Genomic DNA, 72,089 nt, shown 5'->3' on the forward strand with positions numbered 1-72,089 from the left:
ACTCGAAATGCTTGCACAGATCCACAAGCCAATCGTCAGCATCGGTTGCCTCAACACAATTGCTAAAAGTCTTTGGCCCGTTAGCAAGGAACTGGTTGAGTGTAGCAAAGTGATTCTGATTGTTACCTTGATTCCCTTGGTTGCCTTGATTGCGCTCTTGGAGAATTTGCATGATCAACTATGTGTTTGCATTGGTTGCGGCCATCACAGCTTGCCATGCCTCTGGAGGAGGTGGAGGTGGTGGCGGATTAGGATTCGGAGTCGTGCGCGTTGGAGGAGCCATCCTGAAGAGGTTGACATCCATTAGCACATTGATAGACACATATCGAAGCTGAATCCAACGGAATGAAAATTGCAACATATAGTCTTCACATCCGAACAAAATGAACGAATGCATTCCTCTTGAAATGGTCACATATCCATAAATTGAGAAGCCACTTAGAATTAAGGTAGAGAAATAAATCAACAAGGTACGGATCAAGAACGAATAATCGGTAAGAAATCCCAATCTAAACCAATATCCGTGGAAGAAGAACTAGAGCTACTAGAATTCCCACCTATGAAACTCCCGAACCTTTCCGGTTATGCAATCAGGTGTTGGGGATACAGGGGAAGCATAATATCTCACCCAAACTAGCAAATCCTACATCCAGCTGTATCCATCCTTCAACACATAACCAAGAAACCTTCGGAAACCATCTACCTCAACCTTCGAAAAGCATCCGTTATACAAGTTATGGTGATACTCCCGAACTCCCGCCCCAGTACTGGGTGGCGTCGAGGTTATCTCACCAATGAACTGCATAAAAGAGATTTTTGATGTCGGCGTACTAAACTCAGGTATTCCAGAACTGCAATGATGAAATTATGACGACAACACCTCAGAGCTCAACTCCCCGGGACACTTCCACAAAACCCCTGACAGGAGGCACCAAGACAATGTTCTCATCATAAAACCATCAGAACAATTCCAAGATACCCGCGTGATCCTAAAAAAAATTTAGTGAAATTTGAGAAGAGAAGAGTCAAAACTCTACGTCAGGATGCCTTACCAGAGCGATGAGGAGACTGGGAAGTAAAAAGAATTCCTAAACTCTCCGATATATAATTCCTAAATGACTCAAAACATTTTCTAGACACAACTCGGCCGCTAAAAACGATCAAGCAATGGGGCTCCTAAGGTCGGGGAAGGCTCTGTTACCAACTTGTAACACCCTCGATGCGACTATATCTCCCACGTGTCGAGGCACAACTTAGAGGCATAATCACATTGAAGGCATATGTCGCAAGTTAGGCAATCTTCACAACATCCCATGTAATATATATGTAATAAAAGGGGAGATAACATAGTTGGCTTACACTCGCCACATCAATCAAGTACATAAATAACATTACATCAAACAATCACGCATGGCCCGACTACGGCGCCAAAATAAAAGAGAACCCAACATGCGACACGGTCCCGATCACCCCCAACTGGGCACCCCTACTGATCATCAGGAAAGGAAACATAGTAACATTGAGAATCCTCGTCGAACTCCCACTTGAGCTCAAACGTGTCTCCTGGAGCGGAATCATCAGGCCCTGCATCTGGTGTAATAGTAATCTGTGAGCCACAAGGACTCAGCAATCTCGCACCCTCGTGATCAAGACTATTTAAGCTTATAGGTAAGGCCAGGTAAAAAAATAGGTGGAGCTGCAGCAAGCGACTAGCAAATATGGTGGCTATCCTGTTCGCAAAAGAGAGCGAGAAGAGGGGGCAAAGCGCAAGCGAGAAACTAGAGAACAACCTGCACAAACATTACTCCAAAACTGTGTCCACTTCCCGGACTCCGCCGAGAAGAGGCCATCATGGTAACACACTTAGTTGATTCATTTTAGTTAAGTTAAGGTTCAAGTTATCTACAACCGGACATTAACAAATTCCCATCTACCCATAACCGCGGGCACGGCTTTCGAAAGTTCAAAACCCTGCAGGGGAGTCCCAACTTAGCCCATGACAAGCTCTCACGGTCAACGAAGGAATAGACCTCCTCCCAAGACGTTTCGATCAGACTCGGTATCTCGGTTCTTCAAGACACTTCGACAGGTTAAAACAAGACCAGCAACACCGCCCGAATGTGCCGACAAATCCCGATAGGAGCTGCACATATCTCTTTCTCAGGGCACACTCAGATTATCTAAACTTCCGGTAGGCCAGCCCAGAGTTGCCCCTGGTAGCCACCTGCGGCTGACAGTTTGGACCAACACTCAGAGGAGCACTGGCCCGGGGGGGTTAAAATAAGATGACCCTCGGGCTCCGGAAACCCAAGGGAAAAAGAGGCTAGGTGGCAAATGGTAAAACCAAGGTTGGGCATTGCTGGAAAAGCTTTAATCAAGGCAAACTATCAAGGGGTTCCCCTTATAACCCAACCGCGTAAGGAACGCAAAATCCGGGAACATAAAACTGATATGACGGAAACTAGGGTGGCAAGAGTGGAACAAAACACTAGGCGAGAGGCCGAGCCTTCCACCCTTTACCAAGTGTATAGATGCATTAAGATAACAAGATAATATAATGATATCCCAACAAGTAAATAAAAGTTCCAACAAGGAACGGGCTCCAATCTTCACCTGCAACTAGCAACGCTATAAGAGGGGCTGAGCAAAGCGGTAACATCGCTAATCAACGGTTTGCTAGGACATGGCGGGTTAGAGGCTTGACATGGCAATTTGAGGTGGCTTGAAAGCAAGTGGTAGGCATCATAGCATTGGCATATCAAAAGAGCGAGCAATCTAGCATAGCAAAGATAGTACTGATTTCGAGGGTATGATCATCTTGCCTGCAAAGTTGTCAGAGTTGACTGGATCCTTGAAAGCAAACTCAACAGGCTCCTCGTTAGCGAACTCGTCTCCCGGCTCTAACCAAACAAGACAAACAAGCAACAAGGACACAATCAACCACGTGCAAGGACCAAACAAGATGATGCAAAGATGATATGCTATGCGGGATGCGATGCGGGATGCATATGCAAGATCTAACAAAGGATGCATGAACCTGGCCTCAACTTGGGTATCCAAGTGTGCCACTGGAAAGATGAGATGAAATCTCTTGAAAACGATATAAAGAACGCCGGAATCGGAGTTACGGTTTGGAAATGACAAGCGATTCAAATATGACCACGTTCTGTGATTTACAGCAAGTAGCCATCTAAATGCAACGAGATGAACATGCTACAGCACCCAAACATGACAACATAATACATGGAAGGGATGCATTCATGATGCTTAACAAAAGTCTACCACTAAGCTACGTCCAATTTATCCATTAACAGGTTCAAACAAGCATGGCAAAAATGCATATGACAAACAGATTTCAGACTTAGTGAAATTAACACTTGTCTGGAATTTTAGATCAGGTAGCACTCTTCGGAGCAACAAACTACATGCTACAGGAACTGAACATGGCAAAGTAAAGCATGGCATGGAGCTACTCAAAGAGCTTAACAAAAGTCCTTTAGTGACCTTGAGCCAAAAGGGATCAGAAAATACAATTGCAAGCATGTGAACATAGCAAAAAACATAATCAGTTTTCATACTTAGTGAAAACTGGCACATGCTGAAACATAACTCAAGTAGGCATGTTTACGAGCTCGATGCATTCACTATGGTGCAAGTCATGACAAGCTAAGCATACACCCATCAAGAATACACAAAATGCAAGCTAGACATGGCAAGAACAACAGCATAGCATGCACGGGTCAACTACAACATCATCGGCAAAATTGCAAACAAGTTGACAATCTGCCTAGATTCACAAAGTAGCAAAAGTAGAGCTCGATTGACTCAAGCTAGGGTGCTCCATAATTGCAAACAAAGACATGGATGGATAGAGCACTACAAGATTAACAAAACATCCGTACTTATCATCCTCAAAAGAGGCACTGATCACTAGGAAACAACATGAACATATGGCAATATGAGATAAACAGCTCAAAGACTTAGTGGAAATGCTAAGTCCCTGAAATCAGAATTACCAAGTGCACCACTTTGCAAGCTCGTGCTAGTCACCACACACATCACAAAAATACATGGGTTGCACCTATGGAAAGATAACAAAACCCTTAACAAAACATATGTAGAACTCATGGGCATATCATGCACACAATAATCATGGCAAAAATGACAAATGTCTAAATGGAGTAGCAGATCTGACAAATATCTCAAGTATCCCTCTTCTAATAGCATTTCGGGCATCAAGATGAACTTAAATGAAAATGATGCAATGGTATGAAATGATGTACTCTCTGAGATGAACATTTTGATATGCTATATGCCAAAAACGGAGTTACGGATGTGGAGATACAACACCATGAACAGGAGCATATGGACTAGGAAATTCCGGGGACTTAGGAAAAAAAGAACCACCAGATCTAGGGTTTCTTCGGCAGTTACTGTAGCCGACGGGCTCGAGGCCGCCGGTAACGGATCCGACCGGAGAGAGCTCGGCGGCGGCTCGGGGACGCGGGGCCGACGAGGGCGCTGCCGGCGACGGGGCTGGACGACGGCGGAGGGTGGCCGGAGAGGGCACCACGGGGCGACGGTGGCCGGGGCGGCGAGCGCCGGCACGGGGCGACGAAGAACGGCGGCGGGGCGGCGAGCTCGGCCTTGGCGCGCGGCGGCCGGAGTGGCGGATCCACGGCGGAGCGCGGCGCCGACTCGGGAGGAGAAGGGCGGATGGCGGCTACGGGTCGCGGGGGCCAGCGCTGGGCCTGGCGGGCTCGCGCGGGTGGCGGCGCGGTGATGTGGGCACGCTGCCACATGGCGGTGCGGGATTGGCCCGGGTGGGGCGGACGTGTCCGGCCGGGGACGAACGTGTCCGGCCGGTGCGAGGTGGATTTTTCTAGGGTTTCAGGGAGGGGATCTGAGATTTGGAATGGGGGTTCTTTAAATAGGCATAGAGGAAGCTAGGAGAGTCCAAATGAGGTGTGGTTTTCGGCCACGCGATCGTGATCGAACGCTCTAGATGATGGAGAAGGTTTTGGTGGGTTTTGGGCCAAAATGGAGGGGTGTTGGGCTGCAACACACACGAGGCCTTTTCAGTCCCTCGGTTAACCATTGGAGTATCAAACGAAGTCCAAATGATACGAAACTTGACAGGCGGTCTACCGGTAGTAACCAAGGCCGCTTGGCAAGTCTCGGTCCAATCCGGAAATGTTTAATCCCCACACACGAAAGAAAGCTAGAAATGACCAACGGAGGAGAACGAAGCGCCGGAATGCAAATCGGACAACGGGGAAAATGCTCGAATGCATGAGATGAACACATATGCAAATGCAATGCACATGATGACATGATATGAGATGGATCACAACGACAACAACACACGGAGACAAAGACCCGAACCCGAGAAAATAAATTAACTTAACGCCAGAAACGGCAAGAGTTGGAGTACAAATTGGGAAAGTTACATCTGGGGTGTTACACCCTACTCCGGTGTGGTGGTGGTGGATTGCCTCTTAGGCTGATGATGAACAATACAAGGGGAAGAACATCCTCCTGAGGGTGAGCTGTTCTCGTGATTGGCTAACTTGTGTGTGGGGATGATCTTTTGGATCCCTCGCCTATGGTGGTGGCTAGTCCTATTTATAGAGGCCCTAGTCCTCTTCCCAAATATTGAGTGGGAAGGGAGCCAACAACGGCAGGCAAATTTGAAGGGGGACAGCTAGTACAAGCTTTCCTGACAAAGGTGGTCTCTGCCTGCAAAAGGCTCTGGTGGTGTCGCCGTCTTGGGATCCACAATGACCTCTGTCTTGTCGTCGTTCTGGTCTTGGTCTTGTTGCACTGATATGGCAACCTTTGCCTGATGCCTCGGTACTCCTCGCCTGCGCTGGCCTCCTTAGCACCAAAGAGGAAACAAGGACGATGCGCGCGCTGGCGCCCGCTTGGCGCCCGTCTGATGTTGATCGTCATGGCTCATGTCACGAGAGCCTCATGAGGTTTTCCTCGCCTTGTTATCTCCGCCCCTCGTGAGCCTGCCCGACTAGGCCACTCTAGAGGAGGTCTTGTGTCGTCCGCCTCGCGAGGCTTGGCCCCTCGCGAGGGTCTTGGATGCCTTGTTGATGAAGATGGGCCGTACGGCCTGCTGGCTTCGCCACGCCGCAGGCCGCAGGCAGGCAAGTCTGGGGACCCCGTTCCTAGAACGCCAACACAATCTATCAAAGAACAATTATCATAATTGAAGTCCTTGAAATCCAAAAGAGTGGGTTCATCGCTACTTAAAGTTTTAACCTCTCCAATCCCACTTTTATCAAATTTTTCATTAAGATCTTTGAACTCCAAATTATTGGGATGCCTTCTAGCTAAAGTTGACTCATCTCCAGTCCCATGTTTATCAAGATTTATATTAGCAAACAAAGATCCAATAGGAGTCACACCAACCACTTTAAGATCTACACCATTATTATCACAAGAAATAGAAGAACACACTTTTACAAACCAATCTCTTTTAGCATGCATCCTAGTGGTTCTTTCTTTACATTCATCCATAGAAATTTTAATAGCTTTTAGAGATTCATTAATATCAATCTTGGGTGGCATAGACTGAATCTTTAAATAATTAATCTCAAGAGAAATTCTATCAATGTTCCTAGCCAAATCATCAATCTTAAGCCATTTTTCTTCTACCATAGCATTGAAATTCTTTGAGAATTAATGAAATATTTAATATTGTTCTGAAGATAAGTAGGTATTTTATTATAATTTATATAAGAATTGTTGTAGGAATTACTAGAATTATTAGAGGAATTACTAGGAAACAGCCTAGGGTTGAAATTACCTCTATATGCGTTATTACCAAAATTGTTCCTACCAACAAAATTCACATTCATTATTATTCTCAATCAAAGTGGACAAAGGCATATCATTAGTATCAATAGGATCAATCTTGCTAGCAATCAAGTTCATAAGTTCATCCTCTTTCCACTCAAAGTATTAATTTCTTCAATCGCATGCACTTTTTTACTAGTGGAAGATCGGTACGCCATTGAGAGTAATTTGCCATAATTATCTAGGAGTTTAGTAGCTTATCCTAATTTGATTTCCATAAAAGTTCCTCCCGCGGCGAATCTAAAAGATTTCTAGATGCAAAATTCAATCCGGCATAAAAATTGTATGATCATCCATAAACTTAAACCATGAGTAGGGCAATTTCTTATCATCAATTTCATCCTCTCCCAAGATTGTGCAACATGTTCATGATCAAGTTGCTTAAAATTAATTATATCGTTCATAAGGGAGATGATCTCAGGAGGAGGAAAATACTTGGAAATAAAATCATCTTTACACTTATTCCATGAATCAATACTATTTTTAAGCAAAGATGAAAACCTAGTTTTAGCACGATCTCGTAGTGAGAACGGAAATAGCTTTAATTTAACAATATCATTATCCACATCTTTATTCTTTTGCATATCACAAAACTCAATGATAGTATTTACATGGGATGCGGCATCTTCATTAGGACTACCGGAAAATTGTTCTTTCATAACTAGATTCAACAAAGCGGCATTAATTTCATAAGATTCTGCACTAGTGTCAGGAGCAATCGGAGTACTAATAAAATTATTATTATTAGTGTTGGAAAAGTCACACAATTTGGTATTTTCTTGAGACATCGTGACAAACCAAGCAATCTAGCACACAAGCAAATGCAAAGCAAACGAAAAGACGAACGAAAGAAGGGCGAATAAAAAGGCAATTTTTTTTTGTGTTTTTCTAAAAACATTTTATAAGTGGGGGAGACGAAAACGAGAGGCAAATGGAAAATAATGTAAGTGAAAGAGATGAGAATTTATGATGGGTACTTGGTAGGTTTGATGTAGAACCTCCCTGGCAACGGCGCCAGAAATTCTTCCAGCTACTTCTTGAGCTTGCGTTGATTTTTTTCCTTGAAGAGGAGAGGGTGATGCAGCAAAGTAGAGATAAGTATTTTCCTCAGTTAAGAACCAAGGTATCAATCCAGTAGGAGGCACAAGCAAGTCCCAATATATGCACCTGCACATACTAACAAACATTTGCACACAACATGAAAAAGGGGTTGTCAATCCCTTCACGGTCACGAACAAGAGTGAGATCTAATACAGATAGGTATAAAACATAAACAAAAGATCAAACTAAAGTAAACATAAATAAATTGCAGCAAGGTATTTTTGGGTTTTTGGGTTTATAGATCTGAAAATATATGATGGAAAATAGACCCGGGGGCCATAGGTTTCACTAGAGGCTTCTCTCTTGAAAGAAAACATACGGTGGGTAAACAAATTACTGTTGAGCAATTGATAGAAAAGTGCATAATTATGAAGATATCTAAGTCAATGATCATGAATATAGGCATCACATCCGTGAAAAGTAGACTGAAGCAATTCTGCATCTACTACTATTACTCCACACATCGACCGACTCCTGCCTGCATCTAGAGTATTAAGTTCATAAGAACAGAGTACCGCCTTAAGTAAGATGACATGATGTAGAAGGATAAACTCAAGCAATTTGAAATAAACCCCATATTTTTATCCTCGATGGCAACAATGCAATATGTGCCTCCCTACCCCTTCTGTCACTGAGTGAGGACACCGCAAGATTGAACCCAAAACTAAGCACCTCTCCCATTGCAAAAAAACCACGCTAGTTGGCCAAACCAAACTGATAGTTCGAAGAGAAATACAAAGATATCTTAATCATGCATAAAATACTTCAGAGAAGACTCAAATTCATAGATAATCTGATCATAAATACACCATTCATCGAATCTCAACAAACACACCGCAAAAGAATATTACATCGGATAGAACTCGAAGAACATCAAGGAGAACATTGTATTGAAGAGCAAAGAGAGAGAAGAAGCCATCTAGCTATGGACCCTTAGGTCCATGGTAAACTACTCACGCATCATCGAAAGGGTGGCAAGGTTGATGTAGAGGCCCTCCGTGATCGAATCCCCCTCCGGTAGGGTGACGGAAAAGGCCCCAAGATGGGATCTCACGGGAACAAAGGCTTGCTGCTACTTCTTGAGCTTGCGTTGGTTTTTCCCTTGAAGAGGAAAGGGTGATGTAGCAAAGTAGAGATAAGTATTTCCTCAGTTAAGAACCAAGGTATCAATCCATAAGGAGATACAAGCATGTCTCCAATCTATGCACCTGCACAAACAGTCAAACACTTACACCCAACGCGATAAATGGGTTGTCAATTCCTTCACGGTCACTTGCAAAGGTGATATATGATAGAGATAGATATAAAAGATTACTAAAACATAAAACAAAATAAAAGTAAATAATTGCAGCGAGATATTTTTGGGTTTTTTGTTTTATAGATCTGAAAATATATGATGGAAAATAGACCCGCGGGCCATAGGTTTCACTAGAGGCTTCTCTCTTGAAAGAAAATAATACGGTGGGAGAACAAATTACTGTCGATCAATTGATAGAAAAGCGCAAAGTTATGACGATATCCAAGGCAATGATTATGAATATAGGCATCACGTCTGTGTCAAGTAGACTGAAATGAATCTGCATCTACTACTACTATTACTCCACACATCGATCGCTATCCAGCATGCACCTAGAGTATTAAGTTCATAAGAATAGAGTAATGCCTTAAGTAAGATGACATGATGTATAGGGATAATGCAAGCAATATGATGAAAACCCCATCTTTTTACCCTTGATGGAAACAATACAAATACGTGTCTCGCTACCCCTACTTTGTCACTAGGTGACTACACCGCAAGATTGAACCCAAAACTAAGCACCTCTCCAATTGCAAGAAAAACCAATCTAGTTGGCCAAACCAAATCGATAATCTAAAGAGAAATACGAAGACATCAAATCATGCATATAAGAATTCGGAGAAGATTCAAATAATATTCCTAGATAAATTGATCATAAATCCACAATTCATCGGATCTCGATGACCACACCGCAAAAGAAGATTACATCAGATAGATCTCCAAGAACATCGAGGAGAACATGGTATTGAGGATCAAAGAGAGAGAATAAGCCATCTGGCTACTACCTATGGACCCATAGGTCTGTGGTAAACTACTCACGCTTCTTTGGAAGGGCAATAGAGTTGATGAAGAAGCCCTACATGATCGAATCCCCCTTTGGCAGGGTGCCGGAAAAGGTCCCTAGATGGGATTGAAGGAAATATGCCCTAGAGGCAATATTAAAGTTGTTATTTATATTTCCTTATATCATGATAAATGTTAATTATTCATGCTAGAATTGTATTAACCAGAAACTTAGTACATGTGTGAATACATAGACAAACTGAGTGTCACTAGTATGCCTCTACTTGACTAGCTCATTAATCAAAGATGGTTAAGTTTCCTAGCCATGGACATGAGTTGTCATTTGACTAATGGAATCACATCATTAGAGAATGATGTGATTGACTTCACCCATCCTTTAGCTTAGCACAATGATCGTTTAGTTTGTTGCTATTGCTTTGTTCATAACTTATACATGTTCCTATGACTATGAGATTATGCAACTCCTGAATACTGGAGGAACACTTAGTGTGCTATCAAATGTCACAACATAACTGGGTGACTATAAAGATGCTCTACATGTGTCTCCGATGGTATTTGTTGAGTTGGCATAGATCGATATTAGGATTCGTCACTCCGTGTACCGAGGAGGTATCTCTGGGCCCTCTCGGTAATGCACATCACTATAAGCCTTGCAAGAAATGTGATTAATGAGTTAGTTACGGGATGCTGCATTACGGAACGAGTAAAGAGACTTTCCGGTAACGAGATTGAACTACGTATTGAGATACCGGCGATCGAATCTCGGGCAAGTAACATACCAATGACAAAGGGAACAACGTATGATGTTATGCGGTTTGACCGATAAAGATCTTCGTAGAATATGTAGGAGCCAATATGAGCATCCAGGTCCCGCTATTTGTTATTGACCGGCGATGAGTCTCGGTCATGTCTACATAGTTCTCGAACCCTTAGGGTCCGCATGCTTAACGTTCGATGACGATCAGTATTATGAGTTTATGTGTTTTGATGTACCGAAGGTTGTTCGGAGTCCCGGCTGAGATCGCAGTCATGACGAGGAGTCTCGAAATGGTCGAGACATAAAGATTGATATATTGGAAGGTTATATTCGGACATCAAAAAGGTTATGGGGGTCATCAGATAAATACCGGAGTACCGAGGAGTTACCGGAACCCCCCAGGGGGTCAATGGGCCTTCATGGGCCTTAGTGGAAATAGAGGGCAGCAAGGGAGCTATGGGGCGCCCCCCCCCCTAGGCCCAAACCGAATTGGTTTAGGGCTTGGGGGGCCGGCCCCCTCTTTCCTTCTCCCCTCCTCCTCTTTTCTTCCCCTCCTAGTTGGACTAGGAAAGGGGGAACCTACTCCTAGTAGGAGTAGGATTCCCCCCTTGGGGCGCACCCTATGAGGCCACCGGCCCCCTCCCCTTGCTCCTTTATATACGGGGGCAGGGGCACCCTAGAACACACAAGTTGATCTCTTAGCCATGTGCGGTGCCCCCCTCCACAGATTTCCACCTCGATCATATCGTTGCAGTGCTTAGGCGAAGCCCTGCGTTGGTAACTTCATCATCACCGCCATCAAGCCGTCGTGTTGATGAAACTCTCCCTCGACACTCAGCTGGATCTAGAGTTCATGGGACGTCACCGAGCTGAATGTGTGCAGATCACGGAGGTGTTGTACCTTTGGTGCTAGGATCGGTCGGATCGTGAAGACGTACGACTACATCAACCACGTTGTCATAACGCTTCCGCTTACGATCTACGAGGGTACGTAGACAACACTCTATCCCCTCTTGTTGCTATGCATCACCTGGATGGATCTTGCGTGTGCGTAGGAAATTTTTTGAAATTACTGTGTTCCCCAACAGTGGCATCCGAGCCAGGTCTATGCGTAGATGTTATATGCATGAGTAGAACACAAAGGAGTTGTGGGCATGGCTATATACATATTGCTTGCCATCACTAGTTGATTCTTGATTCAGCGACATTGTTGGATGAAGTGGCTCAGACTGACATTACGCGTACGCTTACGCGAGACTGGTTCTACCGACATGCTTCGCACACAGGTGGCTAGTGGGTGTCAGTTTCTCCAACTTTAGTTGAATCGGATTCGATGAGCAGGGTTCTTTCTAAAGATCAAAAAGAAATCACTATACCGTGTTGTGGTTTTTGATGCGTAGGTAAGAACGGTTCTTACTAAGCCCGTAGCAGCCACGTAAAACTTGCAACAACAAAGTAGAGGACGTCTAACTTGTTTTTGCAGGGCATGTTGTGATGTGATATGGTCAAGACGTCATGAGATATAAATTGTTGTATGAGATGATCATGTTTTGTTAAAGTTATCGGCAACTGGGAGAAGCCTTATGGTTGTCTCTTTATTGCATAAGATGCAAGCGCCATATAATTGCTTTACTTTATCGCTGTGCGATAGCAATAGTTGCAAAAGCAATAGTTGGCGAGACGACCATGTGACGACATGTTGATAGAGATCAAGATGATGGAGATCATGGTGTCATGCCGGTGACAATGGAGATCATGACGGTACTTTGGAGATGGAGATCAAAGGCACAAGATGATGATGGCCATATCTTGTCACATATTTTGATTGCATGTGATGTTTATCTTTTATGCATCCTATTTTGCTTAGTATGACAGTAGCATTATAAGATGAACCCTCACTAAATTTCAAGGTACAAGTGTTCTCCCTGAGTATGAATCGTTGCGACAGTTCGTCGTGTCGAGACACCACGTGATGATCGGGTGTGATAAGTCGTTCACATACAATGGGTGCAAGCCAGTTTTGCACACGCAGAATACTCGGGTTAAACTTGACGAGCCTAGCATATGCAGATATGGCCTCGGAACACTAAGACCGAAAGGTCGAGCATGAATCATATAGTAGATATGATCAACATAGTGATGTTCACCATTGAAAACTACTCCATCTCACGTGATGATCGGACATGGTTTAGTTGATATGGATCATGTGATCACTTAGATGATTAGAGGAATGTCTATCTAAGTGGGAGTTCTTAAGTAATATGATTAACTGAACTTTCATTTATCATGAACTTAGTCCTGGTAGTATTTTGCATGTCTATGTTGTTGTAGATAGATGGCATGTGTTGTCGTTCCGTTGAATTTTAATGCGTTCCTAGAGAAAGCTAAGTTGAAAGATGATGGTAGCAACTACATGGACTGGGTCCGTAACTTGAGGATTATCCTCATTGTTGCACAGAAGAATTATGTCTTGAAAGCACCACTAGGTGACAAACCCGCTGCAGGAGCAACGCCAGATGTTATGAACACCAGGTAGAGCAAAGCTGATGACTACTCGATAGTTCATTGTGCCATGATTTACGGCTTAGAACCGGGACTTCAACGACGTTTTGAACGTCATGGAGCATATGATATGTTCCAGGAATTGAAGTTAATATTTCAAGCAAATGCCCGAATTGAGAGATATGAAGTCTCCAATAAGTTCTACAGCTGCAAAATGGAGGAGAATAGTTTTGTCAGTGAACATATACTCAGAATGTCTGGGTACCACAACCACTTGACTCGGCTGGGAGTTAATCTTCCTGATGATAGTGTCATTGACAGAGTTCTTCAATCACTACCACCAAGCTACAAGAGCTTCATGATGAAAACTGCTAAAGGTTGCAAAGGTAGAAATCAAGAAGGAGCATCAAGTGTTGATAGTCAACAAGACCACCAGTTTCAAGAAAAAGGGTAAAAGAAAGAAAGGGAAGTTCAAGAAGGATGGCAAGCAAGTTGCCACTCCCATGAAGAAGCCCAAAGATAGACCCAAGCCTGAAACTGAGTGCTTCTACTCCAAAGGAAATGGTCACTAGAAGTGGAACTTACCTAGATATTTGGCGGAGACGAAGGATGGCAAAGTGAAAGGTATACTTGATATACATGTTATTGATGTGTACCTTACTAATACTCGCAGTAGCGCCTGGATATTTGATACTGGTTCTGTTGCTAATATTTGCAACTCCAAACAGGGGCTACGGATTAAGTGAAGATTGGCTAAGGACGAGGTGACGATGCGTGTGGGAAATGGTTCCAAAGTCGATGTGATCGCCGTCGGCACGCTACCTCTACATCTACCTTCAGGATTAGTTTTAGACCTAAATAATTGTTATTTGGTGCCAGCATTGAGCATGAACATTATATCTGGATCATGTTTGATGCGAGACGGTTATTCATTTAAATCAGAGAATAATGGTTGTTCTATTTATATGAATAATATCTTTTATGGTCGTGCACCCTTGATGGGTGGTCTGTTTTTACTAAATCTTGATAGTAGTGATACACATATTCATAGTATTGAAGCCAAAAGATATAAGTTTAATAATGATAGTGCAACTTATTTGTGGCACTGCCGTTTAGCTCATATTGGTGTAAAGCGCATGAAGAAACTCCATGCTGATGGGCTTTTGGAATCACTTGATTATGAATCACTTGATGCTTGCGAACCATGCCCCATGCACAAGATGACTAAGACTTTGTTCTCCGGAACAATGGAGCGAGCAACAGACTTATTGGAAATAATACATACTGATGTATGCGGTCTGATGAGTGTTGATTCTCGCGGCTGGTATCGTTATTTTCTTACCTTCAAAGATGATTTGAGCAGATATGGGTATATCTACTTAATGAAACATAAGTCTGAAACATTTGAGAAGTTCAAAGAATTTCAGAGTGAAGTGGAGAACCATTGTAACAAGAAAATAAAGTTTCTACGATCTGATTGTGGAGACGAAATATTTGAGTTACGAGTTTGGCCTTCGGTTGAAACAATGTCGAATAGTTTCGCAACTCACACCACCTGGAACACCACAGCGTAATGGTGTGTCTGAACGTCATAACCGTACTTTATTAGATATGGTGCGATCTATGATGTATCTTACCGATTTACCACTATTGTTTTGAGGTTATGCATTAGAGGCAACTGCATTCACGTTAACTAGGGCACCGTCTAAAAATATGTTGAGATGACACCGTATCAACTGTGGCTTAACAATAAACCTAAGTTGTCGTTTCTTAAAATTTGGGGCTGCGATGCTTATGTGAAAAAGCTTCAACCTGATAAGCTCGAACCCAAATCGGAGAAATGTGTCTTCATAGGATACCCAAAGGAGACTGTTGGTTACACCTTCTATCACAGATACGAAGGCAAGATATCCGTTGCTAAGAATGGATCCTTTCTAGAGAATGAGTTTCTCTCGAAAGAAGTGAGTGGGAGGAAAGTAGAACTTGATGAGGTAATTGTACCTACTCCCTTATTTGAAAGTAGTTCATCACTGAAATCCGTTCCAGTGATTCCTACACCAGTAAGTGAGAAAGCTAATGATGATGATCATGAAACTTTTGATCAAGTTACTACCGAACCTCGTAGGTCAACCAGAGTTAGATCCGCACCAGAGTGGTACGGTAATCCTGTTCTGGAGGTCATGTTACTTGACCATGATGAACCTACGAACTATGAGGAAGCTATGATGAGCCCACATTCCGCAAAATGGCTTGAGGCTATGAAATCTGGGATGGGATGCATGTATGAGAACAAAGTGTGGACTTTGAATGACACGCCCGATGATCGGCAGGCCATAGAGAATAAATGGATCTTCAAGAAGAAGACTGACGCTGATGGTGATGTTACTGTCTACAAAGCTCGACTTGTTGCAAAAGGTTTTCGACAAGTTCAAGGAGTTGACTACGATGAGACTTTCTGTCACGACCGGTTTTCCAATAAAAATGTTTATTGAGAAACCAATCTTTTGAGTCCAGTATGAGAAAAATCCCCCTTACCGGTAGACAAATTCTTGATACAATATGCCAGTAGCATAAAATATATTACAGGGTCGAGCTACGGTTGCTCAACCAAATTATTACAAGCACGCCAATAATTATACATAATGGCGGACATGACACAGTGGTGTGGAGGCATACTACTGACTCGAGGATAGGGTGGTGGTGGAAAATCACAGTGGGGAGTGTGATACATGACTCTAAAACTGGTACCTCATCGAGCGTCGAGGCGAGGCTCGATGAATTTATTTGGTAGCGGAAGCGGATATAAAACAGTGACCAAATCCAGGGTCGCACGAGACTGGCTGGGATTCCTCTAGGCGTCGGACTCACTATCAAATTCTTCATCCATGAGATCGCCTTCGTCAGCATCTGGCGAAATCAACAAGCCAGGTGAGTACTTTGAAAGTACTCGCAAGACAGTTCGGATGTAAGATATAACAAATGCATGCATGGATGCATCATGATTAATTTTTTAACAGTGGCATATTAGTTCGTAAAAACAAGACAGGTAAAAAAGGGGCTCGGCGGTAGTCCGCTCGGAAACCCAACAAAATAACTGTAAACCCAATCGGGTGTCTGAAGCGACACCTTGATAGGAAGATAAATAAATAAATCACGCCGCAGTCGGGCGTCTGAGCGATGCCACATAAAGGGCTTTAAAAGGAATGCCACAGTCGGGCGTCTGAGCGACACCACATGAAGGGCTTTAAAAGAAATGCCACAGTCGGGCGTCTGAGCGACGCCACATAAAGGGCTTTAAAAGAAATGCCACAGTCGGACGTCTGAGCGACATCGCAGAAAGGGCTTTCATTGAAAGTAAAATATAATAATGCCACAGTCGGACATCTGAGCGACATCACAGAAAGGGCTTTTGATTGAAAGTAAATAATAACAATGCCACAGTCGAACGTCTGAGCGACATCACAGAAAGGGCTTTTATTCACAAGTAAATAATACTCATAATAAATATTCAATTCATGAGAATAAACGGGTTAGTCCATCCACAGGAATAAACATTTAACCGGACTTAGCACTCATGTGATTCACCGGAGTCTCTGTCATCAAAACTGACATTTGTCAGGATAAGATAATACCGAACTTGGACATGGAATAGATGATTCAAAGGAATGTATGACTCTGCAGAGTTTGTACAAAAATTTTCCCACAGCCAACGGATTTCCGTAGTCATGAAGGACTAGTTCCGTTTACGGTATTTCGGAAGAAAACACAGCTAACCAGTACACACCCATCCTACCTCTCGATGCCGGGAATCACCCTAGACATCGTCCAAGAAAAACTTTTGAGACGGGGAGATCACAATCTCGAATAGCATGGGATCAAATTTATATACGCGCGCTCTAAGGGGTGCCCCCCTCTCGGTCCCAATCGGAAACACCCATGCCCCCTGACCGGATGACTGGCTTTAATCCAGGGCCATGGAACCATCATCACAGCCTCTCCTTTTGGTGTGTACCAGGAAAGCGGTTTGCAACTTACTAAGCCATATTCCTTGCGGAAAACATGTGGTATTACAGGGAAGAGAATGGGAGGAACTGGACCGATACGGTTTGAAGTCACATAGTCTGGCATAAGACTGGCATGCTACAACACTGCCATCTTACCCGCCTCATGCCAACACATGGCCATACATACTCACATCCATCCACTTATGGATTTTCGAAACTCCCTTGCCTCAACATTGCATGTAACATGACATTCGTCGGTATGCTCATCAACATGCCATGAAACTACTTAATGCAAACATGCCAAAACAATAATCATATCAAAAGTTCAAACATGCTTGCCTGGTTCAGAGTAGTCGGAGCCTAGATCGGTGAAGTTCGCGGTTCTGTCACCTCCTTCGGTATCTATGGTATAAAGAAAATATACGCGCTATCGTGAATACCGTGAGGTGCACAAAAATTATTCCAAATATTTTTCAAATAAATCTGATAAAAAAACTAGACAAAATTTTAAGGAGAACAAAAAAAGAATCGATCGAAAATACTTTTCTGTTAAAAAGTTATAAGGGTTTTAACCCAAGGACCCATCTCTAATGAAACAGAAAACTTCCAGGGGCTAACTTATAAAAACAGAAAACGATTCGATAAAGAATACGCCGGCCCAGAGGGGTGACGTACTTTGGCAGAAGACACCTTCAAAAAACGGTTTGTTTAAAAAGAGCTGAGAGGCTGACGGGCGGGTCCCACCCGTCAGGTTTGAATATTCAAACGGGGCGGTAGAGCTTGACGGTGCCCGAGAGCCGCGGTGGTCGCCGGCGGCGATCCACAGCGAGGCAGAGAGATCGGAAGGTACCTCCGTGCTCAGGGCGTCATTCCGCGTCGTTTGGTGGTGGTGGTGGTCGCCGGCGAGTACCACGTCGACGGCGAGCCTTGCTCCGGCGGACGGCGGTTCGGGTGGTCGAGGGCCTCGTCGGAGAGAGCTGCGGAGATCAAATTGAGGAGGGGGTTAGACCTCTGGTAGCTAGAGGGGGTATCTGACGGAATTTGGGCGCCAGAGACGGCCTCACCGGAGCGAATTGAGACGGAGGCCGAGGCGAAACGGGGCGGCCGAAGTCGGGGGAGGAGACCTCCTCGAGGTCCCCCTGTTGGCCTGGCGTGGTGATGGTGAGATGTAGAGGGGGTGTGTGCTCGAGAGCGAGTTCGGGAGCCCTTTTTATAGGCGGTCCGAGGTGGTGGCCGAGAACGGGGTTCTCCGGCGAAGTTTACGGTGGCGCAGGGCATTGGTCGGGGAGGTTTAGGGGTTGAGCGCCGTCGTGGGGGTTCACTGGGTCCGTTTTGGTGCTAAACGAGCCAGGATTGGGTGCTTTGGGCGAGCTCGATGGAACGGGGTGGCGCGGTTCCGTCGGAGGCAGGGAGCACGTTCTGTGCTTGCCGGGCCACGGCGACGGTGCCACGGGCGTGCGCTGGCATGGCAGGGACACGCGGAGAGCCAGGGGGCGTTGGGCGGCGCCGGGTGGCATGGTGAGCGGGCTCGGGCCCTCGCTGGCCGCCACGGGTGGCGCAGCCACCGCAGAAACCTCCAACACCGGCGAGGCTCGTCGCCACCGACTCCAGGAATCGGCCAAGCGTGTGTGTGGGGTGCTGGCCAAGGGGAAGAGGCCGTGAGCATCGTGCCAGGGCGCACTATGGCCGCGTGACCGAAGTCTGACGAAGAAAAAAAAAACGACACTGAACTCTGAACTTAACTGAAGATGAACAGAAACAGTGCATGCAAGGTGTTCGACAGAATGATCTAGGCATCTAGGTATTTTTCCTTGAGCTGAAACTTGGTGGGGTGGCCTCTCATTGCACCAGGAGGCTGCCTGAATTTTGGTAGAATTTTTGGAGAAGTGTAGATATGAATTTCACCAAATTTGTCAAATCAGGTCCAAACTTGCAGTGAGTGAAATTTGAAAAATTTGAAAAGAAGAAGGGTGGAACAAGTTGGTTCTAGGTTGTGGATGCTAAGGACAATCCAGAGGAGTTGGTTTGAGATAAAAACTCAAAGGCAATGAGGTACTTGCTTTGAAAATCACTCAGGCTCAAAATAATTGGCAGAAATGATTTGAGAGATAAAATAATTGGAATAAAATCCAAAACTTGTTTGGACTTGTTGAGACAGAGAATTTAGATTGTTCAAAGGTGGAGGGAGGGATTTTGAGAAGATTTACTATAGGAGCCATGGTAAAACCATGGGTGGTTTCAAGATAAGAAAAACCTCAAAATTCATAGAGTTCTTTTTATAAGAAAAAGAATAATTTCCAAAAATATACTTTGAGAAGGGAACCATCAGAGAAAGAGTTTTAAATGATCAAACACCATAGTTTGAAGAGGATACAAAAATAAAAATCCTTGCCAAAGAAGTTTTTAGGAGGAAGGATTTCTGGAAAAAAATTTAAATGGCCTCTTTTTTTCAAAAACCAACAAAGTTTTTGCTGAAAACCAAATAAAAATTTTGGAGTGTCACAACACCTACCCCCTTAGGAAAAATCTCTTCCCCGAGATTTCAGCTGATCCTTAAATAAGTATGGATGCTCTGTCCGAAGGAAATCCTCTCTTTCCCAAGTTGCTTCACTCTCGGTGTGATTGCTCCACTGAACTTTGAAAAACTTGATGGTTTTCTGTCGGGTCTTCCTTTCAGACTCCTCTAATATTTTTACTGGGCGTTCTCGATAGGTGAGGTCTGGTTGCATGTCAATGTTCTCATGGGATACTTGCTTCTCTGGTTTGCTTACGCACTTCCTTAATTGCGAAACGTGGAACACGTCGTGGACATCGGATAATTCTTCGGGTAAGTCTAGCTGGTAGGCTACGGTGCCTCTTCGTGCCACTATGCAGAATGGTCCAATGAATCTTGGTGCTAACTTCCCTTTAATCTTAAACCGTTGCAGTCCCCTCATAGGTGATACTCGTAGGTACACAAATTCACCGGGTTCAAAATTGACCCTACGATGTTTCTCATCGTAATAACTTTTCTGTCGGCTCTGAGCTGTCTTAAGTCGGTCCCTGATTAGCTTGACCTTTTCCTCGGCTTCTTTGAGCATGTCTGGGCCGAAGATACGGCTGTCTCTGGTCTCTGACCAATTTAGCGGGGTACGACATCTCCGCCCGTACAGAGCTTCAAATGGTGCCATTTGCAGGCTGGCCTGGTGACTTTTGTTGTATGCGAACTCGGCATATGGCACGCTTTCTTCCCAACTGGCTCCATAGGTGAGGACACATGCTCTCAGCATGTCCTCTAAAACTTGGATTACGCGTTCCGTTTGTCCATCAGTCTGGGGGTGGTATGCTGTACTGAAGGCTAGTTGAGTTCCCAGAGCCTGTTGTAAATGATCCCAGAATCTCGAGACGAACTGAGTGCCTCTGTCGGATATTATAGTCTTCGGGACTCCATGCAGACAAACTATACGGGAGAGATAAATCCTGGCAAGCCTCTGAGTGTTGTAGGTTGTCTTTACTGGAATGAAATGTGCCACCTTGGTTAATCTATCGGTGATGACCCATATGGCATCATTCCCGTGTCGTGACCGAGGTAGTCCGACAATGAAATCCATCCCTATTTCATCCCATTTCCACTCTGGTATTTTGTTTGGTTGTAGTAGTCCGGCTGGTTTTTGATGCTCAACTTTTATGCGTTGACAAGAATCGCAACATGCAATGTATGTGGCTATGTCCCTCTTCATACCGTGCCACCAAAATCTTTCCTGAATATCCTTATACATTTTGGTTCCTCCAGGGTGGATCGAATATGGGGCGGTGTGGGCTTCAGCTAGAATTTGCTGTTTGAGGTCCTCTATATTTGGCACGCAGAGTCTGTCTCCGTACCATAATATTCCTCCATCGTCTATGACGAACTCCGAGGCCTTGCCCATACTCACCTTTCTTTTAATTCCTTCGATGCTGGGGTGACCAGGCTGAGCTTCTTTAATTCTCTCCACAAGGTCGGGCTATATTTCCAAGTTTGATATGGTGCCTTCCGCGATCATTAACAAGTTGAGTTTGGCAAATTCTTGTTGGAATTCCGGTCTCAAGCTTTGAAGATTGTTTTTGTCGAAGCTGGGGTTCCGACTAAGAGCATCGGCCACTACATTTGCTTTTCCTGGATGATAGTGGATACTAACATCATAATCCTTCACCAATTCCAACCAGCGTCGTTGCCGTAAGTTTAGTTCTGGCTGTGTGAAAATATATTTGAGACTTTTATGGTCCGTGTATATTTCACATCGATTTCCAAGTAAGAAATGCCGCCATTCCTTGAGTGCATGTATGACTGCTGCCAATTCTAAGTCATGAGTGGGATAATTTTCCTCATGCTTGCGAAGTTGCCTTGAAGCGTACGCGACAACCTTACTTTCTTGCATCAACACGCACCCAAGGCCTTTTCGGGATGCGTCACAATACACCTCAAAATTCTTGTGTATGTCTGGCACAATTAATACCGGTGCTGTCGTTAATTTCCGTTTTAGCTCTTGGAAACTTTTCTCGCAGGCTTCTGTCCATTCAAACTTCTTGTCCTTCTTGAGTAACTGCGTCATTGGCTTGGCTAGGGTGGAGAATCCTTCAATAAATCTGTGGTAATATCCTTCCATTCCCAAGAAACTTCGTATGTCCGTTATGCTGGCTGGTGACTTCCAGCCAAGTATGGCCCTGACTTTCTCCGGGTCCACTGCGATACCGTCTTGGGTCAGCACGTGACCTAGAAAGCCTACTTGTCTTAGCCAAAATTCACACTTGCTGAACTTGGCATACAATTGGTGTTTCCTGAGTTCTCCTAGCACAATCCTGAGATGTTCCGCGTGCTCGTCTGGTGTCTTGGAGTATATCATAATATCGTCAATAAATACCACAACGAACTTGTCCATAAACTTCATAAATACTTTGTTCATGAGGTGAACAAAATATGTCGGGGCGTTCGTTAATCCAAAAGGCATTACTGTGAACTCATATAGACCATATCTGGAGGTGAAGGCTGTTTTGGGGATATCTTCTGTTTGCACTTTTAATTGATGGTATCCTGACCTTAAGTCAATCTTTGAGAATACCTTGGCCTGAGCGAGCTGATCAAATAAATCATTTATCCGTGGCATCGGGTATTTATTCTTGACTGTGACCTTGTTAAGTGCTCGGTAGTCTATGCACAATCTCAGTGTTCCATCCTTCTTTTTGGCAAATAAAATTGGTGATCCCCAAGGTGAGGAGCTGGCTCGAATGTATCCCTTGTCCAGTAATTCCTTTATTTGTTTCTTCAACTCAATCAACTCGGATGGTGCCATTCTGTATGGTTTCTTGTATATGGGGGTGGTTCCTGGGGCTAGCTCAATGCTGAATTCTATCTCTCGGTCCGGTGGCATGCCTGGTAGTTCTTCGGGAAATACGTCTGGAAATTCACATACTACTGGAACCTTGTTTAGCTCAGAAACGTCCACCATATTCAATCTCGGTTGCCGGGGTATTTTTCTTTCTTTGGCTGACACTCTTATTGTCTTCCCGTGGTGGTGTGTGAGAATTACCGTCCGGTTGAAGCAGTCAATAAAACCTTTGTTGGTGGTTAACCAATCCATCCCTAGGATGACATCCAGTCCTTTATTTTCCAATACAATAAGATTGGCGTGAAACTCCAACCCTTCGAACTCAATAACCACATCTTGACAGTAACTCTGAGTAACTTGCTCAATCCCAGGGGACTTGATGATCATGGATTTTTCCAAGGGGAACATCGAAAAATTATTTTGCAAAGCAAAACTTTTCGAGATGAATGAGTGAGAAGCTCCAGAATCAAACAAAACCATGGCAGGTATTGTGTTGATAGGAAACGTACCGAGTACGATATCCGGAGCGTTCTGTGCTTCTTCTTTGGTCACGTGGTTCAGATGACCCTTCCTGTGGTTGTTGTTAGGGTTGAAATTGTTGCGCTTGGGCGCTGAATTATTTCCACCGTTGTTTGGCTTCGGGGTGGAGTTCCTTGGCTTGGGGCACTGTTTGGCATAGTGCCCTTCTTCTCCACAAGCGTAGCAGGTCACGCCTGGGCGATATGTGAACTCCTTGTCTCTGGCATGGAAATTCTTGACTGGTCGTGAGACATTTGTCGGGGTTTTGTGTGTGCCACCTTTCTGAAAATCCGCCTTACTTCGGGGATTGCGAGCATGATTTTTCTGGTCCCTTTTTCGCTTGCGGAAATCTTCCAGGCTGCGCCTTTCATTTTCCAAGGTAATGGCTTTATCCACTAGTGTCTTGAAATCTGGAAAAGTGTGTACAACCAGTTGGCATTTAAGCGCAGGCGCCAGACCGTCAAGGAATTTCTCCATCTTCTTGCTTTCAGTCATACGTTCTTCATTGGCGTAGCGAGACAATAGAGTAAATTGACCATTATATTCTGACACCGTCATGTTTATTTGTTTGAGGTCATCGAACTCTCTCTTCTTGATTTTCATAATACTCTTAGGTATGTGTGCACCACGGAAACCTTCCTTGAAATCATCCCAGGTTATATCACTTTCGTTGGGGTGCATGTGCAGAAAATTCTCCCACCATGATGCAGCTGCTCCTGTGAGATAGTGCGGGGCATATAGTACCTTCTCGGCGTCTGAACATTTTGCAATAACTAATTTTCAATCCATATCTCGAAGCCAATCCTCGGCTTCAAGAGGCTTGTCAGTATGAGAAAATGTTTGGGGACGTGTCTTCTGTAGCTCAGATAACTTGGAATGCTGTTGATACTGTCCATGGTGATTTCACATGTTGATGACTTGGTTCATCATTTCCCGATGTTGTTGTTGACTCTGCTCATAAAGGCGACACATTTGTGAAAGTGCCGATTCACTGCCCTGTTGGCTTGACTGTCCCTGTGTGAACTTGTTGCTGGGTTGTGTATCATAATTTTCCTCTAGCGGAGTTGGCATGGAGCGAGTCCAAGGACGAGACATTTTTCACTCTGGGGATATATTTTGTAAAACCCATAAGAAAAGCGAAAAGGGTCGCAAAAACAATTCCATAAATGCACAAAGCTGGCAAATAAATTAAATAACCAAGCTTACTTAAGAAAAACAAATCGATTTGCACACGGAGAAGGACTGCTCATTACATATCTTACACGCAGGCGGTAATTATACAATACATCACTCAGGATATGCGTACATAATCCTGACATGTTATTTAGGCTAGTGCACTCCTCCAGATCCTACATGATGCGCAAACAGGCTACTACTCACAACCTATGTACATATAAACATATCGCACAAAGCGGTACATTGCATGGCGACTAAGCATACTTAGGCGGAGATGTTGACGATCTCCTTTGCCCTGCCGAGGGTGAGGCGTAGCGATGCTGGGGACTCGACTTCCTCCTCACTGATAGGCTCCATACGTGTAGAGCTGCGCTGGGTGGACGGAGCGGGCGCCAGGGGCGGAACAACACGAATAGGAGTGGGCACGAAGGGTGGTGCAGTGCGCGCTGGAGTGGGCGCAATGACTTGGTTGAACTCTTCGGTAGAAGGCAGGCAACGAGTAGGTGCATAAGATGCTGAGGACGAGACAAAGGTCAGTGGTGGTGCGGTGGGTAGGAGCTCCCTCCTGTTGGCGGCACAGCCATGGACTGAGTCCATGCGGGCAGACATGAAGTCGTCCACCAGGTTGTCGAAGGCTGCCTCTAGGGCCCGGAGATACTCAATAAGCATCTCAAAAGCCTTGTCTCGTTCTCCTATGGGGCAGGAGAATGCGTAGTGACAGGTGTAAGGCACATGGCATGGAAGATAACGGTAACGACGAGTCTTCATCACGGGGAGGACATCCCTGAGACGAGCTATCGCCTCGCGGGCTGCCATCTGCATAGCATGCCTCTCCGTAGGCATGGCTCTTCCCAAAAACCGGAAGCGGCGTAACTCACCACGCCCTCCCTTGAACTGTACCGCGGCCTGGTGCATGGTCAGACTATCGTTGACCTTGTGCTGGCAGAGTGTGAAGACTGGGCATACAGATGGCCCCATCGCGACCTGAACGATGAAGGAGAGAAGCTTGACGAACCCATCGGGCACGTTGGCGAAGGTCTGAGACTCGCAGCTGTTGTCGGCCATCTACAAAAGTAGGCAAAAATTCTGAATGGTCAGATCATAAATTTATGCTGGCTGTCAGAAAATGACTACAATTGCAAAGAAAAATATAAATTGGCTCTATCATGCTAATAACCAATTAGCGATTGCACCTAGTGGCTTCCTACAGTCAGCCTGGCTCTGATACCAAGCTTGTCACGACCGGTTTTCCAATAAAAATGTTTATTGAGAAACCAATCTTTTGAGTCCAGTATGAAAAAAATCCCCCTTACCGGTAGACAAATTCTTGATACAATATGCCAGTAGCATAAAATATATTACAGGGTCGAGCTACGGTTTCTCAACCAAATTATTACAAGCACGCCAATAATTATACATAATGGCGGACATGACATAGTGGTGTGGAGGCATACTACTGACTCGAGGATAGGGTGGTGGTGGAAAATCACAGTGGGGAGTGTGATACATGACTCTAAAACTGGTACCTCATCGAGCGTCGAGGCGAGGCTCGATGAATTTATTTGGTAGCGGAAGCGGATATAAAACAGTGACCAAATCCAGGGTCGCACGAGACTGACTGGGATTCCTCTAGGCGTCGGACTCGCTATTAAATTCTTCATCCATGAGATCGCCTTCTTCAGCATCTGGCGAAATCAACAAGCCAGGTGAGTACTTTGAAAGTACTCGCAAGACAGTTCGGACGTAAGATATAACAAATGCATGCATGGATGCGTCATGATTAATTTTTTAACAGTGGCATATTAGTTCGTAAAAACAAGACAGGTAAAAAAGGGGGTCGGCGGTAGTCCGCTCGGAAACCCAACAAAATAACTGTAAACCCAATCGGGTGTCTGAAGCGACACCTCGATAGGAAGATAAATAAATAAATCACGCCGCAGTCGGGCGTCTGAGCGACGCCACATAAAGGGCTTTAAAAGGAATGCCACAGTCGGGCGTCTGAGCGACACCACATGAAGGGCTTTAAAAGAAATGCCACAGTCGGGCGTCTGAGCGACGCCACATAAAGGGCTTTAAAAGAAATGCCACAGTCGGACGTCTGAGCGACATCGCAGAAAGGGCTTTCATTGAAAGTAAAACATAATAATGCCACAGTCGGACATCTGAGCGACATCACAGGAAGGGCTTTTTATTGAAAGTAAATAATAACAATGCCACAGTCGGACGTCTGAGCGACATCACAGAAAGGGCTTTTATTCACAAGTAAATAATACTCATAATAAATATTCAATTCATGAGAATAAACGGGTTAGTCCATCCACAGGAATAAACATTTAACCGGACTTAGCACTCATGTGATTCACCGGAGTCTCTGTCATCAAAACTGACATTTGTCAGGATAAGATAATACCGAACTTGGACATGGAATAGATGATTCAAAGGAATGTATGACTCTGCAGAGTTTGTACAAAAATTTTCCCACAGCCAACGGATTTCCGTAGTCATGAAGGACTAGTTCCGTTTACGGTATTTCGGAAGAAAACACAGCTAACCAGTACACACCCATCCTACCTCTCGATGCCGGGAATCACCCTAGACATCGTCCAAGAAAAACTTTTGAGACGGGGAGATCACAATCTCGAATAGCATGGGATCAAATTTATATACGCGCGCTCTAAGGGGTGCCCCCCTCTCGGTCCCAACCAGAAACACCCATGCCCCCTGACCGGATGACTGGCTTTAATCCAGGGCCATGGAACCATCATCACGGCCTCTCCTTTTGGTGTGTACCAGGAAAGCGGTTTGCAACTTACTAAGCCATATTCCTTGCGGAAAACATGTGGTAGTACAGGGAAGAGAATGGGAGGAACTGGACCGATACGGTTTGAAGTCACATAGTCTGGCATAAGACTAGCATGCTACAACACTGCCATCTTACCCGCCTCATGCCAACACATGGCCATACATACTCACATCCATCCACTTATGGATTTTCAAAACTCCCTTGCCTCAACATTGCATGTAACATGACATTCGTCGGTATGCTCATCAACATGCCATGAAACTACTTAATGCAAACATGCCAAAACAATCATCATATCAAAAGTTCAAACATGCTTGCCTGGTTCAGAGTAGTCGGAGCCTAGCTCGGTGAAGTTCGCGGTTCCGTCACCTCCTTCAGTATCTACGGTATAAAGAAAATATACTCGCTATCGTGAATACCGTGAGGTGCACAAAAATTATTCCAAATATTTTTCAAATGAATCTGATAAAAATCTAGACAAAATTTTAAGGAGAACAGAAAAAGAATCAATCAAAAATACTTTTCTGTTAAAAAGTTATAAGGGTTTTAACCCAAGGACCCATCTGTAATGAAACAGAAAACTTCCAGGGGCTAACTTATAAAAACAGAAAATGATTCGGTAAAGAATACGCCGGCCCAGAGGGGTGACGTACTTTGGCAGAAGACGCCTTCAGAAAACGGTTCGTTTAAAAAGAGCTGAGAGGCTGACGGGCGGGTCCCACCTGTCAGGTTTGAATATTCAAACGGGGCGGCAGAGCTTGACGGTGCCCGAGAGCCGCGGTGGTCGCCGGCGGCGATCCACGGCGAGGCAGAGAGATCGGAAGCTACCTCTGTGCTCAGGGCGTCATTCTGCGTCGTTTGGTGGTGGTGGTGGTCGCCGGCGAGTACCACGTCGACGGCGAGCCTTGCTCCGGCGGACGGCGGTTCGGGTGGTCGAGGGCCTCGTCGGGGAGAGCTGCGGAGATCAAATTGAGGAGGGGGTTAGACCTCTGGTAGCTAGAGGGGGTATCTGACGGAATTTGGGCGCCGGAGACGGCCTCACCGGAGCGAATTGAGACGGAGGCCGAGGCGGAACGGGGCGGCCGGAGTCGGGGGAGGAGACCTCCTCGAGGTCCCCCTATTGGCCTGGCGTGGTGCTGGTGAGATGCAGAGGGGGTGTGTGCTCGAGAGCGAGTTCGGGAGCCCTTTTTATAGGCGGTCCGAGGCGGTGGCCGAGAACGGGGTTCTCCGGCGAAGTTTACGGCAGCGCAGGGCATTGGTCGGGGAGGTTTAGGGGTTGAGCGCCGTCGTGGGGGTTCACTGGGTCCATTTTGGTGCTAAACGAGCCAGGATTGGGTGCTTTGGGCGAGCTCGACGGAACGGGGTGGCGCGGTTCCGTCGGCGGCAGGGAGCACGTTCTGTGCTTGCCGGGCCACGGCGATGGTGCCACGGGCGTGCGCTGGCATGGCAGGGACACGCGGAGAGCCAGGGGGCGTTGGGCGGCGCCGGGTGGCGTGGCGAGCGGGCTCGGGCCCTCGCTGGCCGCCACGGGTGGCGCAGCCACCGCAGAAACCTCCAACGTCGGCGAGGCTCGTCGCCACCGACGCCAGGAATCGGCCAAGCGTGTGAGCGGGGTGCTGGCCAAGGGGAAGAGGCCGTGAGCATCGTGCCAGGGCGCACTGTGGCCGCGTGACCAAAGTCTGACGAAGAAAAAAAACGACACTGAACTCTGAACTTAACTGAAGATGAACAGAAACAGTGCATGCAAGGTGTTCGACAGAATGATCTAGGCATCTAGGTATTTTTCCTTGAGCTGAAACTTGGTGGGGTGGCCTCTCATTGCACCAGGAGGCTGCCTGAATTTTGGTAGAATTTTTGGAGAAGTGTAGATATGAATTTCACCAAATTTGTCAAATCAGGTCCAAATTTGCAGTGAGTGAAATTTGAAAAATTTGAAAAGAAGAAGGGTGGAACAAGATGGTTCTAGTTTGTGGATGCTAAGGACAATCCAGAGGAGTTGGTTTGAGATAAAAACTCAAAGGCAATGAGGTACTTGCTTTGAAAATCACTCAGGCTCAAAATAATTGGCAGAAATGATTTGAGAGATAAAATAATTGAAATAAAATCCAAAACTTGTTCGGACTTGTTGAGACAGAGAATTTGATTGTTCAAAGGTGGAGGGAGGGATTTTGAGAAGATTTACTATAGGAGCCATGGTAAAACCATGGGTGGTTTCAAGATAAGAAAAACCTCAAAATTCATAGAGTTCTTTTTATAAGAAAAAGAATAATTTCCAAAAATATACTTTGAGAAGGGAACCATCAGAGAAAGAGTTTTAAATGATCAAACACCATAGTTTGAAGAGGATACAAAAATAAAAAATCCTTGCCAAAGAAGTTTTTAGGAGGAAGGTTTTCTGGAAAAAAAATTAAATGGCCTCTTTTTTTTCAAAAACCAACAAAGTTTTGCTGAAAACCAAATAAAAATTTTGGAGTGTCACACTTTCTCACCCGTAGCGATTCTTAAGTCCATCTGGATCATGTAAGCAATTGCCGCATTTTATGATTATGAAATTTGACAAATGGATGTCAAAACTGCATTCCTTAATGGATATCTTAAAGAAGAGTTGTATATAATGCAACCAGAAGGTTTTGTTGATCCAAAAGGTGCTAACAAAGTGTGCAAGCTCCAGCGATTCATTTATGGACTGGCGCAAGCCTCTCGGAGTTGGAATATATGCTTTGATAGTGTGATCAAAGCATATAGTTTTATACAGACTTTTGGAGAAGCTTGTATTTACAAGAAAGTGAGTGGGAGCTCTATAGCATTTCTAATATTATATGTGGATGACATATTGTTGATTGGAAATGATATATAATTTCTGGATAGCATAAAAGGATACTTGAATAAGAGTTTTTCAATGAAAGACCTCGGTTAAGCTGCTTATATATTGGGCATCAAGGTCTATAGAGATAGATCAAGACGCTTAATTGGACTTTCACAAAGCACATACCTTGAAAAAGTTTTGAAGATGTTCAAAATGAATCAAGTAAAGAAAGGGTTCTTGCATGTGTTACGAGGTGTGAAGTTGAGTCAGACTCAATGCCCGACCACTGTAGAAGATAGAGAGAAAATGAAAGTCATTCCCTATGCTTCATCCATAGGTTCTATCATGTATGCAATGATGTGTACTAGACCTGATGTGTGCCTTGCTATTAGTTTAGCAGGTAGGTACCAAAGTAATCCAAGAGCGGATCACTAGACAGCGGTCAAGAACATCTTGAAATACCTGAAAAGGACTAAGGATATGTTTCTCGTTTATGGAGGTGACAAAGAGCTCGTCATAAACGGTTACGTCGATGCAAGCTTTGACATTGATCCGGATGACTCTAAGTCACAAATCGGATACGTATTTTTATTAAATGGTGGAGCTGTGAGTTGGTACAGTTCCAAGCAGAGCGTCGTGGCGGGATCTACATGTGAAGCGGAGTACATAGTTGCTTCGGAAGCAGCAAATGAAGGAGTCTGGATGAAGGAGTTCATAACCGATCTAGGTGTCACACCTAGTGCATCGGGTCCAATGAAAATCTTTTGTGACAATACTGATGCAATTGCATTGGCAAAGGAATCCAGATTTCACAAGAGAACCAAGAACATCAAGAGACGCTTCAATTCCATCCGCAGTCAAGGAGGGAGACATAGAGATTTTCAAGATACATACGAATCTGAATGTTGCAGGCCCGTTGACTAAGCCTCTCTCATGAGCAAAACATGATCAGCACCAAGACTCCATGGGTGTTAGAATCATTACAATGTAATCTAGATTATTGACTCTAGTCCAAGTGGGAGACTGAAGGAAATATGCCCTAGAGGCAATATTAAAGTTGTTATTTATATTTACTTATATCATGATAAATGTTTATTATTCATGCTAGAATTGTATTAACCGGAAACTTAGTACATGTGTGAATACATAGACAAACTGAGTGTCACTAGTATGCCTCTACTTGACTAGCTCGTTAATCAAAGATGGTTAAGTTTCCTAGCCATGGACATGAGTTGTCATTTGATTAATGGGATCACATCATTAGAGAATGATGTGATTGACTTGACCCATCCATTAGCTTAACACGATCGTTTAGTTTGTTGCTATTGCTTTGTTCATAACTTACACATGTTCCTATGAGTATGAGATTATGCAACTCCCGAATACCGGAGGAACACTTAGTGTGCTATCAAACGTCACAACGTAAATGGGTGACTATAAAGATGCTCTGCAGGTGTCTCCGATGGTATTTGTTGAGTTGGCATAGATCGAGATTAGGATTTGTCACTCCGTGTATCGGGGAGGTATCTCTGGGCCCTCTCGGTAATGAACATCACTATAAGCCTTGCAAGCAATGTGACTAATGAGTTAGTTGCGGGATGTTGCATTATGGAACGAGTAAAGAGACTTGCCGGTAACGAGACTGAACTAGATATTGAGATACCGACGATCGAATCTCAGGTAAGTAACATACCGATGACAAAGGGAACAACGTATGATGTTACGCGGTTTGACCGATAAAGATCTTCGTAGAATATGTAGGAGCCAATATGAGCATCCAAGTTCCGCTATTGGTTATTGACTTGAGATGAGTCCGTAGGGTCCGCACGCTTAACGTTCAATGATGATCGATATTATGAGTTTATGTGTTCTGATGTACCGAAGGTTGTTCAGAGTCCAGGATGAGATCACGGACATGACGAGGAGTCTCGAAATGGTCGAGACATAAATATTGATATATTGGAAGGTTATATTCGGACACCGGAAAGGTTTCGGGGGTGATCGGATAAATACCGGAGTACCTGGGTGTTACCGGAAGCCCCCGGGGGGTTAATGGGCCTTCATGAGCCTTAGTGGAAATAGAGGGCAGCAAGGGAGCTATGGGGCGCGCCCCCCTAGGCCCAAACCGAATTGGTTTAGGGCTTGGGGAGCCAGCCCCCTCCTTCCTTCTCCCCTCCTCCTCTTTCCTTCCCCTCCTAGTTGGACTAGGAAAGGGGGAACCTACTCCTAGTAGGAGTAGGATTCCCTCTTTGGGGCGCACCGTATGAGGCCGTCGGGCCCCTCCCCTTGCTCCTATATATACGGGGGGGGCACCCTAGAACACACAAGTTGATCTCTTAGCCGTGTGTGGTACCCCCCTCCACAAATTTCCACCTCGGTCATATCGTTGTAGTGATTAGGCGAAGCCCTGCGTCGGTAACTTCATCATCACCGTCATCACGCCATCGTGCTGATGAAGCTCTCCCTCGACACTCAGTTGGATCTAGAGTTCGTGGGATGTCACCGAGCTGAACGTGTGCAAATCGCGGAGGTGTCGTACCTTCGGTGCTAGGATCAGTTGGATCGTGAAGACGTACGACTACATCAACCGCGTTGTCATAATGCTTTCGCCTATGGTCAACGAGAGTACGTAGAGAACACTCTATCCCCTCCCGTTAATATGCATCACCTAGATGGATCTTGCGTGTGCGTAGGAATTTTTTTGAAATTACTGCGTTCCCCAACAGGGATCTCATGGGTACAGAAGGTTACGGTGACGGAAAAGTATTTTGGTGGACGCTTCTGGTCGTTTGGGGATATTTCTAAATTTATAGGCCAAAGATTAGGGTTGGAGGACTCCCGTGGGGCCCACAAGCCAGGGGGCACACCTTTAGGGCTTGTGGAGCCCTTGGGACTCCTGTCACTGATGGGGAACGTAGTAATTTCAAAAATTTCCTACGCACACGCAAGATCATGATGATGCATAGCAACGAGAGGGAAGAGTATCGTCCATGTACCCTCGTAGACCATAAGCGAAAGCATTATGAGAACGCGGTTGATGTAGTCGAACGTGTTCACGATCCGACTGATCCAAGTACTGAACGCACGACACCTCCGAGTTCAGCACACGTTTAGCTCGATGACGTCCCACGAACTCCGATCCAGCATAGCTTCACAGGAGAGTTTCGTCAGCACGACGGCGTGATGACAGTGATGATGTTGCCACCGACACAGGGCTTCACCTAAGCACCGCTACGATATGATCGAGGTGGATTATGGTGGAGGGGGCACCGCACACGGCTAAGGGATCAATAATCAACTTGTGTTCTAGGGTGCCCCCTGCCCCCGTATATAAAGGAGCAAGGGGGGAGGCCGCCCGCCCCTATAGGGCGCGTCAGGAGGAGGAGTCCTCCTCCTAGTAGGAGTAGGACTCCCCTTTCCTACTCCTACTAGGAGGAGGAAAGGAAGGGGGAAGGGGAGAAGGAAGGAGAGGGAGGAAAGGAGGAAAAGGGGGTCGGCCCCCTATTCCAATTCGGTTTAGGCTAGGGGGGACGCGCGCCCTGCCTCCTCTCTTCCACCACTTGGCCCATGAGGCCCAATACCTCTTCCCCGTATTCCCGTAACTCCCCGATACTTTGATAACCCGAATCAGTCGAAACCTTTCCGATGTCCGAATATAGTCGTCCAATATATCGATCTTTACGTCTTGACCATTTCGAGACTCCTCGTCATGTCCCCGATCTCATCCGGGACTCCGAACTACCTTCGGTACATCAAATCACATAAACTCATAATACCGATCGTCACCGAACGTTAAGCGTGCAGACCCTACGGGTTCGAGAACTATGTAGACATGACCGAGACATGTCTCCAGTCAATAACCAATAGCGAAACCTGGATGTTCATATTGGCTCCTACATATTCTACGAAGATCTTTATCGGTCAAACTGCATAACAACATACGTTGTTCCCTTTGTCATTGGTATGTTACTTGCGCGAGATTCGATCGTCGGTATCTCAATACCTAGTTCAATCTCGTTACCGGCAAGTCTCTTTACTCGTTCCGTAATGTACTATCCCGCAACAAACTCATTAGTTGCATTGCTTGCAAGGCTTATAGTGATGTGCATTACCGAGAGGGCCCAGAGATACCTCTCCGACAATCGGAGTGACAAATCCTAATCTCGATCTATGCCAACTCAACAAGTACCATCGGAGACACCTGTAGAGCACCTTTATAATCACCCAGTTACGCTGTGACGTTTGGTAGCACACAAAGTATTCCTCTGGTAATAGGGAGTTGCCTAATCTCATAGTCAAAGGAACATGTATAAGTCAAGAAGAAAGCAATAGCAGTAAACTAAAACGATCAAGTGCTAAGCTAATGGAATGGGTCAAGTCAATCACATCATTCTCCTAATGATGTGATCATGTTTATCAAATGACAACTCATGTCTATGGTTAGGAAACATAACCACCTTTGATTAATGAGCTAGTCAAGTAGAGGCATACTAGTGACACTCTGTTTGTCTATGTATTCACATATGTATTATGTTTCCTGTTAATACAATTCTAGCATGAATAATAAACATTTATCATGAAATAAGGAAATAAATACTAACTTTATTATTGCCTCTAGGGCATTTTTCCTTCAGTCTCCCACTTGCACTAGAGTCAATAATCTAGATTACATAGTAATGATTCTAACACCCATGGAGCCTTGGTGCTGATCATGTTTTGCTCGTGAGAGAGGCTTAGTCAATGGGTCTGCAACATTCAGATCCGTACGTATCTTGCAAATCTCTATGTCTCCCACCTGGACTTGATCGCGGATGGAATTGAAGCGTCTCTTGGTGTTTTTGGTTCTCTTTCGAAATCTGGATTTCTTTGCCAAGGCAATTGCACCAGTATTGTCACAAAAGATTTTCATTGGACCCGATGCACTAGGTATGACATCTAGATCGGATATGAACTCCTTCATTCAGACTCCTTCATTTGCTGCTTCCGAAGCAGCTATGTACTCCACTTCACATGTAGATCCCGCCATGATGCTTTGTTTAGAACTGCTCCAACTGACAGCTCCACCGTTCAATATAAACATGTATCCAGTTTGTGATTTAGAATCGTCCGGATCAGTGTCAAAGCTTGCATCGACGTAACCATTTACGATGAGCTCTTTGTCACCTCCACAAACGAGAAACATATCCTTTATCCTTTTCAGGTATTTCAGGATGTTCTTGACCGTTGTCCAGTGATCCACTCCTGGATTACTTTGGTACCTCCCTGCTAAACTAATAGCAAGGCACACATCAGGTCTGGTACACAGCATTGCATACATGATAGAGCCTATGGCTGAAGCATAGGGAACACTTTTCATTTTCTCTCTATCTTCTGCATTGGTCGGGCATTGAGTCATACTCAACTTCACACCTTGTAACACAGGCAAGAACCCTTTCTTTGCTTGATCCATTTTGAACTTCTTTAAAACTTTATCAAGGTATGTGCTTTGTGAAAGTCCAATTAAGCGTCTTGATCTATCTCTATAGATCTTGATGCCCAATATATAAGTAGCTTCACCGAGGTCTTTCATTGAAAAACTCTTACTCAAGTATCCTTTTATGCTATCCAGAAATTCTATATCATTTACAATCAACAATATGTCATCCACATATAATATTAGAAATGCTACAGAGCTCCCACTCACTTTCTTGTAAATACAGGCTTCTCCAAAAGTCTGTATAAAAATGTTTATTCTAACTATCAAAGCATTTATTCCAACTCCGAGAGGCTTGCACTAGTCCATACATGGATCGCTGGAGCTTGCACACTTTGTTAGCACCCTTTGGATCGATAAAACCTTCAGGTTGCATCATATACAACTCTTCTTCCAGAAATCCATTCAGGAATGGAGTCTTTACATCCATTTGCCAAATTTCATAATCATAAAATGCGGCAATTGCTAACATGATTCGGGCGGACTTAAGAACGCTACGGGTGAGAAGGTCTCATCGTAGTCAACTCCTTGAACTTGTCAAAAACCTTTCGCAACAAGTCGAGCTTTGTAGACAGTAACGTTACCGTCAGCATCAGTCTTCTTCTTGAAGATCCATTTATTCTCGATGGCTTGCCAATCATCGGGCAAGTCAACCAAAGTCCACACTTTGTTCTCATACATGGATCCCATCTCAGATTTCATGGCCTCAATCCATTTTGCGGAATCTGGGCTCATCATCGCTTCCTCATAGTTCGTAGGTTTGTCATGGTCAAGTAACATGACCTCTAGAACAGGATTACCGTACCACTCTAGTGCGGATCTTACTCTACTTGACCTACGTGGTTCGGTAGTAACTTCATCTGAAGTTTCATGATCATCATCATTGGCTTCCTCACTAATTGGTGTAGGTGTCACAGGAATCGGTTTCTGTGATGGACTACTTTCCAATAAGGGATCAGGTACAGTTACCTCATCAAGTTCTACTTTACTCCCACTCACTTCTTTCGAGAGAAACTCCCTCTCTAGAAAGGATCCATTCTTAGCAAAAAAAATGTCTTGCCTTCGGAACTGTGATAGAAGGTGTACCCAACAGTCTCCTTTGGGTATCCTATGAAGACACATTTCTCCGACGTGGGTTCGAGCTTATCAGGTTGAAGCTTTTTCACATAAGCATCGCAGCCCCAAACTTTAAGAAATGACAACTTTGGTTTCTTGCCAAACCATAGTTCATAAGGCGTCGTCTCAACGGATTTAGATGGTGCCCTATTTAACGTGAATGCAACTGTCTCTAAAGCCTAACCCCAAAGCGATAGCGTAAATCAGTAAGAGACAGCATAGATCGCACCATATCTAGTAAAGTACGATTATGACGTTCGGACACACCATTACGCTGTGGTGTTCCGGGTGGCGTGAGTTGCGAAACTATTCCACATTGTTTCAAATGAAGACCAAATTCGTAACTCAAATATTCTCCTCCACGATCAGATCGTAGAAACTTTATTTTCTTGTTACGATGATTTTCCACTTCACTCTGAAATTCTTTGAACTTTTCAAATGTTTCAGACTTATGTTTCATCAAGTAGATATAACCATATCTGCTCAAATCATCTCTGAAGGTGAGAAAATAATGATACCCGCCGCGAGCCTCAATATTCATTGGACCACATACATCAGTATGTATGATTTCCAACAAATCTGTTGCTCCCTCCATAGTTCCGGAGACGGCGTTTTAGTCATCTTGCCCATGAGGCATGGTTCGCAAGTACCAAGTGATTCCAAAAGTCCATCAGAATGGAGCTTCTTCATGTGCTTTACACCAATATGACCTAAACGGCAGTGCCACAAATAAGTTGCACTATCATTATCAACTTTGTATCTTTTGGCTTCAACATTATGAATATGTGTATCACTACTATCGAGATTCATCAAAAATAGACCACTCTTCAAGGGTGCATGACCATAAAAGATATTACTCATATAAATAGAACAACCATTATTGTCTGATTTAAATGAATAACTGTCTCGCATCAAACAAGATCCAGATATAATGTTCATGCTCAACGCTGGCACCAAATAACAATTATTCAGGTCTAAAACTAATCCCGAAGGTAGATGTAGAGGTAGCATGACGACGGCGATCACATCGACTTTGGAACCATTTCCCACGCGCATCGTCACCTCGTCCTTAGCTAATCTTCGCTTAATCCGTAGTCCCTGTTTCGAGTTGCAAATATTGGCAACAGAACCAATATCAAATACCCAGGTGCTACTGTGAGCTTTAGTAAGGTACGCATCAATAACATGTATATCACATATACCTTTGCTCACCTTGTCATCCTTCTTATCCGCCAAATACTTGGGGCAGTTTTACTTCCAATGACCAGTCCCTTTGCAGTAGAAGCACTCAGTCTCAGGCTTAGGTCCAGACTTGGGTTTCTTCTCTTTGGCAGCAACTTGTTTGCCGTTCTTCTTGAAGTTCCCTTTCTTCTTCCCTTTACCCTTTTTCTTGAAACTGGTGGTCTTGTTGACCATCAACACTTGATGCTCCTTCTTGATTTCTACCTCCGCAGCTTTTAGCATTGCGAAGAGCTTGGGAATCGTCTTATCTGTCCCTTCCATATTATAGTTCATCACGAAGCTCTTGTAGCTTGGTGGCAGTGATTGAAGAACTCTGTCAATGACACTATCAACAGGAAGATTAACTCCAAGTTGAGTCAAGTGGTAATGGTATCCAGACATTCTGAGTATATGTTCATTGACAGAACTATTCTCCTCCATCTTGCAGCTATAGAACTTATTGGAGACTTCATATCTCTCAATCCGGGCATTTGCTTGAAATATTAACTTCAACTCCTGGAACATCTCATATGCTCCATGACGTTCAAAACATCGTTGAAGTCTCGGTTCTAAGCCGTAAAGCATGGCACACTGAACTATCGAGTAGTCATCAGCTTTGCTCTGTCAGGTGTTCATAACATCTGGCGTTGCTCCTGCGGCGGGTTTGCCACCTAGTGGTGCTTCTAGGACGTAATTCTTCTGTGCAGCAATGAGGATAATCCTCAAGTTATGGACCCAGTCTGTGTAATTGCTCCCATCATCTTTCAACTTTGCTTTCTCAAGGAACGCATTAAAATTTAATGGAACAAGAGCACGGGCCATCTATCTACAATAACATAGACAAGCAAAATACTATCAGGTACTAAGTTCATGATAAATTAAAGTTCAATTAATCATATTTAAGAACTCCCACTTAGATAGACATCCCTCTAATCATCTAAGTGATCACGTGATCCATATCAACTAAACCATGTCCGATCATCACGTGAGATGGAGTAGTTTTCAATGGTGAACATCACTATGTTGATCATATCTGCTATATGATTCACGCTCGACCTTTCGGTCTCAGTGTTCCGAGGCCATATCTGCATATGCTAGGCTCGTCAAGTTTAACCCGAGTATTTCTGCGTGTGCAAAAACTAGCTTGTACCCATTGTATATGAACGTAGAGCTTATCACACCCGATCATCACGTGGTGTCTCGGCACGACGAACTTTGGCAACGATGCATACTCAGGGAGAACACTTGTACCTTGAAATTTAGTGAGAGATCATCTTATAATGCTACCATCAAACAAGCAGAATAAGATGCATAAAGGATAAAGATCACATGCAATCAATATAAGTGATATGATATGGACATCATCATCTTGTGCCTGTGATCTCCATCTCCAAAGCACCGTCATGATCACCATCATCACCGGCTTGACACCTTGATCTCCATCGAAGCATTGTTGTCGTTACGCCAACTATTGCCTCCACGACTATCGCTACCGCTTAGTGATAAAGTAAAGCAATTACATGGCGATTGAATTACATACAATAAAGCAACAACCATATGGCTCCTGCCAGTTGCCGATAACTGTGTTACAAAACATGATCATCTCATACAATAAAATTTAGCATCATGTCTTGACCATATCACATCACAACATGCCCTGCAAAAACAAGTTAGACGTCCTCTAATTTGTTGTTGCAAGTTTTACGTGGCTGCTACAGGCTGAGCAAGAACCGTTCTTACCTACGCATCAAAACCACAACGATATTTCGCCAAGTTAGTGTTGTTTTAACCTTCAACAAGGAACGGGCGTAGTCACACTCGGTTCAACTAAAGTTGGAGAAACTGACACCCGCCATCCACCTATGTGCGAAGCATGTCGGTAGAACCAGTCTCGCATAAGCGTACGTGTAATGTCGGTCCGGGCCGCTTCTTCCAACAATACCGCCGAACCAAAGTATGACATGCTAGTAAGCAGTATGACTTGTATCGCCCACAACTCGCTTATGTTCTACTCGTGCATATAACATCTACGCATAAACCTGGCTCGGGTACCACTGATGGGGAACATAGTAATTTCAAAAATTTCCTACGCACACGCAAGATCATGGTGGTGCATAGCAACGAGAGGGAAGAGTATCGTCCATGTACCCTCATAGACCGTAAGCGGAAGCATTATGAGAACGCGGTTGACGTAGTCAAATGTCTTCACGATCTGACCGATCCAAGTATCGAACGCACGGCACCTCCGAGTTCAGCACATGTTCAGCTCGATGACGTCCCACGAACTCTGATCCAGCAGAGCTTCACGGGAGAGTTCTGTCAGCACGACGGCGTGATGACAGTGATGATGTTGCTACCGACGTAGGGCTTCACCTAAGCACCGCTACGATATGATCGAGGTGAATTATGGTGGAGGGGGCACCGCACACGGCTAAGGGATCAATGATCAACTTGTGTTCTAGGGTGCCCCCCTGCCCCGTATATAAAGGAGCAAGGGGAGAGGCCGGCCGGCCCCTATAGGGCGCGCCAGGAGGAGGAGTCCTCCTCCTAGTAGGAGGAGGACTCCCCTTTCCTACTCCTACTAGGAGGAGGAAAGGAAGGGGAAGGGGAGAAGGAAGGAGAGGGAGGAAAGGAGGAAAGGGGGGCCGGCCCCCTAGTCCAATTCGGTTTGGGATAGGGGGGCCGCGCGCCCTGCCTCCTCTCTTCCACCACTTGGCCCATGAGGCCCAATACTTCTTCCCCGTATTCCCATAACTCCCGGTACTCCGAAAAATACCCGAATCACTCGGAACCTTTCCGATGTCCGAATATAGTCGTCCAGTATATCGAACTTTATGTCTCGACCATTTCGAGACTCCTCGTCATGTCCCCGATCTCATCCGAGACTCTGAACTACCTTCGGTACATCAAATAACATAAACTCATAATACCGATCGTCACCGAACGTTAAGCGTGCGGACCCTACGGGTTCGAGAACTATGTAGACATGACCGAGACACGTCTCCGGTCAATAACCAATAGTGGAACCTAGATGTTCATATTGGCTCCTACATATTCTACGAAGATCTTTATCGGTCAAACCGCATAACAACATACGTTGTTCCCTTTGTCATCGGTATATTACTTGCCCGAGATTCGATCGTCGGTATCTCAATTCCTAGTTCAATCTCGTTACCGGCAAGTCTCTTTAATCATTCTGTAATGTACTATCCCGCAACTAACTCATTAGTTGCATTGCTTGCAAGGCTTATAGTGATGTGCATTACCGAGAGGGGCCAGAGATACCTCTCCGACAATCGGAGTGACAAATCCTAATCTCGATCTATGCCAACTCAACAAGTACCATCAGAGACATCTGTAGAGCACCTTTATAATCACCCAGTTACGTTGTGATGTTTGGTAGCACACAAAGCATTCCTCTGGTAATCGGGAGTTGCAAATCGCATAGTCATAGGATCATGTATAAGTCATGAAGAAAGCAATAGCAGTAAACTAAAACGATCAAGTGCTAAGCTAACAGAATGGGTCAAGTCAATCACATCATTCTCCTAATGATGTGATCTCGTTTATAAAATGACAACTCATGTTTATGGTTAGGAAACATAACCATCTTTGATTAACGAGCTAGTCAAGTAGAGGCATACTAGTGACACTCTATTTGTCTATGTATTCACACATGTATTATGTTTCCGGTTAATACAATTCTAGCATGAATAAAAAAACATTTATCATGAAATAAGGAAATAAATAATAACTTTATTATTGCCTCTAGGGCATATTTCCTTTGGTCACTTCCCCTCGAAGTCCTACGTGTGTCTTCTGGTCCAAGAAAAATCATCGTAAAGTTTTATTCCGTTTGGACTCCGTTGATATTCCTTCTCTATAAAACTCAAAAACAAGGAAAAAACATAAACTGGCATTGGGCTCTGGGTTAATAAGTTAGTCCCAAAAATAATATAAAATAACATATTAATGCATATAAAACATCCAAAACAAATAATATAATAGCATGGAACAATCAAAAATTATAGATACGTTGGAGACGTATCTCTTGCGGCGGCAGAAAAGTATTTCCGTGGATGCTTCTGATGTTGGGGAATATTTGAGAATATATGGAGGTGGAATTAGGGTTGGATGACCCCCGAGGGGTCCACAAGCCCTCAGGGCGCCCCTTGGGGCGCATCTTAGAGGCTTTTGGCCTCATCGGGGCTCTTCTATCCCTCTCTCCATGTCACGTAGGTGTCTTCTGGTGCAAGAAAAATCATCGTAAAGTTTTATTTCGTTTGGACTCCATTTGATATTCCTTTTCTATAAAACTCAAAAATAACAAAAAAAACAGAAACTGGCACCGGGCTCTAGGTTAATAAGTTAGTCCCAATAGTAATATAAAATAGCATATTAATGCATACAAAACATCCAAAATAGATAATATAATAGCATGGAACAATCAAAAATTATAGATACATTGGAGACTTATCACTTGTCCTTGCCTTTTAGCTTGTGGTCTTGTGGTGGAAGATCATCTTGAGCTTGTGTTCCCTCAAATGAAGTGGGGTCATACTTCTCTTGATGAGGAAAAAACTTTGTCTTGGGGTATTGATCTTCTTCCCATTCAACTCCATTGGCATTGAACTTTCGTTCAAAACCAATACCTTGATTCTTTCGGTGTCTTCCTTGCTTGCCTACAATTTCCTCAAATTGCTTACTCCTGGCAAGGCTCTTGTAAACACCTTTCTCTATAATTCCCTTCAATAAGCTATTTTCTTGCTCAAGTGTAACCTGGCTAAGAGAATCATTAGTGGAATCAAGACAACTACTAGAAGCAAAAAAAACATTTGATTTAGCATGGTTATTGTTACTACTAGAAGAAGAATCTTTCTTGCTCTTGTTCCTAGATTTTACTTGTGGAATATAAGTAGATAGGAGGAGACGTTTGGCAATGTAAGAAGAACTCTTCTTTCAAATATCATCGTTGATAGCTTTTAGGAACTCATACTCTTGCTCTAAATTTAGCTTCTCAAAGCGTAGCTTCTCAGGAGTCCTTAGGAGCTCTCTATGATCCTCTTGAGCTGTTTCATGAGCTAACTTAAGGGTTTTAGTTATTTAGTTAGACGCTCAATATCCTTCTTATCATTGTCATTCATTTCATCTTGATTAGCATGATTACTAGCAAGTTCATCACATATTTTTTTCACTAGTTTTGTCAACAAGTAAATCATCATCACCTAGCAAATCATCTTCATCACTATCAAAATCAAGATACTCAAGGTATGATACCTTGGGGCCTTTAGCCATGAAGCATCTTCCAATTACTTCATTTGGTGATTCAAATATGTCATAGGAATTGGATGACACTACTGCAAGACCGGCAACACCTTGATCTTGAGTATAGTCGGAGTAGGAGTGATAGCCTCTCTCGGAGTAGTTGTCGGAGTCAGAGTCGGAACCGGATACCCATTCACCAACGTGAGCTTGATGTCTTAATCTTGTGTAACTCTTTTATGACTTGTCCTTCCTTTCCGAATCCTTGCTTCTACGAGAGGGTCTTCGTTCATAACAATCATCTCTACTCCTTCTCTCTCTTGGAGGCGATTCATCCCTTCTACTTCTCCTTTTTAGGGAACCGTACACTCATTGGAGTACACTCATTGGAGTAGGGCCTTCCGAATCCTTGCTTCTACGAGAGGGCCTTCTCTTTTCTTGTAGGGAACCGTACACTCGTTGGAGTAGTGTTCGGGTCTTCCACAATTGTAGCAATTACGATCATGACTGGAAGATCTTTTGTCATTGTAGGACCTTGACTTGTAGCTTCTCTCTTTGCTTCTATTCTTGTAGAATTTGTTGAAGTTCTTTACCATTAAGCTCAATTCTTCATTAGAGACTAGCTTGTCACTTGATGTTGTAGGAGCATCACTTGAAGCTTTGTAAGCACCACTTGACTTATTGTGAAGTTCATCCTTATCCTTGAGTGACATCTCATGAGCAACAATTCTACCAATGACTTTCGTGGGCTTGAGATCTTTTTAATTGGGCATCATTTGGATCAATGTGCACATGGTATCCTATTTTCCATCCAAGGACCTAAGGATCTTCTTGATGATGAATTTGTCGGTCATCTCTTCATTCTTAAGCCAGCAATCTCATTTGTGATGAGAGCAATACTAGAGTACATTTCGGCGACTCCTTCACCATCCATCATCTTGAACTTGTGAAGTTGACTTTGAAACACATCCAACTTGGATTCCTTGACAGACTCGGTACCTTCATGCATATCAACCAAAGTATCCCAAATTTCTTTTGCATTCTCAAGGCGGCTAATTTTGTTGAATTCTTCGGGGCACAATCCATTGAAGAGAATATCGCAAGCTTGACCATTGTATTGCAACATCTTCAATTTTTCTGCGCTCGCTTCTCGATCCGGTTCTCTACCATCTTCAAAGTATTCATCTTGCAAGCCAATACGAACAACAACCCAAATGGCAGGGTTATGACCAAGAATATGCATTTTCATCTTATGCTTCCAACTAGCAAATTTTTACCATCAAAGTAAGGACCTCTACGGTGGTAATATCCCTTGCTAGACGCCATACTCTCCTAGGTTGTGAAACCAAGGCTATGATCACCAAAGCTATGGAAATCAAGGCTAATGGAGACCAAAGCTCTAATACCACTTGTACTATCAAAAGTATGTCTAGAGGGTGGGGTGATTAGACTACTTGACTAAATAAAATCTATCATTTTCCCAATTTTAGTTGTGGGCAGATTTTAGCTATTAGCACAAGTCAAGAAATCAACCTACACATGCATTTCTAAGAGAATAGCAGTGGAAAGTGAAACATTGCATATAAAGGTAAAGGGAAGGGTATGGAGAAGGGAAACGCAATGGAGACACAGAGATTTTTGGCGTAGTTCTGATAGGTGGTGCTATCATGCGTCCACGTTGATGGAGACTTCAACCCATGAAGGGTAACGGCTGCACGAGTCCATGAAGGGATCCACCCACGAAGAAGCAACCTTGTCTATCCCACCATGGCCATCGCCCACGAAGGACTTGCCTCACTTGGGTAGATCTTCACAAAGTAGGCGATCTCCTTTCCCTTACAAACTTCTTGGTTCAACTTCACATCACAACGAAGACTCCCAAGCGACACCTAACCAATCTAGGAGACATCACTCTCCAAAAGGTAATAGATGGTGTGTAGATGATGAACTCCTTGCTCTTGTGCTTCAAATGATAGTATCCCCAACACTCAACTCTCTCACACAGATTTGGCTATGGTGTAAGAGGGATTTGAGTGGAAAGCAACTTGGGGAAGGCTAGAAATTAAGGTTCAAAAGGTTGGATTGGAATCTCTTGATCTCAACACATGAGTATGTGGCTCTCTCTCACAGAAAATGGATGGTGGAAGTGTAGGCACATTCTGATGGCTCTCTCTCAAATGGAGATGGGGGTGGAGGGGTATATATATCCTCCACAAAAAATCCAACTATTACACACATTTGACTCATCTCGGTGGGACCGAATAGTTAAACTCGGTGGCACCGATCAGTTAAAAAATGTGAACGTTAGGAATCTCGATAGGAGCGGCTGGAACAACTTGGTGGGACCGATGTGCTAGGGCTTAGGGCAAACATCATCTCGGTGGCGCCGCTTGCATTAACTCGATGGGACCGGAGTGAAGCAATAAGCAACAGAAAATCTGACAAGCCAACTCGGTGAGACCGATTGCATAAACTCGGTGAAACTGAAGCGAATGCAATAGATCATAGAGTGTTGGCAAGGCCATCTTGGTGGGACCGAGATCCGTATCGGTGAGACCGAACTATTAGGGTTTCTGGTAGTGGCTATGTCATGTGAACTTGGTGGCTCCGGATAGAAAGAACCGGTGGGGCCGAGTTGGCAATTTAGGTTTGGACATATTTGGATGGAGAAAGTGGCTGGGGGTTTTGGAGCAATATCACTAAGCATTTGAGCAAGTAGACCATTAAGCAACACTTGATCCCCTTTTAATAGTATTAGCTTTCCTATGGACTCAATGTGATCTTGGATCACTTAAAATAGAAATGAAGAGTCTTGAGCTTATGCCAATATTTGTCCTTCTCATTTTGAGGGGTCCACATCTCTAGTTCATGCCATGCCAATCATTGAACATCCTGAAATATTTATCTTGAATGGACATTATTTCAATGAGCTATACGTTGTTGTGAATTACAAAAACCACTCGGGGATTAGTGAGGGAGTCCTGGACTAAGGGGTCCTCGGGCATCCGGCCTGTTATCCATGGGCCGGACTGGTGGGCTATGAAGACATGAAGGCCGAAGACTGCACCGTGTCCGGATTGGACTCTACTTGGCGTGGAAGGCAAGCTTGGAGACCAAAGATTCCTTCTTATGTAACCGACTCCATGTAAACCCTAGATCCCATCGGTGTCTATATAAACCGAAGGGGATAGTCCGGAAAGGACACCACATATACTCATTACCATATTCATAGGCTAGACTTCTAGGGTTTAGCCATTACGATCTCATGGTAGATCAACTCTTGTAATACTCATATTCATCAAGATCAATCAAGCACGAAGATGGGTATTACCTCCATAGAGAGGGCCCGAACCTGGGTAAACATCGTGTCCCCTGTCTCCTGTTACCATCGATCCTAGGCGCGTAGTTCGGGACCCCCTACCCGAGAACCGCCGGTTTTGACACCGACATTGGTGCTTTCATTGAGAGTTCCACTGTGTCGTCTATGAAAGGCTTGATGGCTCACCTTGTCATTAAAGACAACATTACTGTGGGGGTAGTTTTGGCCCCAGGCCAAACCCTTCGGCTGGGCGACTTTACTATGATCGCCCGTTCGGCGGCGGAGCCGACGATGACCTCTCGGGCCATGGAAAATCCCCTTCGCATCAACTATGAGCACTCCAAGCAGATGGATCCGGTTGAGTTTTCATCCTTAAATGAGCTCCTAGATCGCATCGCCTCTTTGGGAATCATCACAGATTACGATCAGATCGGGCCTAAAACCGATCAGGGAGAAACCGAAACTCCACCGGTCACCCACCAGATCGTGGCAGTCCTGGAGCAGAATGGCGAGTCTTCTTCTATATTGAGGACGGACTATGTTCGGGTCACAGTTCATGAAGAGCCAGATACTCACTCGCGAAAGGACGCAACCAGCCCTCCGAACATAGCATCGGACGGCGGTTCCAAACAATCAGAAGATATTCTGGAACCCGGACTGTCTAGTCCGGAAGGTCGTCAGACTCCGGACAACCGGTTACGTCAGGGTTAGGATTTAAATCCACCCTGTCGGTGTCAAAACCGGCAGATCTCGGGTAGGGGGTCTCGAACTGTGCGTCTTGGATCGATGGTATTAGGAGACGGGGGACACGATGTTTACCCAGGTTCGGGACCTCTCTATGGAGGTAATACCCTACTTCCTGCTTGATTGATATTGATGAATATGAGTGTTACAATATGGCTAAACCCTCGAAGTCTAGCCTATGTGGGTATGGTAATGAGTATATGTCGTGTCCTTCCCGGACTATCCCCTTCGGTTCATATAGACATCGAGGGGATCTAGGGTTTACATGGAGTCAGTTACATAAGAAGGAATCTTCGGTTGCCAAGATTGCCTTCCACGCCAAGTAGAGTCCAATCCCGACACGGTGCAATCTTCGGCCTTCATGTCTTCACAGCCCATCAGTCCAGCCCATAGATAACAGGTCGGACACCCGAGGACCCCTTAGTCCAGGACTCCCTCAGTAGCCCCTGAACCTGGCTTCAATGACGAGGAGTCCGGCATGCAGATTGTCTTCGGAATTGCAAGGCGGGTTCCCCTTTCTCCGAACTCCAAGATAGTGTTCGGATGCAACAATAGTATCCGGACCTGTCACACACACACAACCGCAGAGATAATATAATATTTGCACGAATCTAATATGTTGACAGCTTTTTCCCAACACGACATCACGTCTGTCCGATTATAATTTTGAACCGTTTTTCTTCAGCCAATCCACGCTACGAGGCATGGTTGCTACTGGCACGTCTTGTCAAAGCAGAGACCGTGTCCCCTTATTGCGGGAGTCTCATTAATGCGGGCATGGGTAACTCAACCATGTCGTTTATACAGCCCTAGGGAATAGGCGAATCCTAAGGCAAGTGAGGAGGCGTTTAATATTTGCTGCCTTTATAAGGGGATAAGGATTCCCTCTTTCTCTCCTCATGCTCTCTCTCTGTCTCCGCCTTTCCGATCTCAAGCTCCAACGCCCAAGCTCTCATCTCCTTTCCACTCAAGCAACCATGTACGGATCTAGTGGTCAGGGCAACTGGATGGTCTCCTCCGTCAAGGAGGAGGACATTACTAAGCTCCGGGCGGCCGGATATTTGATGAAGGAGATCGCCCATCGTCTGCCAGCCGAGGGACAAGTTGTCCCCACGCCGGAGCCCACAGAGAGGGTGGTATTCATCCCCCATTTCTTCCGTGGGCTAGGGTTTCCACTCCACCCTTTCGTCTGCGGGATGATGTACTACTACGGGATAGATTTCCATGATATGTCCCCGAATTCCTTCCTCAACATCTCAGCGTTTATCGTCGTGTGCGAGGCCTTCCTCCGCATCCATCCCCACTTCGGGCTATGGCTCAAGGTCTTCAACGTGAAGCCGAAGGTGGTGGATGGCCAGCACGCGGAGTGCGGAGGGGCCATGGTGAGCAAGCTATCCAACGTCTCCTGGCCCAAAGGCACCTTTGTGGAGACAGTAAAGGAATGGCAGAAGCAATGGTTCTACATCACAGAACCTCGCGGCGCCACCTGGGCCACAGATGCCGAATTCTGCGCCAGCGCTCCCATGCGACTCACCTCCTGGGTCGAGAAGAGTCCGGACTGGTGTTCACCTGATGAGCTGATAGTGCTGCAGACATGCATTGAAAGCATGGTGACCAAGGACGTCAAGCTCGTTGACATTATCTAGGTGATGCTAATCCACTGGATTCTTTCGTGTCAGCGTCGAAGCCGCCCTTTATGGGAGTTCAATTCGAAGAAGCACCAGACCCTGAAAAGGCTCTTCGACACTTCTCACGAAGGGGCCTGGAAGTTGCTCTTCAAGGGCAACGAGAAGCCACCGGCCATAGACTCAGACCGTGGTCACAATTGTAACCGCCCCGCCAGCGAAGTATGTTACTTTTGATGTATTCCCAACTTAAATGTTTCGAGGATGATGTCCAAGATCTTAGTATTGCTCTCTTAGGACTGGGTGGAGAGGGCGAAGCGGATCTAGTGTCTAGCTCCGTTGCCCGAAGAATCAGTCATCCTGCGCTTGGCGAGGATGCTGGTACCAGCGCCATATACGGTGCCGGAGAAGAAGGCTAAGAAGAAAGCCAAGGGGGCCAAGAGCAGCCCCCGTCGCAAGGGCACTTCGGATGCGGCGTCCGGAGACGGCGAGGCCCATTCCTCTGTCCCTGAGGACAACAACGAGGAAGAGGAGGAGGAGGAGGAGGAGGAGGAGGAAAACAACCCTCCTCCCGAGGAGAAGAAGAAGAAGAGGGTGGCCTCGACACATCTGGAGGCGCAAGCGCCCAAAAAGGGTAAGGGCACCCCAGCGGTTGAGTCCGCGTGGGACGTAGACAGTAGTCCGGAGTGTCGCCCCCGTACCAGGCCCCAGGCCGCATCATAAGTTACATGGCTTATTTATGCGCACATCCAGCCCTTTCTTTTTATTATTCTAACATGGTTAATCCACACTATTGCAGTCCGGCCCGTGACCTTATCCAGCAATCCTCATCTGGAGGTTCATTGGCTCCGTCGGAGATGGCGAGCATGTCGCCACTGCCTGCTTACTCCCCCGGGGCCAGGGATGACACCGAAGTGTTATCCTGGAGGACCACTCCGAAGGGAGGAGCCCAGGACGTTGTCCGGGAGGTGCCACAAGGCAGGACCTCCACTGCCGGACACATGGGGGAGTCAATCCCCATGGAGACTGGCGAAGAGGGTCGTATCCAGTTCAGCCCCCAGCCGAATACGATTCCGGAGACCCATATGGCTCCGGAATCGGGCGAGCAGCCCCCTTTGAAGGAGGGGGTGCTTCGCTTCCACCGGTGGCTCCTGTCCATCCAGGAGCGCCAGATGACCTGATGGGGGCGCTACAAAGCGCCTCCATCATGGACGAGCACCGTATCCTTATGGGTGTAGTGATCGAGAAGGTTCAGTCCGCCAAGAGCGGACTGAATGAAGCCTGCAGCAGCCTGTTAATAGGTTTCGAGGTCAGAAAAGAGAAAAAAACGTATAGTCCGTAGCCCCTGAGACGTTGTCCGGTGTTCGGCAAGGAGAACCGGAAAGGGAATCAATCCTTAATTATAAGAGGCTGACTGAATATGTATCAATAAGCAGGCGTCCCTGTTGGCCGCAACCTCGCATGCTGCCGAGGTCTCCGAGCTGAAGCGGAGGCTGGAGCGGACCGAGAACGAGCTCGGCGAGATTAAGGTTCGGCTCCAGGAGAAGCAAGGTGAGGAACGACTTGCTATATGTTCCGGAAAGGATAAGCGTTTTATATCGATAGTGGTATTGTGATATGTGCAGAAGCTGCGACCGAAGCCGAGGCCTTGAGGAAGGCCCTGGGCGAGGCCGAGGAGCAAGCTGTCCAGCAGCAAGCCGCCCGTAAGAAGCTAACGGCCCGGGTCAAAGAAGTCCACCAGGAGCTCCAGGATGCGGTGAAAAAATGTGAGTCCTTGGAGCGTGATGCGTCGGTTTGAGGGACCGAACTCGCCAAGGCTTAGAAGAGCGTGGAGACCGCACGGAAAGAGGCCCAGGCCGCCCGCCAGGAGATCCAGGAGGCTAAGAAGATCACAGCGAGTAAGGCAATTAAGATGCAAAGCAAGTATGCGGAGAAGCAGTACCTTTTACTAACCCGGGTTCGGAGTTCCCCAGGGGCTTTTGCGGATTTGCCATGCAGTGTATCAGACGCCGTGGAGTTCTATCGAGCTAAAGGAGGGGGTTCTTCGGAGAGGCTCTTCTAGTCGCAGTATGCGGTACCAGAGCATCCCGTGTCCTTCACCGATCAGCTGAAACAGCTGGTGGAGCTGCATAGGGTGGCCGAACTAGCCATTAAGGATGTGATAATCCGGCTGTGGCCAGCCGAAGCTATTCCTAGTAGCTACTTCGGACTCGTGAGGTGGATGGTGAATGTCCGTCCTCGGCTGGACATTATCAAGCGCTCCGTCTGTATTGAAGGTGCCCGTATGGCCTTCGCTCGCTATAAGATGTGGTGGGCAAAGATGAACGATGTTGAAGTCGCCAGCGGGCCGCCGGAGGGCAAGGAGCACCGCACACCCGAGCGATATTTCGAGGATGTTGTAGAAGGGTCTCGGCTTGTAGCGGCACAATGTTCACAGGATGTTGTATTTGAATAAATGTATTCATGTTGCCTTTGTCTTGTATTATGGGAACAAAGCCAGTTTTGTAAAGTAATTTTATTATGCTTTGAATTGTTTCCTCCTGTGCGGCCGTGTTGTGTGTAATCTGAGGGTTGGCCAATCGTCGGCTTCTGCCCTCACGTAGATAGTACGGAGGTGTTCGGGATGGAATCTAAACAATCTTGATCCAATTATATGGTCCTTGAAGGAGTTGTTTAGCGCAACGAACAAGGCAATCAGACTTTATGGCTTTAACGCCCTCACTTAGCCATAGGAGTTTTATAATAAAGCATGGGCGCAGCCCCTGGTTTAATCCAGAGTACTATCAGCATATGATCGGGAAGTGTCGATCTCTCGCGTAACACGGAAAAATCTCCAACGATTTGTAACCCTCGAGTAGCTGACCGGCTCTCGCCACATCATGACAGTCAGTTTTTGGCTTTCTCTACTAAGGTGCTCGTCTGGTCAAAGCCAGGGCACAATCGCAGTAGTTCTCCCTTTACTACCCTAGCCGATGGAGCGGAACGTAGGGTAGCAAGCACAGGAGCCGGGCAACCCAACTATTGACCAAAGACATGATTCGGAGCCAATGCATGTAATGCTAAATTCAGGGTGCCGAACATATATAAGAAGTGTTCGGACTGTGTTGCCGTATTGTGGGGCGACAAGTAGCCCTTGGCGAATATTAAATGTAAAAGAGTGTCGATGCAGCAAATAAGCAGATCGAAAATAAAAACAAAGTAAGAAGCGAAAACCACAAGAACTAGGCCACGAACCATTTTATTATAACTGGATGGATACGTCAAGGCATATCTTGTACAGATGGTGTGAGAAGTATCCGGCCATTTAACATGCCGGCATCAATAGGGCGCAGCGTGCGGGTCCTGACAAATAAGTATGAATACCGTCAAGAAGAACGTATAAAGGTTACCCTACACACCTGTGTTGCTTGCCTCCGTTGTATTTCAGTCCTTCTAAAGGACTTGACATCAGGCCTGCGGGAAAAGGTGCCTGAAACAAGAAAAAGAAGTAAAAGTATGTGTGTCCGGGATCGGTCTGGCCGGATTGTAGACCCCGGGTTATCTCGTGCCTCCATCGATGTCCATGGAATTTTGAGTGCGTAATTGTGTACACGTGGTACGAATGCCACTACCTTATTGGGGCTGGGACGGAGGCCGAATTGCTAGTCAAGCTCTTGATGAGCCGCGCTGTCCTGTTGCAGTGTAGTTTGGACCCGCTTGATGGTGTCCAGGGGCTCGGCAGCTGGGTTATAATGCTGCTTGAGAAGGTCGCTCTGTGCTTCAGCTGCTAGGGCGGCGGTCTGCTCCTCTGTTCGGAGGGAGCATTCCGTATTGCCATTGACTATTATGACGCCGCGTGGACCAGGCATCTTGAGCTTGAGATAAGCATAGTGTGGCACTGCGTTAAATCTAGAAAACGCGGTTTGTCGGAGCAGTGCGTGGTAACCGCTGCGGAAGGGGACGATATCGAAGATTAACTCTTCGCTTCGGAAGTTGTACGGAGAACTTCCAGCGTGATTGAGCCCATACAGCGGGCCTATACACCTGGTATGACTCCTTTAAAGGTAGTCTTTATGGGTTTGATTCGTGAGGGATTAATGCCCATCTTCTGTATTGTATCCTGGTACAGCAGGTTGAGGCTGCTTCCCCCATCCATCAGGACTCTTGTTAGGTGATTGGGTCAAGGACCAGTGCGGCCGAACCGCCATGGCGGATACTGGTCGGATGATCTCGTCGATCGAAGGTGATCAGAAATGACGACCATGGGTTGAACTTCGGGGCGACTGGCTCTACCGCATATACGTCCCTGAGTGCTCGTTTGCGCTCCTTTCTAGGGAAGTGTGTGGCGTATATCATGTTCACCGTTTTGACTTGGGGGGATTTCTTCTATCCCTTGATGTTCGGCTGCCGGGGCTCTTCATCCTCGTCCTCACTTTGTGATCCCTTTTCTTTGTTTTCGGCATTTAACTTGCCAGCCTGCTTGAAGACCCAACAGTCCCTGTTGGTATGATTGGCTTGCTTATCCGGGGTGCCGTGAATTTGGCACAGATGGTCGAGTATGCGGTCCAGGCTAGAACGTCCTTCGTTGTTTCTTTTGTAGGGTTTCTTCCGTTGGCCTTACTTGGAGCCACTGAATCCAGCGTTGACTGTGGTGTCTTCGGTGTTGTCGCCATTGCTTCTGCGTTTGTGTCTATTGCACTGGAGCTTGCTGGTGTTGTTCTTGGCCTCCATAGGGCCTGCCTCGCTAGCTGTGTTTTTGCTATGAGCCAGCCAGTTGTCCTCGCCTGCGCAAAAGCGGGTCATGAGTGCCGTAAGGGCTGCCATTGACTTCGGCTTTTCTTGTCCGAGATGGTGTGCTAGCCATTCGTCACGGATGCTGTGTTTGAGGGCTGCTAGGGCTTCGGCGTCCGGACAGTCGACGATCTGGTTCTTTTTGGTTAGGACCCTAGTCCAGAATTTTCTGGCCGATTCTCCGGGTTGTTGAACTATGTGGCTTAGGTCATCGGCATCTGGTGGCCGGACATAAGTCCCTTGGAAGTTGTCGAGGAAAGCCTCTTCCAAGTCCTCCCAGCTGCCGATTGAGTTCTCAAGCAGGCTATTTAACCAGTGCCGAGTTGGTCCTTTGAGTTTTAATGGGAGGTATTTGATGGCATGGAGGTCGTCTCCTCGGGCCATGTGGATGTGGAGAATGAAATCCTCGATCCATACTGCAGGATCGGTTGTGCCGTCGTATGATTCGATATTGACGGGCTTGAACCCCTCGGGGAATTCATGATCCAGTACTTCATCTGTGAAGCAGAGCCGGTGTGCGGCGCCTTTATATCGGGCCGCATCGTGGCGGAGCTCTGAAGGAGTCCGTCTGCGGCATTCGGCTGGAGCGTGGTTAGGTTTGTCACATCCGAATAAGTAGCCGTCGTCGTGCCTCGAGGCACGTCCTCGTGATCCGTAGATCGATCTTGTGTGTCCTGCTCTACTATCCAGGGTCTATAGGAGGTCGTACGTATGACTCCGGACTCTTCCGTCCCTATTTTGATGGGGTGGTGGGGCGGTCTACTGTTCGACCTGAGTTGCCGCTTAATCTCGACCGTGGGGTGGCTGTTCCGCCGCCCTGTCCCGACCACGTGGTGGTCGATCCGCATTATGCGAGGGAGATATATGCTTCGGCGCCTCCTCATCGAATTGAGCTAGCAGTCTGCGTTTCGAGTAGCTCTTGGCTGGGCGGTTGAGGCCGTATTCCTTGGCTGTCAGGACATCAGTCCATCTGTCGACGAGCAGGTCTTGTTCAGCTTGAAGCTGCTGTTGTTTCTTTTTCAGGCTCCTTGCAATGGCTATGAGCTGAAGCTTGAAGCGCTCCTGCTCGAGAGGATCCTCAGGCACGATGAAGTATTCGTTGCCAAGGCTTGTCTCCTCCTTGGAGGGTGGACGGTAACTATCATCCTCCGGGTCATCTTCTATGGCCGGTTCATCAGGGTTGTCTTGCCTGCTGTCGTGTTCCTGTATGGATGTGGCCCCGGTGGGGTTTTCATTGTTTTCGGCGTCGCCCGGAGTATTATTTTCTCCGGTGCCAGTGTTGTCATCCTTTGAGCGGCGGGGCTTGGGGCGGCGTTTGGGCCGCCGGCGCTTGGACTGTGTCTTGGAGGTTTTATTCGCATCCGGCTCATCTTTGTCGTCGCCAGATCCTTTAGGTGTATCAACCATGTACACGTCGTATGAAGAGGTGGCCGTCCAACGTCCAGTAAATGGCGGGCCTTGGCCTTGCTCCTTGTCGGATCATCGTCCATACCATCGATGTCTTTGGAGCCATAGTCGAGCACGTCGGTTAAGTCATCGACGGTGGCTATGAAGTGGGTGGCGGGTGGGAAGCGAAATTCCTCATCATCCATCTCTAGCTCGAACCGGACATAGTTCGGCTGTGAGTCCTTTTCCAAGGACAATTTCTTTAAAGATTTTAGCACGTCACCCAAAGGCGAGTGCTAGAACACGTTAGCGGCACTCAACTCGAAGATTGATAACCGATCTAGCTCGGTGTCCGCGGGTGTACATAGTCCGGAACTTATAGCCGGAGACGAGTCCAAAGTTCCGTTAAAGCGAATATCGCAGGGCGTTGAGTCCACGTGCGGCTCCAACGCCGTGGACTCTGAGGCCTCGGATGGCTCGATCTGCTTTGGCTCTAAGGTCGTTGCAGCCGCAAGGACCATCTCTTGGGTGTGATCCGATGACAGATTTAAGTCACGTTCATCGGGATGAGGGGGAGCGATTGCCGCGGGCTCAAGTCCCTCGAAGATCAAGTCTCCACGGATATCCGCGGCATAGTTCAAGCTTCCTAATCCGACATGATGGCCAGGGGCGTAGCTGTCGATCTCCTCCAGATGGCCAAGCGAGTTGGCCCTCAGTACGAAGCCGCCGAATACAAGGATCTGTCCAGGGAGGAAGGTTCCTCCTCGGGTAGCATCATTATTGACGATTGAGGGGGCCATCGAACCTTTTGTCGACGACACAGTGGAACTCTCAATGAAAGCACCAATGTCGGTGTCAAAACCGGCGGATCTTGGGTAGGGGGTCCCAAACTGTGGTCTTGGATCGATGGTAACAGGATACGGGGGACACGATGTTTACCCAGGTTCGGGCCCTCTCTATGGAGGTAAAACCCTACGTCATCCTTGATTGATATTGATGAATATGAGTGTTACAAGAGTGGATCTACCACGAGATCGTAATGGCTAAACCCTAGAAGTCTAGCCTGTGTGGGTATGGTAATGAGTATATGTCGTGTCCTTTCCGGACTATCCCCTTCGGTTTATATAGACACTGAGGGGATCTAGGGTTTACATGGAGTCGGTTACATAAGAAGGAATCTTCAGTCGCCAAGCTTGCCTTCCATGCCAAGTAGAGTCCAATCCGGACACGGTGCAGCCTTCGGCCTTCATGTCTTCACAGCTATCAGTCCGACCCATAGATAACAGGCTGGACGCCCGAGGACCCCTTAGTCCAGGACTCCCTCACACCCACCCACTCGGACATAGAGGCTCTCATGAGTATAAAACAGCAATCTCAGGAGAAGGTCCACCACTTTTGGGCCAGATTCCTCCTTGTCAAGGACAAGGTAAAAGATTGCCGTGACGAGGACGCAGTATCAGCGTTCTGCAAAAACTGTGCGGACGAAGGAATCCTCAACGCCATCAATCGACGCCGCATACTAAAATTTGTTGACTTGCCAACCATCGTACCAAAATACTGCGCGATGGAAAGCGCCTAGGAAACTCGGGCAGCTCACTGGGAACCACCAGCCCCAACCCAACTTCCCCTACAGGCGAAAAGGGCGTCCCCTCGGGGCACACCCAGTCCAACAGTCAAAAAACACAAAGCCACTATACGGCACAACACCATTCTGGAAGGGTGGCTCGATGGCCCATGCAAATACATACAACAACAGATACCGTGGCAACCCACAGCCTTAGAGCATGTTGGATACTATGACAGGTAGCCAAGAGCGGCGAGGACATCCTTATCAAGAACGCACCAGAACAACACCCCCCAGAAGACGATGAACCAAGAGTATTGACAGTCTTCGAGACATTCACTTCAAATAACAAGCGTGAAAGGGCACTTCGCGAGCTCAACGAAGTTTGCCAAATCGCTGTAATAAACCCATGGAACGACACGGCTATAACATTCAATGACAGTGACGAACCAAGTACAGAACAGTACGAGCACCAGCCGCCTTAGTCCTCAGCCCCATCGTGGATGGGTTTCGACTCACCAACGTCCTCATGGACGGCGGCAGCGGACTTAATCTCAATTATGAGGACACACTCAATAAAATGGAAATAGACAGGAGCCGCCTCAAACAAAGTAACACAACCTTTCGAGGAATTATTCCTAGTCGGGACACGCGGTGCGCGGGCAAAATCGCACTTGACGTGGTATTCGGATCGCCAGAGAACTATTGGTCCGAAGAAATAACCTTCCAAGTGGCCCCTTTCAGCAGCGGATATCACGCCCTGTTGGGGCGGGATGCTTTTACACGCTTCCAAGCTATACCTCACTACGGATATATGAATCTCAAAATGCCCGGACCAAACGGTATAATTACTCTCGTCAGTGATCCGGAAATAGCACTCCACACTGAAAACAAAACTGCATCCCTGGCCCTGGAGGCGCTATCCGAAGCCCTCGCGGCCGAAGAATTAACCGCACTACGCTCCATAGTGGACAGGGACGATGTGATCCTCGACAAATGCCCCAAATCCACCTCATTCAAACCGGCAGAAGAAATAGTCAAATTCCAGGTCCACCCAACGGACCCCAAGAAGACAGCATCCATCGGAGCACAACTGAACCCAACAGTTGACGCCGCACTAGGAGAATTCCTGCGCGAAAATTGGGACATATTTGCCTGGCACCCTTCGGACATGCCAGGGATCCCACGCAAGCTGGCCAAACATAGCCTCAATTGTTGGGGAACATAGTAATTTCAAAATTTTCCTACGCACACGCAAGATCATGGTGATGCATAGCAACGAGAGGGGAGAGTGTAGTCTACGTACCCTCGTAGACCAACAGCGGAAGCGTTATAACAACGCGGTTGATGTAGTCGTACGTCTTCACGGCCCGACCGATCAAGCACCGAAACTACGGCACCTCCGAGTTCTAGCACACGTTCAGCTCGATGACGATCCCCGGACTCCGATCCAGCAAAGTGTCGGGGAAGAGTTCCGTCAGCACGACGCCGTGGTGACGATCTTGATGTTCTACTGTCACAGGGCTTCGCCTAAGCACCACTACAATATTATCGAGGACTATGGTGGAGGGGGGCACCGCACACGGCTAAGAGAACGATCTTCAAGATCAACTTGTGTGTCTAGAGGTGCCCCCCTGCCCCCGTATATAAAGGAGCAAGGGGGGAGGCCGGCGAGCCCTTGGGGCGCGCCAAGGAGGAGGAGTCCTCCTCCCAGTAGGAGTAGGACTCCCCTCTTTCCTACTCCTACTAGGAGGGGGAAAGGAAGGGGAGAGGGAGAAGGAAAGGGGGGCGCCGCCCCCCCCCCCCTCTCCTAGTCCAATTCGGACTAGAGGGGGAGGGGGCGCGCGGCCCACCCTGTCTGCCCCTCTCTCTCTCCACTAGGGCCCATAAAGCCCATTACTTCTCCCGGGGGGGTTCCGGTAACCCTCCGGCACTCCGGTTTTCTCCGAAATCACCCGGAACACTTCCGGTGTCCGAATATAGCCGTCCAATATATCAATCTTTATGTCTCAAGCATTTCGAGACTCCTCGTCATGTCCGTGATCACATCCGGGACTCCGAAAAAATTTCGGTACATCAAAATATACAAACTCATAATGAAAATGTCATCGTAACGTTAAGTGTGCGGACCCTATGGGTTTGAGAACAATGTAGACATGACCGAGACATGTCTCCGGTCAATAACCAATAGCGGAACCTGGATGCTCATATTGGCTCCCACGTATTCTACGAAGATCTTTTATCGGTCAGACCACATAACAACATACTTTGTTCCCTTTGTCATCGGTATGTTACTTGCCCGAGATTCGATCGTCGGTATCTCAATACCTAGTTCAATCTCGTTACCGGCAAGTCTCTTTACTCGTTTCGTAATACATCATCTCGCAACTAACTCATTAGTTGAAATGCTTGCAAGGCTTATGTGATGTGCATTACCGAGAGGGCCCAGAGATACCTCTCCGACAATCGGAGTGACAAATCCTAATCTCGAAATACGCCAACCCAACATGTACCTTTGGAGACACCTGTAGAGCTCCTTTATAATCACCCAGTTACGTTGTGACGTTTGGTAGCACACAAAGTGTTCCTCTGGCAAACGGGAGTTGCATAATCTCATAGTCACAGGAACATGTATAAGTCATGAAGAAAGCAATAGCAACATACTAAACGATCGGGTGCTAAGCTAATGGAATGGGTCATGTCAATCACATCATTCTCCTAATGATGTGATCCCGTTAATCAAATGACAACACATGTCTATGGTTAGGAAACATAACCATCTTTGATTAACGAGCTAGTCAAGTAGAGGCACACTAGTGACGTTTAGTTTGTCTATGTATTCAGACAAGTATTATGTTTCCGGATAATACAATTCTAGCATGAATAATAAACATTTATCATGGTATAAGGAAATAAATAATAACTTTATTATTGCCTCTAGGGCATATTTCCTTCAGTCTCCCACTTGCACTAGAGTCAGTAATCTAGATTTACATAGTAATGATTCTAACACCCATGGAGCTTTGGTGCTGATCATGTTTTGCTCGTGGAAGAGGCTTAGTCAACGGGTCTGCTACATTCAGATCCGTATGTATCTTGCAAATCTCTATGTCTCCCACCTGGACTAGATCCCGGATGGAATTGAAGCGTCTCTTGATGTGTTTGGTTCTCTTGTGAAATCTGGATTCCTTTGCCAAGGCAATTGCACCAGTATTGTCACAAAAGATTTTCATTGGACCCGATGCACTAGGTATGACACCTAGATCGGATATGAACTCCTTCATCCAGACTCCTTCGTTTGCTGCTTCCGAAGCAGCTATGTACTCCGCTTCACTTGTAGATCCCGCCACAATGCTTTGTTTAGAACTGCACCAACTGACAGCTCCACCGTTTAATGTAAACACGTATCCGGTTTGCGATTTAGAATTGTTCGGATCAGTGTCAAAGCTTGCATCAACATAACCATTTACGATGAGCTCTTTGTCACCTCCATATATGAGAAACATATCCTTAGTCCTTTTCAGGTATTTCAGGATGTTCTTGACCGCTGTCCAGTGATCCACTACTGGATTACTTTGGTACCTCCCTGCTAGACTTATAGCAAGACATACATCTGGTCTGGTACACAACATTGCATACATGATAGAGCCTATGGCTGAAGCATAGGGAACATCTTTCATTTTCTCTCTATCTTCTACAGTGGTCGGGCATTGAGTCTTACTCAATTTCACACCTTGTAACACAGGCAAGAATCCTTTCTTTGCTTGATCCATTTTGAACTTCTTCAAAATTTTGTCAAGGTATGTGCTTTGTGAAAGTCCAATTAAGCGTCTTGATCTATCTCTATAGATCTTAATGCCCAATATGTAAGCAGCTTCACTTAGGTCTTTCATTGAAAAACTCTTATTCAAGTATCCCTTTATGCTATCCAGAAATTCTATATCATTTCCGATTAGTAATATGTCATCTACATATAATATCAGAAATGCTACAGAGCTCCCACTCACTTTCTTGTAAATACAGGCTTCTCCAAAAGTCTGTACAAAACCAAATGCTTTGATCACATTATCAAAGCGTTTATTCCAACTCCGAGAGGCTTGCACCGGTCCATAAATGGATCGCTGGAGCTTGCACACTTTGTTAGCTCCCTTTGGATCGACAAAACCTTCCGGCTGCATCATATACAACTCTTCTTCCAGAAATCCATTCAGGAATGCAGTTTTGACATCCATCTGTCAAATTTCATAATCATAAAATGCGGTAATTGCTAACATGATTCGGACAGACTTAAGCATCGCTACGGGTGAGAAGGTCTCATCATAGTCAATCCCTTGAACTTGTCGAAAACCTTTTGCGACAAGTCAAGCTTTGTAGACAGTAACATTACCATCAGCGTGAGTCTTCTTCTAGAAGATCCATTTATTCTCAATTGCTTGTCGATCTTTGGGCAAGTCAACCAAAGTCCATACTTTGTTCTCATACATGGATCCCATCTCAGATTTCATGGCTTCAAGCCATTTTGCGAAATCTGGGCTCACCGTTGCTTCTTCATAGTTCGTAGGTTCATCATGATCTAGTAGCATGACTTCCAGAACAGGATTACCTACCACTCTGGTGCGGATCTTACTCTGGTTGATCTACGAGGTTCAGTAGTAACTTGTTCTGAAGTTTCATGATCATCATCATTAGCTTCCTCACTAATTGGTGTAGGTGTCACAGAAACCGGTTTCTGTGATGTATTACTTTCCAATAAGGGAGCAGGTACAGTTACCTCATCAAGTTCTACTTTCCTCCCACTCACTTCTTTCAAGAGAAACTCCTTCTCTAGAAAGTTTCTGAATTTAGCAACAAAAGTCTTGCCTTCGGATCTGTGATAGAAGGTGTATCCAATAGTTTCTTTTGGATATCCTATGAAGACACATTTCTCTGATTTGGGTTCGAGCTTATCAGGTTGAAGCTTTTTCACATAAGCATCGTAGCCCCAAACTTTCAGAAACGACAACTTTGGTTTCTTGCCAAACCACAGTTCATAAGGCGTCGTCTCAACGGATTTTGATGGTGCCCTATTTAACGTGAATGCGTCCGTCTCTAAAGCATAACCCCAAAACGATAGTGGTAAATCAGTAAGAGACATCATAGATCGCACCATATCTAGTAAAGTACGATTACGACGTTCGGACACACCATTACGCTGTGGTGTTCCGGGTGGCGTGAGTTGCGAAACTATTCCGCATTGTTTCAAATGTACACCAAACTCGTAACTCAAATATTCTCCTCCACGATCAGATCGTAGGAATTTTATTTTTTTGTTACGATGATTTTCAACTTCACTCTAAAATTCTTTGAACTTTTCAAATGTTTTAGACTTATGTTTCATTAAGTAGATATACCCATATCTGCTTAAGTCATCTGTGAAGGTGAGAAAATAACGATATCCGCCACGAGCCTCAACATTCATCGAACCACATACATCTGTATGTATGATTTCCAACAAATCTGTTGCTCTCTCCATAGTACCGGAGAACGGTGTTTTGGTCATCTTGCCCATAAGGCACGGTTCACAAGTACCAAGTGATTCATAATCAAGTGGTTCCAAAAGTCCATTAGTATGGAGTTTCTTCATGCGCTTTACATCGATATGACCTAAACGGCAGTGCCACAAATAAGTTGCACTATCATTATCAACTCTGCATCTTTTGGCTTCAACATTATGAATATGTGTGTCACTACTATCGAGATTTAATAAGAATAGACCACTCTTCAAGGGTGCATGACCATAAAAGATATTACTCATATAGATAGAACAACCATTTTTTTTGATTTAAATGAATAACCGTCTCGCATCAAACAAGATCCAGATATAATGTTCATGCTCAACGCTGGCACCAAATAACAATTATTTAGGTCTAATACTAATCCCGAAGGTAGATGTAGAGGTAGCGTGCCGACCGCGATCACATCGACTTTGGAACCATTTCCCACGCGCATTGTCACCTCGTCCTTAGCCAATCTTCGCTTAATCCGTAGTCCCTGTTTCGAGTTGCAAATATTAGCAACAGAACCAGTATCAAATACCCAAGTGCTACTGCGAGCATTAGTAAGGTACACATCAATAACATGTATATCATATATACCTTTGTTCACCTTGCCATCCTTCTTATCCGCCAAATACTTGGGGCAGTTCCGCTTCTAGTGACCAGTCTGCTTGCAGTAGAAGCACTCAGTTTCAGGCTTAGGTCCAGATTTGGGTTTCTTCTCCTGAGCAGCAACTAGCTTGTTGTTCTTTTTGAAGTTCCCCTTCTTCTTCCCTTTGCCCTTTTTCTTGAAACTAGTGGTCTTGTTGACCATCAACACTTGATGCTCCTTCTTGATTTCTACCTCCGCAGCTTTCAGCATTGAGAAGAGCTCAGGAATTGTCTTAACCATCCCTTGCATATTATAGTTCATCACGAAGCTCTTGTAGCTAGGTGGAAGTGATTGGAGAATTCTGTCAACGACGCAATCATCTGGAAGATTAACTCCCAATTGAATCAAGTGATTATTATACCCAGACATTTTGAGTATATGCTCACTGACAGAACTGTTCTCCTCCATCTTACAGCTATAGAACTTATTGGAGACTTCATATCTCTCAATCCGGGCATTTGCTTGAAATATTAACTTCAACTCCTGGAACATCTCATATGCTCCATGACGTTCAAAATGTCGTTGAAGTCCCGATTCTAAGCCATAAAGCATGGCACACTGAACTATTGAGTAGTCATCAGCTTTGCTCTGCCAGACGTTCATAACATCTGGTGTTGCTCCAGCAGCAGGCCTGGCACCCAGCGGTGCTTCCAGGACGTAATTCTTTTGTGCAGCAATGAGGATAATCGTCAAGTTATGGACCCAGTCCGTGTAATTGCTACCATCATCTTTCAACTTTGCTTTCTCAAGGAACGCATTAAAATTCAATGAAACAACAGCATGGGCCATCTATCTACAATCAAACATAAACAAGCAAGATACTATCAGGTACTAAGTTCATGATAAATTTAAGTTCAATTAATCATATTACTAAAGAACTCCCACTTAGATAGACATCCCTCTAGTCCTCTAAGTGATCACGTGATCCAAATCAACTAAACCATGTCCGATCATCACGTGAGATGGAGTAGTTTCATTGGTGAACATCACTATGTTGATCATATCTACTATATGATTCACGCTCGACCTTTCAGTCTCCGTGTTCCGAGGCCATATCTGTATATGCTTGGCTCGTCAAGTATAACCTGAGTATTTCGCGTGTGTATCTATTTTGCACCCGTTGTATTTGAACGTAGAGCCTATCACACCCGATCATCACGTGGTGTCTCAACACGAAGAACTTTCGCAACGGTGCATACTCAGGGAGAACACTTCTTGATAATTAGTTAGAGATCATCTTAAAATGCTACCGTCAATCAAAGCAAGATAAGATGCATAAAAGATAAACATCACATGCAATCAATATAAGTGATATGATATGGCCATCATCATCTTGTGCTTGTGATCTCCATCTTCAAAGCACCGTCATGATCACCATCGTCACCGGCGCGACACCTTGATCTCCATCGTAGCATCATTGTCGTCTCGCCAATATTATGCTTCTACGACTATCGCTACCGCTTAGTGATAAAGTAAAGCATTACAGGGCGATTGCATTGCATACAATAAAGCGACAACCATATGGCTCCTGCCAGTTGCCGATAACTCGGTTACAAAACATGATCATCTCATACAATAAAATTTAGCATCATGTCTTGACCATATCACATCACAACATGCCCTGCAAAAACAAGTTAGACGTCCTCTACTTTGTTTGTTGCAAATTTTACGTGGCTGCTACGGGCTTAAGCAAGAACCAATCTTACCTACGCATCAAAAACCACAACGATAGTTTGTCAAGTTGGTGTTGTTTTAACCTTCGCAAGGACCGGGCGTAGCCACACTTGGTTCAACTAAAGTTGGAGAAACTGACACCCGCCAGCCACCTGTGTGCAAAGCACGTCGGTAGAACCAGTCTCGCGTAAGCGTACGCGTAATGTCGGTCTGGGCCGCTTCATCCAACAATACCACCGAACCAAAGTATGACATGCTGGTAAGCAGTATGACTTATATCACCCACAACTCACTTGTGTTCTACTCGTGCACAACATCAATGCATAAAACCAGGCTCTGATACCACTGTTGGGGAACATAGTAATTTCAAAATTTTCCTACGCACACACAAGATCATGGTGATGCATAGCAACGAGAGGGGAGAGTGTAGTCTATGTACCCTCGTAGACCGACAGCGGAAGCGTTATGACAACGCGGTTGATGTAGTCGTACATCTTCACGGCCCGACCGATCAAGCACCGAAACTACGGCACCTCCGAGTTCTAGCACACGTTCAGCTCGATGACGATCCCCGGACTCCGATCCAGCAAAGTGTCGGGGAAGAGTTCCGTCAGCACGACGGCGTGGTGACGATCTTGATGTTCTACTGTCGCAGGGCTTCGCCTAAGCACCACTACAATATTATCGAGGACTATGGTGGAGGGGGGCACCGCACACGGCTAAGAGAACGATCTTCAAGATCAACTTGTGTGTCTAGAGGTCCCCCCTGCCCCCGTATATAAAGGAGCAAGGGGGGAGGCCGGCCGGCCCTTGGGGCGCGCCAAGGAGGAGGAGTCCTCCTCCTAGTAGGAGTAGGACTCCCCTCTTTCCTACTCCTACTAGGAGGGGGAAAGGAAGGGGGAGAGGGAGAAGGAAAGGGGGGCGCCGCCCCCCTCTCCTAGTCCAATTCGGACCAGAGGGGGAGGGGGCGTGTGGCCCACCCTGGCTGCCCCTCTCTCTCTCCACTAGGGCCCATAAAGCCCATTACTTCTCCTGGTGGGGTTTCGGTAACCCTCCGGCACTCCGGTTTTCTCCGAAATCACCCGGAACACTTCCGGTGTCCGAATATAGCCGTCCAATATATCAATCTTTATGTCTCGACCATTTCGAGACTCCTCTTCATGTCCGTGATCACATCCGGGACTCCGAACAAATTTCGGTACATCAAAATATATAAACTCATAATGAAACTGTCTGTCATCGTAACGTTAAGCGTGCGGACCCTACGGGTTCGAGAACAATGTAGACATGACCGAGACATGTCGTCGGTCAATAACCAATAGCGGAACCTGGATGCTCATATTGGCTCCCACATATTCTACGAAGATCTTTTATCGGTCAGACCGCATAACAACATACTTTGTTCCCTTTGTCATCGGTATGTTACTTGCCCGAGATTCGATCGTCGGTATCTCAATACCTAGTTCAATCTCGTTACCGGCAAGTCTCTTTACTCGTTTCGTAATACATCATCTCGCAACTAACTCATTAGTTGCAATGCTTGCAAGGCTTATGTGATGTGCATTACCGAGAGGGCCCAGATATACCTCTCCGACAATCGGAGTGACAAATCCTAATCTCGAAATACGCCAACCCAACATGTACCTTTGGAGACACCTGTAGAGCTCCTTTATAATCACCCAGTTACATTGTGATGTTTGGTAGCACACAAAGTGTTCCTCCGGCAAACGGGAGTTGCATAATCTCATAGTCATAGGAACATGTATAAGTCATGAAGAAAGCAATAACAACATACTAAACGATCGAGTGCTAAGCTAATGGAATGGGTCATGTCAATCACATCATTCTCCTAATGATGTGATCCCGTTAATCAAATGACAACACATGTCTATGGTTAGGAAACATAACCATCTTTGATTAATGAGCTAGTCAAGTAGAGGCACACTAGTGACGTTTAGTTTGTCTATGTATTCACACAAGTATTATGTTTCCAGATAATACAATTCTAGCATGAATAATAAACATTTATCATGATATAAGGAAATAAATAATAACTTTATTATTGCCTCTAGGGCATATTTCCTTCATCAATATACTAAAGGGGTTTAAACCGGTTAAGCAAACACTGCGGCGCTTTTCCGTACCCAAGCGACAAGCCATGGGGGAGGAGCTGGCCAAACTCATCGAGGCCAGATTCATTAGAGAAATCAAACATCCGGACTGGCTGGCAAACCTGGTGATGGTACCAAAGAAGGACAAATCCTGGCGCCTATGCGTCGATTTCAAAGACCTCAACAAAGCCTGCCCTAAGGATCCCTTCCCCCTCCCCGCATTGATCAAATCATTGACGCCACCGCAGGACACGACTCACTGTGTTTCCTGGATGCATACTCCGGATACCATCAAATCAAAATGAAGGAATCCGATCAAGCTGCTTCAGTACCATGCCCTTTGGGATCAAGAACACCGGCGCCACATATCAATGCATGATTCAAACATGCCTGGAGAAACATATTGGCAAAACAGTAGAAGCTTACGTTGATGACGTCGTCATCAAAACCAGGCACATGGAAACACTAATAGACGACTTACGTCTTACATTCGACAACCTCAGGGCGTATGACATTAAGCTCAACCCGGAAAAGTGTGTCTTCAGCATCCCCGCTGGAAAACTGCTGGGCTTTATCGTTTCCAATAGAGGAATCAAAGCAAACCCAGCCAAAATTCGAGCTTTGTCACAATTGGCTAAGCCAACAGACCTTAAGCAAGTTCAAAAACTTGCAGGTTGCGTGGCAGCTCTAAGCCGCTTTATCTCCAGATTAGGAGAAAAGGCACTGCCTCTCTATCGCCTTCTACGGCAAACCAACCACTTCGAGTGGACGGACGCGGCAACAGCCGGACTGGAAGAAATAAAACCCCTTCTTGCGAGCAATCCAATCCTGGACACACCAAACTCCGGCGAAGCGATGTTATTATACATATCGGCAACACATCAGGTGGTGAGCACCTTACTCGTTGTCGAACGAGAACAGGACGGACATAAATTCCCGCTTTAGAAGCCAGTATACTACGTATCTACTGTCCTTACACCATGCAAATCCCGGCACCCTCATTATCAAAAAATAGCATACGCGGTCTTCATGGCATCCCCGAAGCTCCTTCACTACTTCCAGGAGTGTTCGATCACGGTGGCCTCTGAAGTACCACTCAATGACATTATAAACAACCGCGATGCTACGGGCCGAATTGCCAAATGGGCCATCGAGCTCATGCCATTTGACATTACATATAAACCACGTCGAGCTATCAAATCCCAAGTACTGGCCGACTTCATCACCGAATGGACAGAGGCCGAACTCCATAAAGAGTACGGCCCATACTCCAATTGGGTCATGTACTTTGACGGCTCCAAAATGTTGGCAGGGTTAGGAGCGGGTGTCGTTTTAACATCCCCTACTGGAGACATCATCCAGTACGTTCTCCAAATACTATACACAGACTCCAATAACGCAGCCGAATACGAGGCCTTATTGCATGGTCTCCGGATGGCTGTCTCCATGGGCATACAACGCCTAGAAGTGCGTGAGGACTCAAACCTTGCAATATCTCAAATAAATGGAGATTTCGACACTAAAGATCCGAAGATGGCAGCGTATCGTAACGCAGTCATAAAAATGTTGGCCCGGTTCGAGGGGCTCGAGTTCCATCATGTGGCTCGAGAAAGTAATCAAGCGGCGGATATTCTTGCCCATATTGGCGCTAAGCGCGACCCCGTCCCACCTAATATCTTCCTGGAAAGGCTCTTTAAGCCATCCATGGTGTGGCAGGGGGGAAACGGCAACACTAGTCCGGACCCAAACATAACCCCAGATCCCGGAAACATCGACATAACACCGTCGGCGCATCTCATCATGGCAGTCATTGCCCCATGGATCGAACCCTCCTGGCCTACCTTAATAGGAAGGAGCTTCCTGAGGACCAGAATGAGGCCCGCTACATTGTCCGGCACTCGAAGGCCTACAAGGTTCATGATGGAGAGCTCTACAAGAAAAGCGCCATCGGAGTCCTTCAACGATGTATATCTGAGGAAGAGGGGCAGCAACTCTTGGCTGAAATTCATGCCGGACTCGGCGGTCACCACGCCGCAGCTCGGGCCCTTGTTAGCAAGGCCTTCTGTATAGGGTTTTATTGGCCGACGGCCTGAGTAGATGCATAGGACCTTGTCCAACGTTGCGTCGGATGCCAACTCTTTGCCAATCAAAGCCATATGCCCCCACTGCCCTACAAACAATCCCCATCACTTGGCCTTTCGCGGTCTAGGGACTTGACATGGCTGGACCCCTTAAAGGGGGAAGCCATAAGAAAAAATATTTGCTGGTTATGGTGGAAAAAATCACTAAGTGGATAGAGGCTAAACCGGTCAAAACGGCTGAGTCCGGCCCGGTGATAGACTTCATTCCGATGTTGTGCACCGTTATGGTGTCCCACACAGCATCATCACTGACAAAGGCTCCAATTTCATGGCCGGCGAGGTAAAAACCGGGTGTACTAATCTGGGTATTAAACTCGATTACGCCTCCGTCTACCACCCACAAACCAACGGTCAAGTCGAATGCGCCAACGGTCTTATTATGAGTGGCATCAAGCCCAGACTAGTGCAGTCTTTGAAACAATCAGACAAACACTGGGTTGAGGAGCTCGACTCTGTACTCTGGGGGCTATGGACCATGCCCAACCGTACTACCGGGTACACACCTTTCTTCATGGTGTATGGTGCAGAGGTCGTATTGCCCTGCGATATTATTCACAACTCACCTAGAGTGCGTATGTACGACGAGAGAGAAGCCGAGCTTGATCGGCAGGACAGCCTAGATGCCTTGGAGGAGGAACGTGATGTCGCAAAAGCCTGTTTAGCAGTTTACCAACAGTAGGCTCGAAGATATCAAAGCAGAGAAGTACGGGCCAAGACTTACAACGTCGGCGAACTCGTTCTACGCCTCCCTGAGAAGAAAAAGGACAAACTCAAGCCCAAATGGGAGGGTCCCTTCATACTTGACGAAGTTCTCACCGGAGGAGCGTACCGTCTTCGCGATGCATCAGACAATCGCCTCGAGCCGAACCCCTGGAACGCAGCCAGACTCTGGAGATTCTACGCCTAGCGCTAAACCCATTGTTCGTCTCCTCCTCCCCTGTAGTTTCCATTATTTTTTCTCTCTTTTCCGATTACTTTCTTCTTTCTCGCTTTAAAGCTTTAAGTGTAGCTAGACTGCACACCATTGGCACATACATCTTTAAACATGTACGCCACTTGTACCTGGGGGCTTCTTGGACAGAAGTTCTTGTCATTCCTTGAGCATCAAGCTCCTCACATATGAGTTTTTCCATATGTACCTTTTCTTTGCCATTATATGCATCGATATGACTTAAATTTTGGCCAAGCTGGGTTGCCTGGCTCCTGTGCTTATGCCCAACGTTCTCGTTAGTTCCACTAGGGCATAAAGGGAGCACCTCTGCGATTGTTACCACCGGGTCATCCGGATGTGTACCTCAGACTGGGTGAAGCCTAAAGCTAGCGTTCTTAAGGGAATATTTGGTCAGCGAATTAAAGATGTTTTTTTAAAGCTCACTCCATTATGCACCCCCAGAAGTTATACAAACCGTGGTGCTCACATCACAATTCGGACATGTGCATTAAATGCATGCACACCTAGGGAAAGGAACCCTTAACGGAACTATTCTCTCTGGAAGATGTTTCTTACGATATCAATGTAATATAACATAGCTAGCCGGATACAACTTGTCTGTTCAAGCAACTATGACCCCTACGCCTAGTTTTCCAGGCATACCTTGGCCTATTCGGCTGCGACGGTATTCAGAAACACTCTGCACCTTCGGGACCGAAGGTTGAAGCGAAAAGGTCTGCCATGACAAATGATATACAATTCAGCTAGATGAGGAAAGTACACAGTCACTTGGACTCGAAAACCTCCTCCTCTACACCTTCCAACAGGCAGTCTAACTTACAATCCTGTTGGGAATATTTGGCGGCCACCTCTACTTGGTCATATACTAAACTAACGGGACTTTCTTCCCCATTCGACCCTACCGGTCCGACACGAGCCATGTGATTAGGATCCAGCTTGGTATATCGCGTCTTCACCATGTCACATGCCTCTCGCGCACCCTCTCGGCATGCCGATATCTTCCACAGCTGGATACGCCGCCGCGCTCCCTTGAACAGCTCTACCAGCTGCTCCATGCTTCCTGGAGGGGGGTCGGATGGCCATAAAGCCTTGGCTACACTCCACATCACCTGCCGAGCTTGCTCATGCAACTATGACAGCCCTTGCAGAAGATCACTCGATGATCCGAACACCTCCTCTTCGGGGCGGTTCGTCAAAACACCTGCAATTACAGCTATGTCAGCTACCGTTACCTCCAAAACTATTATAAAACAAAAGTGGCGACATACTGAATATGCCGCCTCGCAGCTTCTTGTTCTCCTTCACAGAGTCAGCTAGCTAAGCTCGCACATCTTTCAGTTCTTCACCCAGTTTGGAGTTCGAGTCCTGGGGTTTCTTTTTCTCTTGAACGACTTTTGTCAATACACGCTCGCCCACTGCTAGTAGCTTTTTGGCTCCGCGTTCTTCGCTTCGAGTAGCGTCCAGCTGCTCTTGCACTTGGTCTAACGGCCGAACACAAAGATTGGCACCCAGATTCGCACTATCGGTGTATCATTATGAATTTTCGATAGAAGGAAACATTACCGGGAGATGCCTTGTATTTCTCCAGTTCGGCATTGGCAGCAAGCAGCCGGTGCTAACACTTTTCCAGCTCCTGAGCTAGCTGGGTGTTCTTCTCCGTAAGCACCTCATACATTGATCCTTAAATCAGTTGTTTCAACTCCTTTAAGTCTCGAGGGCTACTGGCATATGGTTATCATAGTCAGACAAAATAAATTTACCTGCACATCTTTCAAATGTTGCTTTGTGGCCCTGTTAATCCCATCTCGAGCAGCTCGGATGTATGCATCGGCTAAGTTGAAGGCGTTAAACGACTCTTCTAAAAAGCCAGGGTCTTGTAAAATGGCCCGGCGGCGCCGATGATTCATCGCACTCTCCACTTCTGAGTTGGTGACGGATACATCATCCGAGTCCTCGGCCGGAGGACAGTCCGGCTTCGCCTCCGCATCGGCCCCCGTCTTCATGGCAGGATTTGAATCCTGGCTGCGAGAAGTACGGCCGCTCGAGCCCCTGGATACGGTCCGGCGCGTCTTTCTCCCGACACATGAATAACAGGAAGGTCACGGTTGGACGTGACTGCTCAGGTGCAGGTTGGCGAATTCATACCTCTTTGATGAGGGCACGGTCGTATCTTCGTTTGCTTTCCTCTTGGAAGGCTCGCCCGGAGTGGGGGACGCTCTCTTCGGAGGTACCCTTGGAGTAGTACGGTGCGCCGAACCCTTCCCCTTTTGAGCACAAGACAGTGCGGTGGGTAAGAAGGAGAGATCTCTTTTGAATAAGGTGTGTTCGGATCACTTACGTGTGAAGCTGGAAGAAGACCGGGGTAGTCGGTGATGATGGCCACTTCTGTGCCATCGTAGCTCGTCTGGTAAAACACCCCCTCCACAAGCACCACAAATATATCCGGATCCTCTTCGAACCCGGGATCGAGCTCCCAGTTGTGGTCCTCCGGCTGTGGGGCGGGACTATAAAATCCCTCGGTGACCTTTCGCCAGTGCTGTCATAAGCAAACATGCTAGAAGTTT

Source organism: Triticum dicoccoides, chromosome 1A (genome assembly GCF_002162155.2).
Source record: "Triticum dicoccoides isolate Atlit2015 ecotype Zavitan chromosome 1A, WEW_v2.0, whole genome shotgun sequence".
Classification (NCBI taxonomy): Eukaryota; Viridiplantae; Streptophyta; class Magnoliopsida; order Poales; family Poaceae; genus Triticum; species Triticum dicoccoides.